This window comes from Lolium perenne, chromosome 4, assembly GCF_019359855.2.
Source record: "Lolium perenne isolate Kyuss_39 chromosome 4, Kyuss_2.0, whole genome shotgun sequence".
Classification (NCBI taxonomy): domain Eukaryota; kingdom Viridiplantae; phylum Streptophyta; class Magnoliopsida; order Poales; family Poaceae; genus Lolium; species Lolium perenne.
Genome location: NC_067247.2, coordinates 322,242,210 through 322,314,298, shown reverse-complemented (window position 1 = coordinate 322,314,298; position 72,089 = coordinate 322,242,210). Strand labels below are relative to the sequence as shown.

The following is a 72,089-nucleotide window of genomic DNA, read 5'->3' as shown; positions in this document are numbered from 1 at the left end:
GGTGTAGGTTTGCTTTTGGCCCCTCTTATGCACACAAAGTGTTTGATGAAATGCCCCAAGAGCATGAAACAAACATGATATGAAGTGTCGGAGCCACACTTGAGCTTCCTCATTTATTTTTTCCTCCTCGATCGCGGTTAGCAACTTGAACCTTTCATATATATGTGTCATTGATAAAATATGCATGTGTGTAGTTCATTGTTTAATTTCTATTGTTTGTAGCTAGTTAATTAGTTTAACAAATGCATGATGGTTAATTATATATTTTATATTATAATAATGCAGATGAATCGGCAATGGATTTACGGTAACCGACTCTCCGGCGAGTTCACTACGGGTTTGAAAGATTTCCTCGTAGTGGCTAATGCGAACAAGCAGAAGGGTTTTGTTATCTGCCCATGTGTTGACTATAAGAATCAGAAGGGTTACTCTTCCTCAAGAGAAGTTCACCTGCACCTGCTTCGGCACGGTTTCATGCCAAGCTATAATTGTTGGACCAAGCATGGAGAAAGAGGGGTTATAATGGAAGAAGATGAAGAAGGGGATGATTTCATCGATGAAAACTATCTTGATCATTTCGGTGATACTTTCATGGAGGATGCTGAAGGTGAAGGGGAAAGTGAAGGGGAAGGTGAAGAAGAGGCACGTGATGAGCCCGCTGATGATCTTGGTCGGACCATTGCTGATGCACGGAGAAGCTGCGAAACTGAAAAGGAGAGGGAGAATTTGGATCGCATGTTAGAGGATCACAAAAAGTCGCTGTACCCAGGATGCGATAATGGTCTGAAAAAGCTGGGCTGCACACTGGATTTGCTGAAATGGAAGGCACAGGCAGGTGTAGCTGACTCGGCATTTGAAGACTTGCTGAAAATATTGAAGAATATGTTTCCAAAGAATAACGAGTTGCCCTTGATGCGTACGAAGCAAAGAAGGTTGTCTGCCCTCTAGGTTTAGAGGTTACGAAGATACTTGCATGCTTCATCGACTGCATCCTCTACCGCGGTGAATACGAGAATTTGAATGAATGCCCGGTATGCACTGCATTGCGTTATAAGATCAGAGGCGATGACCCTGGTGACGATGTTGAGGGCCAGAAACCCAGGAAGAGGGTTCCCACCAAGGTGATGTGGTATGCTCCTATAATACCACGGTTGAAACGTCTGTTCAGGAACAAAGAGCATGCCAAGTTGTTGCGATGGCACAAAGAGGACCGTAAGTCGGACGGGCAGTTGAGACACCCCGCATATGGAACGCAATGGAGAAAGATCGACAGAGAGTTCAAAGATTTTGCAGCTGACGCAAGGAACATAAGATTTGGTCTAAGTACAGATGGCATGAATCCTTTTGGCGAGCAGAGCTCCAGCCATAGCACATGGCCCGTGACTCTATGCATCTACAACCTTCCTCCTTGGTTGTGCATGAAGCGGAAGTTCATTATGATGCCAGTGCTCATCCAAGGTCTGAAGCAACCCGGCAACGACATCGATGTGTACCTAAGGCCATTAGTTGATGAACTTTTACAGTTGTGGGGCAGACCTGGTGTCTGTGTGTGGGATGAGCACAAAGAAGAGGAATTTGACCTACGAGCGTTGCTTTTCGTAACCATCAACGATTGGCCTGCTCTTAGTAACCTTTCGGGACTGTCAAATAAGGGATACAATGCATGCACGCACTGCTTACATGATACTGAAAGTGTACATTTGCCAAATTGTAAGAAGAACGTGTACCTTGGGCATCGTCGATTTCTTCCGAAAATTCATCCAGTAAGAAAGAAAGGCAAGCATTACAACGGCAAGGCAGATCACCGGCCGAAGTCTGCGGAACGCACTGGTGCTGAGGTATTTGATATGGTCAAGGATTTGAAAGTCATCTTTGGAATGGGTCATGGCGGACAATCAGTTCCGAAGGGAGCTGACGGGCACGCAACCATGTGGAAGAAGAAATCTATATTCTGGGAGCTAGAATATTGGAAAGTCCTAGATGTCCGCTCTGCAATCGACGTGATGCATGTTACGAAAAATATTTGCGTGAACCTCCTAAGCTTCTTGGGCGTGTATGGGAAGACAAATGATACAAAGGAAGCACGGCAGGACCAACAACGTTTGAAAGACCCTGATGACCGGCATCCGGAATGGTTTCAAGGTCGTGCGAGCTACGCTCTGACCAAAGAAGAGAAGGTCATCTTTTTTGAATGCCTGAGCAGTACGAAGGTCCCGTCTGGATTCTCGTCCAATATAAAGGGAATAATAAACATGGCGGAGAAAAAGTTCCAAAACCTGAAGTCTCACGACTGCCACGTGATTATGACGCAATTGCTTCCGATTGCTTTGAGGGGCTCCTGTAGGAAAATGTTCGAGTAGCCATTGTGAAGCTATGTGCATTCCTCAATGCAATCTCTCGAAGGTAATCAATCCAAGTTCTACCACGATTCTGAGAATGATGTGGTCCAATGTCTTGTCAGTTTCGAGTTGGTGTTCCCGCCATCCTTCTTCAATATTATGACGCACCTCCTGGTTCACCTAGTCGAAGAGATTTCCATTATCGGTCCTGTATTTCTACACAATATGTTCCCCTTCGAGAGGTTCATGGGAGTATTAAAGAAATATGTTCGTAACCGTGCTAGGCTAGAAGGAAGCATCGCCAAGGGCTATGGAAATGAGGAGGTAATTGAGTTTTGTGTTGACTTTGTTCCTGACCTTAAGCCGATTGGTCTTCCTCGATCGCGGCACGAGGGGAGACTAAGTGGAAAAGGCACGATCGGAAGGAAATCAACGATATGTATGGACGGCCATTCTTTGACTGAAGCACACCACACAGTTCTGACCAATTCCAGCTTGGTGGCTCCGTACTTTGAGAAACACAAGAATATTTTACGCTCGGACAACCCGGGGAAGCCTGAATCCTGGATTAGGAAGGCCCACATGACTTTCGGCAGTTGGTTGAGAAAACATTTAATGAATGACATTGATGTTGTAGATCAGCTGTACATGTTGGCCAAGACACCATCTTCGACTATAACGACTTTCCAAGGGTACGAGATAAATGGGAATACATTTTACACGATCGCCCAAGATAAAAAGAGCACCAACCAAAACAGTGGTGTCCGCTTTGATGCAGCAACCGAGAATGGGCAAAAGGTCACATATTATGGTTACATATAGGAGATATGGGAACTTGACTATGGACCCTCCTTTAAGGTCCCTTTGTTCCGGTGCAAATGGTTCAAACTAACAGGAGGTGGGGTAAAGGTGGACCAGCAATACGGAATGACAATGGTGGATTTCAACAATCTTGGTTACCTTGACGAACCATTCGTCCTAGCGAAAGATGTCGCTCAGGTTTTCTATGTGAAGGACATGAGTAGCAAACCGAGGAAATGGAAAGATAAGAAAACGATCAGTACATCATGCGATGATCCAAAGCGCCACATTGTTCTTTCAGGGAAAAGAAACATCGTGGGAGTGGAGGACAAGACAGACATGTCAGAAGATTATAATATGTTTGCTGAAATTCCGCCCTTCAAAGTGAACACCGACCCAAGCATTAAGTTAAATGATGAGGATGCTCCATGGATACAGCCCAATCGTAAGCAAGCAGGGACACAAGGGAAGAAATGATGTGTAATAATTTATTGTACCAAACTTTGTTGAATGGATCATGTGAATATATTATCTGTGATGTGTTTGGTGTCCATTTTCGAATAATGATTCGATTGATTCGAGATACCACTGATGATACATGAAATTTGGAGTGACTTAGTCATACTCCTGCCTAGGCGTATAATATGCATACTCGTAGTCTTCATAGTCGCCGCCGTTGTACTGGTAGTCGTCGCCTTCTAAGTTGCCGCCGTCGTCGTCGCTGCTGTCGTCGGGCGGCGCTCGTGGCTCGAACTGAGGGTAGCGCAGGCGAGGGATATCGCCGGCCGTGATGTAGTCCATGACGCTCTGTAGAGTCCGCCCGTACCACCATAGCCGACGGCCGGCCTCGTGGAAGTTCCCAGGAGGCAGACCGTCCTCCTCATACCTGGCGAGCGTCCTCTCACGCCGATTGATGAAGAAGGCGTCCCAAGTATGCTGGTTATCAGGATGCCAGCGGGGATTCATCCGCTGCTCCGGCGTGAGGTCGAGGTAGTAGTGGTTCGTGATGGCCGCCCGGCGCGCAGTACCCTGAGGGACGGGAGGGACCGGCACGCCTCCGGCGCTTAGGCTCCAGCCAGCGGGGACGCGGTAGCCCGGTGGGCAAGGGTAGTTCGAGGCGCAAAGCTCCTCCACCTGCTGGTAGGTTAGAGTGGGTGCGGTGGAAGCCATGAGAGAGTGATGAGAGATTGTAGAGATGTGATAATGCTGGCCAAGCCGGGCTACATATATGTAGTGAGAAATGGCGGGAAAAATGGGAGCGGGAAGACAGGAGGCGGGAAGAAAGTGGCGGGAAGAAAGAGGCAGGAAGAAAGAGGTGGGAAGAAAGTGGCGGGAAGAAAGTGGCGGGAAGAAAGAGGCGGGAAGAAAGAGGCGGGAAGACAGGGAAGAAATGGCGAGACTAAAGGTGGTCATCTAATCTTTAGTCCCGGCTGGTGGGTGCAACCGGGACTAAAGGTGGTTTTTGTGTCATCTAAGAAAACCGTCGGTGGGATAAGGATGTTTGGGTAAGCTTTAGTCCCGGCTGGAGGGTGCAACCGTGACTAAAGCTGTCGGCAGGATAAGGACGCGTGGGTGGACGCACTGCTCGATGAGATAAATCATGTAGCGCACGACGCCCTGTCGGAGGAACAAGACAAAGCAGAAGCGGCGTCGTGCCTATAAAAGGAGCATCGATACGCCCTGGCAGGCAGACCAACAAGCCAACCTAGCAGGTAGGGAGAGTTTCATCCCCATGGATGGAGTAAAGTGGCGCAGCTTCTCGAAGATGTCGTCGGTGCACACGCCCTACGACATCTTCAGAAGTTGCTCCTCGGGAAAATTTTCCTGCAATCCCGTGAAAGACTCCTCTAACAGTGTTGGGTAAAGGGTTGGAAAATCTCCCGTGGCGCGGCCGGGAAGAACTGGCGGGAAGAGGGGGCGGAAGACAGAGGCGGCCGGGAAGAATTGGCGGGAAGAGGGAGGCGGGAAGACAGAGGCGGCCGGAAAGAACTGGCGGGAAGAGGGGGGCGGGAAGACAGAGGCGGCCGGGAAGAATTGGCGGGAAGAGGGAGACGGGAAGACAGAGGCGGCTGGGAAGAATTGGCGGGAAGAGGGGGACGGGAAGACAGAGACGGCCGAGAAGAACTGGATTTTTTGATATATTATTTATGTTTTTAACATTTAAAAATGAATTAGTTTTATTTTTCTGAATTTTTTGATATATTATTTGTATTTTTAAGATTTTGAAATGAATTAGTTTTATTTTTCTGAATTTTTTGATATATTATTTGTATTTTTAACATTTAGAAATGAATTAGTTCTATTTTCTGAATTTTTTTTATATATTATTTGTATTTTTAACCTTTTGAAATGAATTAGTTTTATTTTTCTGAATTTTTTGATATATTATTTCTATTTTTAACATTTAGAAATGAAATAGTTCTATTTTTCTGAATTTTTTTATATATTATTTGTATTTTTAACCTTTTGAAATGAATTAGTTTTATTTTTCTGAATTTTTTGATATATTATTTCTATTTTTAACATTTTGAAATGAAAAGAATTTTGAAAAAAGGCCTTTAGTTGCGGTTGGCCTCGCCAACCGCGACTAAAGGGTGGTTCCGCGCGAGAACCAAAAATCCGCCGAAAAACCCTTTAGTCGCGGTTGGTCTCACCAACCGCGACTAAAGGCTTGTCGGTATAAATTCTCGCGCGCGCGAACGGCCGCGCCATTCTCTTCTTTCTCGCGTTACAGAGAAGATCGCCGCCGCCGCCCCCTCGACGCCCTCGACGCCGTCAGGCTGTGATGGCGTGTAACTCACACGTTCGTTGGGAACCCCAAGAGCAAGATATGATGCGCACAGCAGCAAGTTTTCCCTCAGAAAGAAACCAAGGTTTATCGAACCAGGAGGAGCCAAAAAGCACGTTGAAGGTTGATGGCGGCGGGATGTAGTGCGGCGCAACACCAGGGATTCCGGCGCCAATGTGGAACCTGCACAACACAACCAAAGTACTTTGCCCCAACGAAACAGTGAGGTTGTCAATCTCACCGGCTTGCTGTAACAAAGGATTAACCGTATTGTGTGGATGATGATTGTTTGCAGAAAACAGTAAAGAACAATTGCAGTAGATTGTATGCGATATAAAGAATAGGACCGGGGTCCACAGTTCACTAGAGGTGTCTCTCCCATAAGATAAATAGCATGTTGGGTGAACAAATTACAGTCAGGTAATTGACAAATAGAGAGGGCATAACAATGCACATACATGATATGATGAGTATTGTGAGATTTAATTGGGCATTACGACAAAGTACATAGACCGCTATCCAGTATGCATCTATGCCTAAAAAGTCCACCTTCAGGTTATCATCCTAACCCCTTCCAGTATTAAGTTCCAAAACAATAGACAATTGCATTAAGTATGGTGCGTAATGTAATCAATAACTACATCCTCGGACATAGCATCAATGTTTTATCCCTAGTGGCAACAGCACATCCACAACCTTAGAACTTTTACATCCTTTGTCCCAGATTTAATGGAGGCATGAACCCACTATCGAGCATAAATACTCCCTCTTGGAGTTAAGAGTAAAAACTTGGCCAGAGCCTCTACTAATAACGGAGAGCATGCAAGATCATAAACAACACATAGGTAATAGATTGATAATCAACATAACATAGTATTCTCTATCCATCGGATCCCGACAAACACAACATATAGCATTACAGATAGATGATCTTGATCATGTTAGGCAGCTCACAAGATCCAACAATGAAGCACATAAGGAGAAGACAACCATCTAGCTACTGCTATGGACCCATAGTCCAGGGGTGAACTACTCACTCATCACTCCGGAGGCGACCATGGCGGTGAAGAGTCCTCCGGGAGATGATTCCCCTCTCCGGCAGGGTGCCGGAGGTGATCTCCAGAATCCCCCGAGATGGGATTGGCGGCGGCGGCGTCTCAGTAAGGTTTTCCGTATCGTGGCTCTCGGTACTGGGGGTTTCGCGACGAAGACTTTAAGTAGGCGGAAGGGCAACGTGGGGGGCCACACGAGGGCCCCACACGCCAGGGCCGCGCGGCCTAGGGCTGGGCCGCGCCGCCCTGTTGTGGCGGCGCCTCGTGGCCCCACTTTCTTTCCCCCTCGGTCTTCTGGAAGCTTCGTGCAAAAATAGGACCACAGGCGTTGATTTCGTCCAATTCCGAGAATATTTCCTTTGTAGGATTTCTGAAACCAAAAAACGAGAAAACAGAAGCGGCTCTTCGGCATCTTGTTAATAGGTTAGTGCCGGAAAATGCATAAATACGACATATAATGTGTATAAAACATGTAAATATCATCAATAATGTGGCATGGAACATAAGAAATTATCGATACGTCGGAGACGTATCAGGCTGCCCGAGCCGACCGCCGCCGCGCCCTCGACGCCCTCGATGCCGTCGCCGCGCCGTCGACACCGTCTCCTCGCCACCATCACGCCGCCGTCCGTGCTCCTCGCCGCCCTCCTCCTCTCCCCTTCCCGCGCGCCGCCGGCCGGCCCTCTCTCTCTCACCGCGCACGCGCCGCCGGCCGCCTCCTCTCCCTTCTCGCGCGCCGGCCTCTCTCTCACCGCACGCGCACGCGCCGTCGATCTCTGCCGCGCCGCCTCGTCGATCTCTGCCGCGGCGCGCGCTGGCCGCGCGTGACACGCGCCACCCCGGCCGTCCTCGCCGGGGCCGGCTGCGCGCCCTCCCGGCCGCCAGATGAGGCCGCGCGCCGCCCCCGTATACGCGCCAGAGAAGAACACAACCGCCGGCGGCCGGGGAGAAGGCAGAGAAGAACAACCGCCGGCCGCCGGCCGGCCTCATTTTTATTTAATTACAAATTTGTATAAATAAATTTGTATCTTAAAGTTAATTTATTAACTTCAAATTTGTATATAACTAAAAATTTGTATAACTAAAATTTGTAACTTAAAATTTGTATAACTTCAAATTCGTAACTTAAAATTTGTAACTTAAAATTTGTTCCCGCGGTATCTCTAAGTTTATTTGACTACAAAATTTATTTGAGTTTTTCAAAATGCCACACTCGCATTTTTTGTACCATATATATCATTGACTAATGAGTACCTCTAAGTTTTTGCCTAGATTCTTTTAATACTTTGAAATACGGTTTATGAATATTTAAAAATAAAGGGCTACATATACCTCAGCCTCCCTTTTAAGTTACTCGAACGCATATCACCCACCGCCACCGATCACCCACCGCCACCGCCACCACCCCCTTTCGCCACCGCCACCGCCCCCCTTCTTCACTTAATTAATTTGTTTTTACTACATGTTTTTAGGACTGACATATGGCAGACGATAGAGCTGACCCGATTATGGCCGACTATGATCCGGCAGCTGAAGAACATATATTTGGCCTCATAAACGGCGATATTCTTTATGTGCCGACCGAACAAGATGAAGAAGATCAGGATATCTCTTCTTATCTGAACCTTGACGGTCAAGATGAAGGCCGTCAGCAAGATGATGCCGAACAAACGTCGATAAACGACGATCTTCAATTGGAAGTAGCAACCACCTCCGGCGCCGAGGTATATATATACATTGAGCCTCTGGTGATACAAACTTACTGATTTGAATAAATATGTGTGTACTAACGCGCGCGACTCTCTTTCTTATTTTAGCCCTCGGCTGGATCGTCGAAACAATCGAGTACGTCGTCAAAGCGTGGCGCAACCAAGACGCTGAAACAAGGAGAAACATATACCATCAAGGTTGTCGACAGTGCAACCGGCAAGCCGCTGGAGCCCCAGAAGAACGCCACCAAGTTTATCAACCAATGCGGAGCCGTTGTTAGAGACAACGTCTCGATCACCGTCCAGGAGTGGAATGAGCCAAAGAAGGCACATCTTGGTTTCACTTTTGTCGAGAAGAGAACAAAAAAAGATTGCTTGCAAAAGCTTATGGAACATTTCGTTCTACCTCCGGAATACAACAAATTCGATGATGAGGGTAACAAGATTGAGGAAAACAAGGAGAGGAGGAGGCTAGTCAAACAGTTCGCTCTTCAAAAGATGGCCAGTGCATTCCGGAAATTCAAGCAAAATCTAGCCCGTGACTATGTCAACTAGAACAAGACTCCGTATTTCAAAGGACAATATGAGAAACTGAAACATGATTGGCCAGAATTTGTGACGCAAAAGAAATCAGAGCAGTTCACTGAAATATCGAAAAAAATAAGGAAAATGCGGCTAAGAAGGAGTACAATCATATTATGGGGCCAGGAGGGTACCGCCTTTGGGAGCCTAGTTGGGAGAAGATGGAGAACGAGCTGAGGACGCGAGGAATCCATCCAGGTACGGAGGGATGGGACCCAAGGGCCAAAAGCTGGTGGTACGGGCACGGGGGAACGCTACACCCGGAGACATGGGCATGTGTTCACCGGAACGTATCGTTTAAACCCACCCAAGCCCTTATTGACGCAATGAGGGATGCTCAAGAGGGGAAGATCAAGTTCAACAGAGAGAACGACGCGCTGACAAAAACCCTCGAGAATCCTGAACACGGAGGACGTGTACGAGGCATGGGGAACATTTCGTGGAAAATAGGGTTCTCCCAGAACGATGACCCGTACGGTTACAGAAGCCGTAAGAGAAAGATGGATCGGGATGCAGATGTTGTGGCACGGTTGGTATCGGAATTCGATACGATGAAGAAAACCGTGAGTATACTAGTACAAGAAAGATCGGCAGCTGGGGCGCATGAAGCTCATCCAGCGGATCTCGGAAGCCAGCAGCGGATGAGAAGCAGCGTGGCTTCCACGGAGGCCCCGCCGGCTACTGATAATGCACCGGCGATCGATATTACTGCACCGGAGCCTCCTCGCTACCCCGTGGACGATGTAAAGGAGATGAAAGAATGTCATCTGCATTATCCAATTGGGAACATGTCCATGAAGGTAGCCATCGGCAGTGCTTTGCCATGTTTACCTGGAGCACTCCACCACAACAACACCATTCCAGATGGCTATGCTCGTGTCACGGTGGAGGACATAGTCCCAGGGTTTGAGGACCTGGAGATTGACATTGCTACACCCGAAGGGGAGAGAAGACTTGGAGGTGTCAAGCGCCAGTTCATTCTATGGAAAAAGAAGTTAATCAAGTTTCCAGGCGAGGTGCCAATGCAAACAAGTCCACCCCCCTCGGGTGGTGGTGGCGGTGGCGGTGGTGGTGGTGGTGGTTCACCTACACCTCCTTCACGTCAGCCGAAGCCGCCCCCCAATTCACCTCCGGCGGGTAATCAACCGCCGCCCCCCAGTCCTCGTCCGGCGGGTGATCAGATGCCGCCCCCAATCCACCTCCGGCGAAGAAGCAGAATCAGTCCTGGATTATTAACCCGGACCCTTATGTACCTAAAACCACAAAGGTACCAGAGCCATCACTGAAGCCTCTCCCCACAAGGCCTTGGGAACGTAGTGTCGAGGAAGTCGACGCGGCCGCGGCTGCTGACCATGAGAAATGGAAGGAGGACTGCAAGAAGAAAAGAGAGCCCGAGCCCAAGCCAGTATTTTCTGACAAGCAAAAGCAGTGGGCTAAGTCATTTTTGAGCACACCGTCCAAGCCGCGAAGAATCTGCCTGACGACTATGCACGTGAACTTCGTAGGCAAGCACTCATGTTCAAGAGGAACAAAGAGTTGGCGGAGAAGCAGGAGAAGAAAGCCTTGGAGGAGGCCGAGAAAGAATTAGAAAGTATAAAAGGGGGGAAACAAGTTGCCCAGCTCGGGGAACAAAATAAACAATCGATCGCCCCGCTCATAGTGAAAGCCGCCGGTCCGGATGCCCCCGATATCATAGCAGCTGCGGCAGCACAGAGATTGACTGTAACGAGTGCCAGAGAACAAGCGGCCAACTTAGGTATGACTCTTCGTGCACTGTTAGGCCTTGATGAGGCGCCAGTCAAGGAGGTAGTAATTACATATGTGCGGAATTGGCCCCTCGTCGAGCCTGCGCAGGAAAAGGATCTACCTCAACAATTGAAAAATCTGCTACTCACTTCAAACATTACAATGTAACAGTTAATGTGAGTGAATTGTTCCAGCTGGTCAATCTGCGCGAGCTCGACAAATCTATCATGAGTTGCTATGTTCTATAAGTGATTTATTTCTACCCCATCTCGTTCATTGCCTGCACTATATATATATATATATATATATATATATATATATATATATATATTGTCCTAACTATCTTGTTGTGTACGCTATTATGCAGAATGAAGAAGCGGGAAATGCGAATAAGGAGCATCCATGATGTTGGGTTCATTGACCCACACATCGTTAATTCATATGTGTTAGAACACCACCCCGCCGACGTGGAGGAAGACCTGTGTCGGTTTCTTAGAAAACAGGAACTCAAAAGTGATATTCTATTTCCTTACCATTTTGGGTGAGTGTTTCTGTCTTGAGCACATTCTCTTTTGTTTACTCCATGCATGGTATGTGGCTAATCGATGAGTTATGCATGACTGTGCATGTATCGTGTCCGCGGGTTCCACTCGATTCTGCTAGTAATTCAATTTGACACCTCCACAGTTCTCGTCCACGACTCTCTGAATATGGATCCAAAGCTTTGGGCCGACATGAGAAAAATGATGCAAAAGTAATTATTTTCATTCATTTGCGCTCTATATCGATCGGCCTATTTCGTTCATTTCCTAATATCAAGTAACTAATTAATAACTCTCTTGTTCATTTAATTTTCTTTGCCTCGTAGGGTTTGGAGACGGTTCGTAGATGAAAAGGTCGGTGAATTCCAAAAAGAGCTACAATTTAAAAGGTCAGTGGCTGGGACTGGGGATATTCAGCCACCGGGGACCAATCTATGTGGAGACTATGTTTGTGAGATGATCCGGAGATACACCTCTGAGTGGGTTCCGTGTGAGAACAATATCAAGAGGAATAAGCTCCGGAAGATGCTTAGTCCAGAAGCTCGCTTCCGACCACTTCAAGAGGAACTAGCTGGATGGTTCGCGAGGGAAGTCATCGATCCTAAAGGAGAACACTATGTAGAGGACGTAGAACTTCATATGCACTAAATTATGTATGGAAACTTGTTCAAAATTGTATATGGTCATCCGATATTGAATATATATTGTATATTCCTCTTGAATTCTCTTTGGTTCTAATTTCAAATTTGTTTGAAATTGTACATTCATATGCATGTATGTAGTACCGTAGAATATGTGAAACTCCTTCAAAATTAAAATAAAACACAAAAGAAATAAAACAATAAAAAGAAACCAGGTTTAGGGGGGGGGGGCTAAAACCCTAAACCTGCGGCGGCCTTTAGTCGCGGTTGGCCAGAAGAACCGCGACTAAAGGTCCTCCGCCCCGACGGACTGCTGGCGGCCACGTGGACGTGCCTTTAGTCGCGGTTCGTAAGGAACCACAACTAAAGGGGGGGCCTTTAGTCGCGCTTAATTGGTCGCGGTTGCGCAACCGCGACTAATGGCAGTTGCCAACCGCGACCAAAGACCGTTTTTCTACCAGTGTACCCGATGCATTTTCGGGTCAATGGATTTATCATCTATGATTATTACTGGATTTATTTTCTTCGGGCCAGTGAGTTTATTTTATTCGGATTCATCTATATGCATATTATTGGTTTACTCTTATAAAATTACTACTCGACGCGTTTTCGGATCAATGGATTCATCTTCTACGGTTATTACTGGATTTATCTTCTTCGGGTCAATGGATTCATCCTCTATAATATCAGCGGATTCATCTTCAATATATGCTTCATATTTAATGGCGTAATTTTTAATATGGATTCATCTCAAATATTTCATCTTGAATTCATCTTCAATGACTTTATCTCTCATGGCGTAATCTTCAATGGCTTAATATTCAAATGGCTTCAGCTTCAACGGGGTCGACAATTTTATCAAATTTTCTAGCGGAAGTCAAAAACAGGTTACATATCCATGGAGCCAACACTCGGGGGCTCGACAACGACTTCGCCCATGAGCATGGCTACAATATAATATTCCAGGAGACCAGAACTTCGACGCAACATTTTCAGCAACACTTGGGGGCTAGACAATGACTTCACCCCGAATAAACAATTGTGATACGGTGTCTAAGCAACAATAATGACATCACCCCAGCAGCACTCGGGGGCTCGGTTATTTCTTCATCAACAATATGGCGGCATCTACTTTCTTTATTTGGTGGTTTCTACTTCGACTTGACTTCTTCTCTGCACTCGAAGACTTCATCGACTCAGTTGCATGACATGTCTCCGCGTCTACTCTGTCGTACCCAATAAGCTAAGTGTTCCTTTAATTTACATAAAGTTGATTATCATTTACTTTAGCTGCACCCGACACTCGGGGGCTGCGCTGTACAAATTCACTCTACATCTCAGGTTGACAAAAGAAGAACTGCGCCAAGGAAAAACTACATCAACGAAGAAATTTTCCTCAAGGAGGACCCGAAGAAATTTTTCTTCAAGGCTGAACCCGATGAAACTTTCTCCAAGAATGAACCCGACGAAATTTTCTTCAAGGAGGAACTCGACAAAATTTCTTCAAGGGAGAACCCGACGAAATTTTCTTCAAAGAGGAACCCGAAGAAATTTTCTTCAAAAGAGAACCTGGCGAAATTTTCTTCAAAGAGGAACCCGAAGAAATTTTCTTCAAGGAGGAACTCGACGAAATTTTCATCAAGGAGGAACCAAAAAAAAGGTGGAAAAATCTCCGGGTTCATTGACTCGTCATTTATTCCGATCAAGAGCATCGGCGATGTACCTGAGGACAATATAGAAGAACCCAATATATTCGGCTATCCCATCACGCTGCGAAAAATATAGAATAGTCCGAAAAATGGGTCATTACATCAGCCGAACAAGACGCTAAACAACATATTATCGGAGCGCGTCCGCCGCGGTAAAAACTCTGAATGCCGTGACTCGTAAAAAGGTCACGAAGGTAAGACCCCAGGATCCATCCTGTGTGGCATGGCATCGCACCCGAATGCGCTCTGCCACTTTATCCACATCAACAGATGCGAAGAAAAATCCCGGCGGACGCGCTGTGGACCCGATAATTTTGATGGAATTCAGTTTTGGTAAATCCTAAAGCGGCACGTTCTGAATTACGCCAGTATCCCCAATTCGTGTCCGGGGACGTGAGTTTGAAGTAGGTTTATCTGGATTTGCCACTAGAGCAATTAACTGGTACCTGATCCGTCAGATGAACCAGCGCATTTACCAATATCCCTGTACAATATATTTAACAAAGAAAATAGTGTTTCTTCGGTCTTGAAGAATTTGAAAAAGATAAAAAGCACGAAAATTTCATTCGATTCTGTAAATATATAAAGGTTTGTAGACTTGATACGTCCAAAACGTATCTACTTTCCCGAACACTTTTGCTATTGTTTTGCCTCTAATTTGTGTATTTTGGATACAACTAACACGGACTAACGCTGTTTTCAGCACTCTGGTGTCTCGTTTTTGTGCAGAAACTCAACTTTCAGGAAAATCCCCGGAATTAATGTCAAAGGGCTTATTTTTCCAGAAGATTCACGGAGCCAGAAGGGCAGGCCAGGGGGGCCCACGGCCCCCACACCATGGGCCGGCGCGGCCTAGGGGGGGGCGCGCCGCCCTATGGTGAGGCCCCCTCGGCCGGCCTCCGACGCACCCCTCTGGACTACTTAACGTCTTCGACCTAAAAACGCACGGGGGTAAGACGAAATCGCGAGAAGCCATCCAGAACACCGCCGCCATCGCGAAACTCCGTCTCGGGACCAGAAACTCCGTTCTGGCACCTCGCCGGGACGGGGAATTGGAGATCATCGCCATCATCACCACCGACGTCTCTCCATCGACCAGCCATGTTTCCCCCATCCATGTGTGAGTAATTCCCCCGCTGTAGGCTGAAGGGGATGGTAGGGATTGGATGAGATTGGTCATGTAATAGCATAAGATTGTTAGGGTATAGTGCCTAGTGTCCGTAATTGGTACTTTTATGATATTGTTGCAACTTGTTATGCTTAATGCTTGTCACTAGGGCCCGAGTGCCATGATCTCAGATCTGAACATGTTATTGTTTCATGATGATATTCATTGTTTTATGATCTTACCTCAAGTTGTATACACATGTTGCTGTCCGGAACCCGAGGCCCCAAAGTGACAGAAATTGGGACAACCGGAGGGGAAGACGGTGATATGAGGATCACATGTGTTCACGGAGTGTTAATGCTTTGCTCCGGTGCTCTATTAAAAGGAGTACCTTAATTTCCAGTAGATTCCCTAGAGGCCCGGCTGCCACCGGCTGGTAGGACAAAAGATGTTGTGCAAGTTTCTCATTGCGAGCACGTACGACTAAATACGGAACACATGCCTATGGATTGTTTAGTACTTGGATACCGTTTTATTACTATCTGCAAATGCCCTATCTTGATTGTTACATGAGTTTCTCTCATCCATGCAACGCCCGTTCATCCATCCCTGTGCCTACAGTATTTTAATCCAGTTATTTACTATAATCACTACTGCTGTCTTTGTTACTCTGCTGCTGATATTTCACTACTGCTACTGCTATAAAACTGTTACTACTGATAAACTCTTGCGAGCAAGTCTGTTTCCAGGTGCAGCTGTATTGACAACTCCGCTGTTAAGGCTTACAAATATTCTTTGGCTCCCCTTGTGTCGAATCAATAAATTGGGTTTTACTTCCCTCGAAGACTGTTGCGATCCCCTATACTTGTGGGTCATCAAGACTATTTTCTGGCGCCGTTGCCGGGGAGTATAGCTTTATTTGCAAGTTCACTTGGATTGATATTGTTCGCTGCAAATTCTCCATCATGGGTAAACCTCGCGATACTAAAGTCGCCATATTACCATCCACTACAAGAAAAGGTACAACTCTGAGTACCTCTGCTGCTCTTGATTCACCATCTGTGATAAGTAAACTTGTTTCACCACCACAAGCTTCAAATGTTGGTACTTCTGCTGAATCTGAAAATTCCTCTTATAATTTTGATGATGCTTCTGCTGTGCTTGATAATGATAGTTCATTAGGATCTTTTCTAGATGCTACAATTGCTAGGTCTAGACAAATTGAAAGTACTGAAATTCCTAATGAAAATGCTACTACACCTGTTAATTCACCTGAGTCTGAATACTCTAGTGATGATCTTGATGAAGATTATGTAGAACTTGATGATGATTTCATTGATAAATGCAATGCTACTACTGGTACAAGTAATATTAAAAAGCTTCGTGCACAACATACTGTTAGATATAAATTGTCTCCTGATCCTAAATTTGCCACATCTCCTATAAACATTAAGGATAAGGATTATGATTTTTCTCTTGATTTATCTCATATAGCTATTGTTGAGAAAACACCTTTTTGTGGTACTGAAAAAGAAAGTGTTGTAGAACACATGAATGAGCTTTCAACCTTGAGTAGCTTGTTTTCTGATGATATCAAGAAGCGTACTTATTTCGTTGCTAAAATTTTTCCTTTCTCATTAAAGGATGATGCTAAAACTTGGTATAATAGTTTGCCTCCTGATTCTATTGGTAGTCCAAAAGATTTGCTTGATGTTTTCTTTCGGAAGTACTTTCCTGCTAGTGCTCAACATATTGCTTTGCAGAGAATTTATAATTTTGACGAGGGAGATGGAGAGAAATTGCCTGAGGCTTGGGCGAGATTTTGCTCTCTTATCAGAGATCGGCCTGGACATGATTTGGAAAAGCATGATTTACTTGATATATTTTATAGTGGACTAACCATTGAGTCTAGGGCATACCTGGATAGTTGTGCTGGTTGTGTTTTCAGGAAAAGAACTCCCGACGGCGCTGAAGAATTATTGGCAAGAATAGGCCGGAATCATGATGATTGGACTACACCTGAACCAACCCCGACACCAATATTGAAGAAGAGGGGTATGATTAAATTAAATGATGAAGATATGAGGGAAGCCAAGAAGTCTCTTAAGGAGAAAGACATTAAATCCGAAGATGTGAAGAATTTGCCTCCCATAGAAGATTTATGTAAGATAACTCCCCCTTCATCCATGATTGAGGTACACTCTCTTCAACGCTTTACTAGGGAAGATATTCCGTATTCAAAACCTCTTGCACAATTCTTAGATGAGTTTGATAATTATATTGTTAAGCAAGATAATTTTAATATGAGAGTAGAGAATCATTTAATGGAAAATTCTCGAGCTATTAGTGAATTGCATGGTATTGTGGAGAGAACCTCCAAGATGTTAAGATGCTTGTTAAACATTTTCATATGGTTCAAACTCAAATTGATCAACTCACTAAAGTGCAAAATGACTTGTTAAAAAATAGTTCTAAAGAAAAACATGCTTATGAAGTAACAACTAGAGGTGGTGTTTCTACTCAGGATCCTCTATATCCTGAGGGGCATCCCAAAAGAGTTGAACAAGATTCTCAACGAACTGAAACTAGTGCTCCTTCTAAGAAAAAGAAGAAGAACCATAAAACTGTTGTAGAATCCTCTGAACCTGTTAATGATCCTAATAGTATTTCTATTTACGATCTTTGAAAGCGAAAGTGGTAATGAACATGATAAAGATAATGATAAGAATGATGCTTCTGATAAAGAAGAGGTTGAAGATGAACCTGAAAAGCATGCTAAAAATAAAAAGTATACTAAAGAAGATTTTATTGCTAAGAAACATGGTAATGAAAGAGAACCTTGGGTTCAAAAGCAAATGCCTTTTCCTGCTAAGAAACTAAAATCAAAGGAAGAAGAACACTATAATAAATTTTGTGATTGGATGAAACCTTTGTTTTTGCAAATCCCTTTGACTGATGCTATTAAATTGCCTCCTTATTCAAACTATATGAAAGATATTGTCTCTAACAAAAGGAAAATTCCTAATGAGGAGATTTCCACTATGCTTGATAATTACTCTTTTAATGGCAAAGTTCCAAAGAAGCTGGGCGACCCAGGTATACCGACTATTCCTTGTTCCATCAAGAATAATTATGTTAGAACTGCTCTATGTGATTTGGGAGCAGGTGTTAGTGTTATGCCTTTTTCTCTTTATAAGAGACTTTATTTAGATAAGTTGATACCAACTGATATATCTTTGCAAATGGCTGATAAATCTACTGCTATTCCTGTTGGTATATGTGAGGATGTTCCTGTTCAAGTTACTCAAAACTGCTTAATATTAACTGATTTTCTTGTGTTGGAAATGCCTGAAGATGATAATATGTCCATTATTCTTGGGAGACCTTTTCTTAACACCGCAGGGGCTGTTATTGATTGCAATAAAGGAAAAGTTACTTTCAATGTCGATGACAAGGAACATACTGTTTATTTTTCCAAGAGGATTGATAAAGTATATGGAGTTAATACAATTTCTAATTTGAGATCTATCAAAGTGGGAGATATTGATTGTCCAATATATGATCCTAAAGAAGAATATCAAACTCTTATGATTGGATCCATATCAATACAATATAAGGTAACATGATTGATTTGAGGTTTATTTCTTCTTATGACATGTAAAATTTATTTGGTAGCAAGACTTGATCAACCTTGTTAACAAGTATATTTTATATGCATAGAAGAGCTAAGCAACATTTCTTTCTTCTCCACTTGTTTTACTCGCTGTAGCACTAATTGTTTTGCAAGATGCTTAGTTGTTTAGGAGTTTGAAAACCTTTTTCTGCCCTGTAATAATAATTTTGACACCCAGAAATGTGCGTTTTTCGAAGTTCTCAAAAATTTACAAAAATTATACTGTTGGTCTTATTTTTCGAAGAGCTACCTGGGAGCACCTGGGGATGACCAGTGGGGCACACCAGGGCTGCACCCCACCAGCCGGCGCGGCCAAGGAGGGGGCGCGCCACCCTGTGGTGTGGGCCCCTCCTTGCCCCACTAACTCATCTCTACCTCCCATCTCACTCTCTCTCCCGAAAAAACTCGTACTCACTTTCTCTCACTCGCGTTTCTGCTCAAGAGCTCAAGATTTCTCGATCTCTTTGCTCAGCCTAGATTTCTGTCTGAAATTTGGCACATTTGCTCTCTGGTATGTGACTCCTCCGATTATCCAAATAGAACTTTGTTTGGTTGAGTATATCTTGAATATTTTGCTGCTGTAGGTAACATGATAAGTGAGCTTGCATGCTTGTTCTAAGTTGTAAAAATTAGTTTTGATGCATGTTTAGTACTCAACCAAGTTCCTATAGTAGTTTCCCTCATTTATATGTCTCCAAATCAACTTTTATAATGTTTGTTAAAAAAATTCAGAAAATGGAGTGGAATAGACACCAACTGAACCAACAAGAATTGGAGGTGCAAAGAGTTATGAGAGTTCGCCGCAAAGAGGGAGTATACCCCTCCTATTACCCATGCACTGATTTTATGAGAAGTGCAGGAATGTTGCAGGATGTTCAAAATCTGATTTCCAATGCAGGGTTGGAAAATTTTGTTGTTGGTGAACCTCACCAATATGCAAAACTAACCATGTCGGTGGTGCAAGATTTTGAATTCTATTGGTCCCAACCTAACCCCATTGTTCGATATAAAATTTATAATAAAACCATCGACTTGCCTTTTGCTGATTTTTGTACAGCTATTAGAGTGCCACAATGGGGATCTTGTGAGAAGATTAGGGGGACGCCGCAGGAACTCTCGAGTCTATACAAGAAGATCTGTCAAGGGAGAAGCTTCTCAGAAGAGAGTGGTAAAATTCGTAGCATTCAACTCCTAGCTATTCGCTACTTTGCTTATTTCATCACCAAGTGCGTTCTTGCTAGACAGAATGCAAATAAGTTATCTATCCAGGATTTAGCTTTCCTAGCTGCTGCATTGCAAGGTGATAGGACTTATAACTTGGGTGCTTTGATAGCCTTTAGACTTGCTACTAACCGTGAGAAGGGAGGAATTTGTGGAGGTCTCATCGCCTCTCGTTTATTAGCTATGCATGGTGTAGAACCTCACCCTCTTGATGTTCAGCTCTCAGTAGAGAAACTCGATATTGTTTCAATGATTAAACATGACTTTGTTTCTAACCAATCTAATCTGAGTAACCTGTCTTATGAGATAACATTTTACAAGAAAAATTGGAGAACAACTAAAAGAACTGAAAAACTAGTAGGATTGCCTGCACCTGCTTTGTTTAACCTTGCTTCCAGGGGAAATTGGTCGGTCACGGAAGATGAACTAAATGCATACATAGAGGGGGATGGCCATCATGCAAGGGACGGCACGGAGGAGGCCGAGGAACACCTCGACTTGTCATCCGATGCAGCGAGCTCTTCATATCAACATTTTGGGCATGTGGAGCCTTCACCCTTTTCTTCTGCACAGGGACCTTATTATGACGACACCATGTATGATCCACCGGCGTGGAACCCTGATCCTTGCTGGGGTTGATCTCCACTTAGGCCAAAAGCCTAATCTTGGGGGGAGGTATACCGGCATCACTCATTCATTTCATATTACAATTGCTGGATACTTGTACATACTTGTTTAGCTTCCTAAAGTGGTTTTCTAATAAGAGGAAGATGATATTTGGGGAAGTGCTGATTGAAAACAGATTCTGGACTGATACCAAAAAAATTCTCAAAAACAGCCAGAACGTTATTTTACGAAGAAAATTTTTGTGCATGTTCCCCAGGTTGTTATCTAACTTTCATTAGTTGAACAATTTTCGAGCTGAGCAGCGGAAGAATTTCTTAAAAATCGATTACTACACTGCTGTCAGGTTTTGGCAGATTTCTGCCACTTTGCTTTTCTGTGATTCTTCTAGCTTTCATTTCCTTGTTTTTGCTTTATTTCTTTCCTAAAACACAAAAAGACCAAAAATATTTCTGTTGTTTCTCTTTATCATTTGTTTATTTTGGTTTCTTTTTATCATTTTGCTTTATTTGCTATCGTTGGTTTGCTATGAGAAAACCCAAAAAGATTTTGCTTTGTTTGCTTGTTTCCTAATGTTCTTGTTTCCAATTCAAAAACACCAAAAATATTTTTTGTTCTTCTTTGGTTTTGTAAAGTTCATTATGGAGTTCAGCGGTCTTCGGTGGTTGGAGCTTGGTTTTCATTCCATATTATTCAAGCTACACAAGTGAAAGGCAATAATGACGATCTACGACAATCCGACTGTGGTGAGAGGCTGGTATGAACTCTATTTGTTTTCATTTTTGTACATATACTCATCCATGTGAGCATTCTTAGTTGGTTCATGTGAGGTATATGTCATTTAATGAAGTCTAGTAGTTCATGATCTCTCATGTTTAGCTCCAATTTATTAATACGAGTAGCATATCATAAATATTTGCTTGCATTGTTTTATTCATAGATAGATATGACATTGTGGTATCCTCCTCTGAATAATTCACTTGAATCAACTTGGCACATGCTCACCCATGCATATGACTGAACAAAAGTCAATTAAGCCTCGATGATTTACTTCACCTCAGAGTTCTTGTATCACTTTTATGCCTCTGTTAATTTATTTTGTCGCGAGCATGATTATGACAGTTACTGCTCTCTTGATTGTCGCTTCCCAGTCTATTGCTAGCCTTCACTTCTACTGAGCGGGAACGCTGCTCGTGCTTCCAAACCCCTGAAAACCAAGTTATTCCAAAGTGTCCACCATAAATACCTATGCATGGCATTTCAAACCATTCCAAGTAAATTCTCATGTGCTACCTTTAAACCTTCAAAATGTTTATCAATTTGTGTCAATGTTTTATAGCTCATGAGGAAGTATGTGGTGTTTATCTTTCAATCTTGTCATTTACTCCTGACAGACTTTCACAATGGACTAGTGGCACATCCGCTTATCCAATAATTTTACAAAAAGAGCTGGCAACGGGGTTCCCAGCCCCAATTAATCAAATTTCATTAATAATTCTCTTCACATGTTTTGCCCTGATTTATCAGTAAGCAACTTAAATTGCAAATAGACACTCCTCCATGGTATGTGATTGATGGAAGGCACCCGAGGATTCGGTTAGCCATGGCTTGTGTAAGCAAAGGTTGGGGGGAGTGTCATCCATAATGAAACTAAAATACATGTGTAAACAAAAGAGAAGAGGGATGATCTACCTTGCTGGTAGAGATAACGTCCTTCATGGGAGCCGCTCTTGGAAGTCTGGTTGATGAGGTAGTTAGAGTGCCCACTATCATTCGTTGACAACAACAAACACCTCTCAAAACCATTTTACTTCTGTCTTTAGAAAAATGAAAAGCTCTAGCACATGTTAATCCCTGCTTCCCTCTGCGAAGGGCCAATCTTTTACTTTTATGTTGAGTCACCATCCTTTCTTTGAGCACTTTCTTGAGAGCACAACTGTCATTCTTAGTATAACATGCTTGTCCCAAAATGTGATTAATTGTGGTATAACTTTGATGCTTTTATCTTTGATAATCTCTACTTCCAATCTTTCCATGAACCTCAAAGGTGCCCGAGCATTTATGTTTTGCTGTACAAATACGGGCAAGCGAGATACCACTTTATCATATCCTTTTAAGAACATTGCAATCCTGCTGATAGACATGATTCATGATGCTTATTATTAATTTGTTGGTACCTTTTCCATGATTGACATAGCTATTAGATGACTTTATTTGCATGTATCTTATTATGAATTGCCTAAGTACTTGTCCATATCATGAGAATATTTACATCATATGAACAAATGTGTTCGTGAAAGTTCTTTTATCGCACTCAGTTGTTAACTGAATTGCTTGAGGACAAGCAATAAGCTAAGCTTGGGGGGAGTTGATACGTCCAAAACGTATCTACTTTCCCGAACACTTTTGCTATTGTTTTGCCTCTAATTTGTGTATTTTGGATACAACTAACACAGACTAACGATGTTTTCAGCAGAATTGCTCTGGTGTCTCGTTTTTGTGCAGAAACTCAACTTTCAGGAAAATCCCCGGAATTAATGTCAAAGGGCTTATTTTTCCAGAAGATTCACGGAGCCAGAAGGGCGGGCCAGGGGGGCCCATGGCCCCCACACCATGGGCCGGCGCGGCCTAGGAGGGGGGCGCGCCGCCCTATGGTGAGGCCCCCTCGGCCGGCCTCCGACGCCCCCCTCTGGACTACTTAACGTCTTCGACCTAAAAACGCACCGGGGTAAGACGAAATCGCGAGAAGCCATCCAGAACACCACCGCCATCGCGAAACTCCGTCTCGGGACCAGAAACTCCGTTCTGGCACCTCGCCGGGACGGGGAATTGGAGGAGATCATCGCCATCATCACCACCGACGCCTCTCCATCGACCAGCCATGTTTCCCCCATCCATGTGTGAGTAATTCCCCCGATGTAGGCTGAAGGGGATGGTAGGGATTGGATGAGATTGGTCATGTAGTAGCATAAGATTGTTAGGGTATAGTGCCTAGTGTCCGTAATTGGTACTTTTATGATATTGTTGCAACTTGTTATGCTTAATGCTTGTCACTAGGGCCCGAGTGCCATGATCTTAGATCTGAACATGTTATTGTTTCATGATGATATTCATTGTTTTATGATCTTACCTGCAAGTTGTATACACATGTTGCTGTCCGGAACCCGAGGCCCCAAAGTGACAGAAATTGGGACAACCGGAGGGGAAGGCGGTGATATGAGGATCACATGTGTTCACGGAGTGTTAATGCTTTGCTCCGGTGCTCTATTAAAAGGAGTACCTTAATTTCCAGTAGATTCCCTAGAGGCCCGGCTGCCACCGGCTGGTAGGACAAAAGATGTTGTGCAAGTTTCTCATTGCGAGCACGTACGACTAAATACGAACACATGCCTATGGATTGTTTAGTACTTGGATACCGTTTTATTACTATTTGCAAATGCCCTATCTTGATTGTTACATGAGTTTCTCTCATCCATGCAACGCCCGTTCATCCATCCCTGTGCCTACAGTATTTTAATCCTACTGTTTACTATAATCACTACTGCTGTCTTTGTTACTCTGCTGCTGATATTTCACTACTGCTACTGCTATAAAACTGTTACTACTGATAAACTCTTGCGAGCAAGTCTGTTTCTAGGTGCAGCTGAATTGACAACTCCGTTGTTAAGGCTTACAAATATTCTTTGGCTCCCCTTGTGTCGAATCAATAAATTGGGTTTTACTTCCCTCGAAGACTGTTGCGATCCCCTATACTTGTGGGTCATCAAGACTCAACTCGACTCTGCGACTCAAGTGGAGCCTACTCCCATCGGGAGTGCATGGATTTCATTAAGTCTTTGAATAGGAGTCGATAAAAAGAGGGGTTCCGCGCAGCAATATAGTCAAGTTCTTCATTGAGTAGTACAACTTGAGTCTATGCCCAGGTGCAAGCACCTGCCCATAGACTCGGGGGCTACTCCGATCGGGAGCGCTGGTCGCGCACCCGATAGAAAAATAACTTCGAGAATCGTCAACATTATCTATGCTACACATGATCTACGGCATTGACCTGATGTATTTTCCGGATCAATGGCCTCACCTTGTATTTCTTAGACTTTGGAGATGATTACGATTGGAGTCTCTACGCAAGTCTTCGACTTCCCTAGACACTCGGGGGCTACTGTCATGGGAATACCCTTCGGGTACCCATTATTAGTATACCTGGCTCGGCCCAATATGGAGAAGGCCCAAGAAGGCAACCCGAAGTAGTCGACTAGGACTCTTGTAAAACCCTAGGCTGGTTGCATATATAAAGCCAGCCAGGGCACCCGATAGGGGGAGGAGAGAGGGACAACATAGCTACGCCTACGAGCGACCCCTTGTAAACATGCATATGATCTTACACTGGATTGCTAGAAGCACGTAGGGATCCTCCACCGAGGGGCACCGAAGCTGGGTACATCGTGTGCCTAATCTCGTTCTCGGAATCTCCATCGTCGCTCTCTCCCGAAACTCAAGTCTACAATACGTAGGCATTGGCGAGGTGATCCCTCGTCACTTGTGTTTATTTGTACATGAGAGATGCTTATTAAGGCATATGTCTAGTAAAAATAAGCACCGATGCTTAGATAAAGAGCTAATTACACCCGCGGTACACCATCTTGTGGCAGATGTGATACTTTGGTCCAACATTTTGCAAACCATGAGACCGCCGTCCAACAACTATGGAAGTGCGTGATAGTTTGGTCCCTGGCGAATGACGGCGTGACACGTGGATGCCACGCTGGCCGGTAGAAACGCACGCTTCCGGGCCAGGGGTTTTGTCGCGCGGGTTGTTTTGCAATTACCCCCACCCCCGGTCGGCCCGCAACTTCGCAAATGAGCCCTCCCATGCGCTGATTTAGCAAGCTTCCTTCTTCTTCCTTCCGCTGGCATCGTTTCTTTTGCTCCTATCGCCTCCGCTCCGCCGTGAGAACCTATGGCGCCGCCGTGATGCCGCCGGAGCTGCGCGAACGGATGTGGAACGAGGATCCACCTCCCTACGGTATGCTATTCCTTGAGTCCCTCCTCTCTGTCCATGTTCCTTGTTTTCTCCGCGTGTAGAGTAGCGCCCGTCGACGCCATGGATTCGGAGGTCTGTGGTTTCTTGTTGCGTAGTAATGGAAATGGAAGCACCATCGTGGACTTGTTCAAGAGCAGGTGATTGGAGTCAAATCTGTGGGTTGCAGTGGACATTTGAAGCCGTGTTTTTGCGGAAGAACATGGCATTGTTATCGTTCAATATGAGAATCAAAAGCACCATTGATGGATATTGTGTGTTGTATAGCTTAGTTTAACCCCTATGCATGGAATAGAATCAAAAAGTTTCAACATTTTGTTCGTTTGCAGATTGCTTAACTCTGAATTTTCTGACTGGAAGTTGCATGCTCTGTCTGACTGTGCATACTTTGTAGAATCTTGAGTGTGCATGAGATAGTATTAATTTCTCTTTGTTTGATTTTCAGTGGTGCATAATGTGACTGGTTCAGGATACTTCTCTTTAGAAGTATGCCACAATGGATTTTTCTGTGGATTGGGAGAAAGGTTGCAGTATGTTGATGATACAGTATATGTTTTTGATTATGTCAGTGCTCATAGTTGTTCCAACTTAGTGCTTGATGAAATTCTGGGAATGCTTGGCTGTTTGAGGGATCATAAAGTACATGTGTATTGGTTGTCTCTTGGAAAAATCTGAAAGATGGTTTACTACCTATTGTCAATGATGCAGACATGAATGAGATGGGGAATGCAACAGCAACTGATAACACTCTGGTGATATTTGTGGATCACACCAATTTTCTTGGAACTATTAGAGTTGAGATTGCCAGGAATAATGTTGCAAGAGCAGCTATGTCAGTTGGTACACCAGCTCCACCAATCAGAAGACCAGCTCCACCAATCACAAGTCTAGCTCCATCAGTTGCTAGACCAGCTTCATCTGGTGCAAGAGGTGCTCTATCAGAAGCATCAGTTGTAGCTGTTGAGACAGTTGAGCAAGAAACTCTGGCTGCTTTGGATGATGACTCTGACGGTGGAAGTGACTTTGAGATATATGACAGTGACTTTGATGCAGAGGATGGAGATGATGATCTGTTCATTGATAATGTGGATAACAGTGTGAATGACAACAATGAGAGAGATGTGTTTGTAGAAACTGAAAATGAAGATCCACTAGATGACAGAGACCTGCATTTGGTAGATGATGAAAGGCAGCAGCTGCAGCTAAAGTTCAAGAGATTTAATCCATAGGTTGACATGGATTCTCCAGTATTTAAAATAGGGATGAAGTTTGCAGACATGGAGGAGGTTAGGCAAGCAGTCAATGCATACAACGTCAGAAACAAAGTGAAGATAAGGAAAATAAAAAATAATAGAGCAAGAGTTCATGCTGTTTGTGATGAAGGGTGTCCATGGTTTCTCAAGGTTGGCACTGATTTCAAGAGATCAGGTGGTTTTGTGATAACTGCTTATGAAGATGAGACATGTGTGAGAGAGTCTATGAAATGAGGGCACTTACTTCTAGGTTTCTATGCAAGAAGTTCATTGATGAATTCAGGGACAGCCAAAAAATGGATTTGCAAACATTTGCTGCTAAGGTGCAAAGAGAGTTCAATATGTGCCCTGATGATACGTCCCAAACGTATCTATAATTTCTTATGTTCCATGCTACTTTATTGATGATACTCACATGTTTTATACACATTATATGTCATTATTATGCATTTTCCGGCACTAACCTATTGACGAGATGCCGAAGAGCCAGTTGCTGTTTTCTGCTGTATTTGGTTTCAGAAATCCTAGTAAGGAAATATTCTCGGAATTGGACGAAATCAACGCCCAGGGGCCTATTTTTCCACGAAGCTTCCAGAAGTCCGAAGAGGAAACGAAGTGGGGCCACGAGGTGGCCACACAACAGGGTGGCGCGGCCCAAGCCCTGGCCGCGCCGGCCTACTGTGTGGGCCCCTCGTGACGCGCCTTGACCTGCCCTTCCGCCTACATATAGTCTTCGTCGCGAAACCCCCAGTACCGAGAGCCACGATACGGAAAACCTTCCAGAGACGCAGCCGCCGCCAATCCCATCTCGGGGGATTCAGGAGATCGCCTCCGGCACCCTGCCGGAGAGGGGAATCATCTCCTGGAGGTCTCTTCATCGCCATGATCGCCTCCGGATCGATGTGTGAGTAGTTCACCCCTGGACTATGGGTCCATAGCAGTAGCTAGATGGTTGTCTTCTCCTCATTGTGCTATCATGTTAGATCTTGTGAGCTGCCTATCATGATCAAGATCATCTATTTGTAATGCTACATGTTGTGTTTGTTGGGATCCGATGAATATTGAATACTATGTCAAGTTGATTATCAATCTATCATATATGTTGTTTATGTTCTTGCATGCTCTCCGTTGCTAGTAGAGGCTCTGGCCAAGTTGATACTTGTGACTCCAAGAGGGAGTATTTATGCTCGATAGTGGGTTCATGCCTCCATTAAATGCAGGACGATGTGAGAAAGTTCTAAGGTTGTGGATGTGTTGTTGCCACTAGGGATAAAACATCGATGCTTTGTCTAAGGATATTTGTGTTGATTACATTACGCACCATACTTAATGCAATTGTCTGTTGCTTGCAACTTAATACCGGAAGGGGTTCGGATGATAACTTGAAAGTGGACTTTTTAGGCATAGATGCATGCTGGATAGCGGTCTATGTACTTTGTCGTAATGCCCTGATTAAATCCCATAGTACTCATCATGATATTTGTATGTGCATTGTTATGCCTTCTTTATTTGTCAATTGCCCAACTGTAATTTGTTCACCCAACATGATATTTATCTTATGGGAGAGACACCACTACTGAACTGTTGACCCCGGTCCTATTCTTTACATCTGAAATACAATCTACTGCAATTGTTCTTTACTGTTCTTCGCAAACAACCATCATCATCCACACAATACGTTTAATCCTTTGTTACAGCAAGCCGGTGAGATTGACAACCTCACTGTTACGTTGGGGCAAAGTACTTTGATTGTGTTGTGCAGGTTCCACGTTGGCGCCGGAATCCCTGGTGTTGCGCCACACTACACTCCGCCGCCATCAACCTTCAACGTGCTTCTTGGCTCCTACTGGTTCGATAAACCTTGGTTTCTTACTGAGGGAAACTTGCTTCTATACGCATCATACCTTCCACTTGGGGTTCCCAACGGACGTGTGCTTTACGCGTATCAAGCTAAATTTCTGGCGCCGTTGCCGGGGAACGAAGAAAAGTTACACCACAAAGATTTCTAACTCCCACGTCAACTACACGCCAGCAAGCTAAATTTCTGGCGCCGTTGCCGGGGAGATCAAGACACGCTGCAAGGGGAGTCTCCACTTCCAATCTCTTTACTTTGTTTTTGTCTTGCTTTATTTTATTTACTACTTTGTTTGCTGCACTAAAACAAAACACAAAAAATATAGTTGCTAGTTGATGCGTGTAGTTGACACGTCCGTTGGGAACCCCAAGAGGAAGGTGTGATGCGCACAGTAGCAAGTTTCCCTCAGTAAGAAACCAAGGTTTAATCGAACCAGTAGGAGTCAAGAAGCACGTTGAAGGTTGATGGTGGCGGAATGTAGTGCGGCGCAACACCAGGGATTCCGGCGCCAACGTGGAACCTGCACAACACAACCAAAGAACTTTGCCCCAACGTAACAGCGAGGTTGTCAATCTCACCGGCTTGCTGTAAACAAAGGATTAACTGTATTGTGTGGAAGATGATTTTTTGCGAAGAACAGTAACGAACAAGTATTGCAGTAGATTGTATTTCAGATGTAAAGAATAGACCGGGGTCCACAGTTCACTAGCGGTGTCTCTCCCATAAGATAAATAGCATGTTGGGTGAACGAATTACAGTTGGGCAATTGACAAATAAAGAAGGCATAACAATGCACATACATATATCATGATGAGTACTATGAGATTTAATCAGGGCATTACGACAAAGTACATAGACCGCCATCCAGCATGCATCTATGCCTAAAAAGTCCACTTTCAGGTTATCATCCGAACCCCTTCCGGTATTAAGTTGCAAGCAACAGACAATTGCATTAAGTATGGTGCGTAATGTAATCAACACAAATATCCTTAGACAAAGCATAGATGTTTTTTCCCTAGTGGCAACAGCACATCCACAACCTTAGAACTTTCTGTCACTGTCCTAGATTTAATGGAGGCATGAACCCACTATCGAGCATAAATACTCCCTCTTGGAGTCACAAGTATCAACTTGGCCAGAGCCTCTACTAGCAACGGAGAGCATGCAAGAACATAAACAACTCATATATGATAGATTGATAATCAACTTGACATAGTATTCAATATCCATCGGATCCCAACAAACACAACATGTAGGATTACAAAGAAACGATCTTGATCATGATAGGTAGCTCACAAGATCGAGCATGATAGCACAATTAGGAGAAGACGACCATCTAGCTACTGCTATGGACCCATGGTCCAGAGGTGAACTACTCACACATCAATCCGGAGGCGATCATGGCGATGAAGAGTCCTCCGGGAGATGATTCCCCTCTCCGGCAGGGTGCCGGAGGCGATCTCCTGAATCCCCCGAGATGGGATTGGCGGCGGCGGCGTCTCTGGAAGGTTTTCCGTATCGTGGCTCTCGGTACTGGGGGTTTCGCGACGGAGGCTTTAAGTAGGCGGAAGGGCAGGTTAGGGGGCCACACGAGGGACCCACACAACAGGCCGGCGCGGCCAAGGACGCGCCGCCCTAATGTGTGGCCGCCTCGTGGCCCCACTTCTTATCCTCTTCGGTCTTCTGGAAGCTTCGTGTGAAAATAGGACCCTGGGCGTTGATTTCGTCCAATTCCGAGAATATTTCCTTACTAGGATTTCTGAAACAAAAAACAGCAGAAAACAACAACTGGCTCTTCGGCATCTCGTCAATAGGTTAGTGCCGGAAAATGCATAATAACGACATATAATGTGTATAAAACATGTGAGTATCATCATAAAAGTAGCATGGAACATAAGAAATTATAGATACGTTTGGGACGTATCAAGCATCCCCAAGCTTAGTTCCTACTCGCCCTCGAGTAGGTAAACAATAACAAAGATAATTTCTGAAGTGACATGCTATCATAATCTTAATCAATACTATTGTAAAGCACATGAGATGAATGCAGCGATTCGAAGCAATGATGAAGATAATGAGTAAACAAATGAATCATATAGCAAAGACTTTTCATGAATAGTACTTTCAAGACAAGCATCAATAAGACTTGCATAAGAGTTACTCATAAAGCAATAAATTCAAAGTAGAAAGCTTTGAAGCAACACAAAGGAAGATATAAGTTTCAGCGGTTGCTTTCAACTTCAACATATTTATCTCATGGATAATTGTCAACACAAAGTAATATAACAAGTGCAATAGGTAAACATGTAAGAATCAATGCACACAGTTTACACAAGTGTTTGCTTCTGGGATAGAAAGAATAGGTAAACTGACTCAACAATGAAGTAGAAGAATGGCCCTTCGCAGAGGGAAGCATGGATTACTATTTTTGTGCTAGAGCTTTTCATTTTGAAAACAAGAAACAATTTTGTCAACGGTAGTAATAAATCATATGTGTTATGTATAAGACATCCTATAAGTTGCAAGCCTCATGCATAGTATACTAATAGTGCTCGAACCTTGTCCTAATTAGCTTGGATTAACACGGATTATCATTGCATAGCATATGTTTCAACCAAGTGTCACAAAGGGGTACCTCTATGCCGCCTGTACAAAGGTCTAAGGAGAAAGTTCGCATTGGATTTCTCGCTTTTGATTATTCTCAACTTAGACACCCATACCGGGACAACATAGACAACAGATAATGGACTCCTATTTTAATGCTTAAGCATTCAACAACAGGTAATATTCTCATAAGAGATTGAGGTTTTATGTCCACACTGAAACTTCCACCATGATTCATGGCTTTAGTTAGCGGCCCAATGTTCTTCTCTAACAATATGCATACCCATTTGATCATGAAAATCTCCCTTACTTTAGACAAGACGAACATGCATAGCAACTCACATGATATTCAACAAAGGTAAAAGTTGATGGCGTCCCCAGAAAACATGGTTACCGCTCAACAAGCAACTTACTAAGAAATAAGACACATAAGTACATATTCTTCAGCACGATAGTTTTTAAGCTATTTTGTCCCATGAGCTATATATTGTAAAGGCAAAGAATGGAATTTTAAAGGTAGCACTCAAGTAATGTACTTTGGAATGGCGGAGAAATACCATGTGGTAGGTAGGTATGGTGGACACAAATGGCATAGTTTTGGCTCAAGGATTTGGATGCACGAGAAGAATCCCTCTCAATACAAGGCTAGGCTAGCAAGGTTGTTTGAAGCAAACTCAAGTATAAATGGTGCAGCAAGACTCACATATAAACATATTGTAAGCATTATAAGACTTTACATCATCTCCTTGTTGTTCAAACACCTCAACCAGAAAATATCTAGACTTAGAGAGAACAATCATGCAAACCAAATTTTAACATGCTCTATGTAGTTATTCATTAATGGGTACAAGGTACATGATGCAAGAGCTTAAACAAGATCTATATGAGCACAACAATTGCCAAGTATCACATTATTCAAGACATTATACGAATTACCACATGCAGCATTTTCCGTTTCCAACCATATATCAATGAATGAGGTAGTTCAACTTTCGCAATGAACATTAAAGATAAAGCTAAGAACACATGTGTTCATACGAAACAGCGGAGCGTAATATCTCCAATATAAAGAATGCTAGGATCCGACTTTATTCAAACAAAACAAAACTAAAGCAAACAGACGCTCCAAGTAAAGCACATAAGATGTGACTGAATAAAAATATAGTTTCATTAGAGGAACCTGATAATGTTGTCGATGAAGAAGGGGATGCCTTGGGCATCCCCAAGCTTAGATGCTTGGGTCTTCTTAAAATATGCAGGGATGAACCACGGGGGCATCCCCAAGCTTTGACTTTTCACTCTTCTTGATCATATTGTATCATCCTCCTCTCTTGATCCTTGAAAACTTCCTCCACACCAAACTCGAAACAAACTCATTAGAGGGTCAGTGCATAATTCATATATTCAGAGGTGACATAATCATTCTTAATACTTCTGAACATTGCACAAAGCTACTGAAAGTTAATGGAACAAAGAAATCCATCAAACATAGCAAAACAGGCAATGCGAAATAAAAGGCAGAATCTGTCAAAACAGAACAGTCCGTAAAGACGAATTTTAAAATGGCACCATACTTGCTCAGATGAAAATGCCCAAATTGAATGAAAGTTGCGTACATATCTGAGGATCACGCACGTAAATTGGCAGATTTTTCTGAGTTACCTACAGAGAATTCTGCCCAGATTCGTGACAGCAAGAAATCTGTTCCTGCGCAGTAATCCAAATCTAGTATTGACTTTACTATCAAAGACTTTACTTGGCACAACAATGCAATAAAATAAAGATAAGAAGAGGTTTCTACAGTAGTAACAACTTCCAAGACACAACAAAACAGTAACAAAATAAAAACATGGGTTATCTCCCAAGAAGTTCTTTCTTTATAGCCATTAAGATGGGCTCAGCAATTTTAATGATGCTCGCGCAAGAAATAAGAGTTGAAGCAAAAGAGAGCATCAAGAAGCAAATTCAAAACACATTTAAGCCTAACCCACTTCCTATGAAAAGGAATCTTGTAAGGGAACAAGTACTGAAAGCACAAAGCAACAAACATAGAAAGGCAACACAAGCGCACCTTCAAGATTCTCAACACAAAGAGGGGAAACTTAATATTATTAAGATGCATATAACCATGTTTCCCTCTCTCATAATAACTTTCAGTAGCATCATTGATGAAATCCACAATATAAATATCACATGAAACATTCTTATCATGAGCTACATGCATAAAATTATTACTCTCCACATAAGCATAGTCATTACCATTAATTGTAGTGGGAGCAAATTCAATAAGATAGCTATCATTATTATTCTCATCACCATAATCATCATATATAGGAGGCATATTGTAATCATAATTAATTTTCTCCTCAATAGTAGGTGGACTGAAAATATGATAGTCATCATTGTAATCATCATATATAAGAGTTAAAGTATCATCAAAGTAAATTTTCTCTTCCATGCTTGGGGGACTAAAAATATCATGCTCCTCAAAACCAGCTTCCCGAAGCTTAGAATTTTCCATAGCATTAGCAACAATGGTGTTCAAAGTATTCATACTAATAACATTGCCATTAGCACGCATATAAAGTTCCATAGGTTTTTTAATTTTTTCTTCAAACACCTCATGTCCTAACTCAAGATAAATACTATAAAGATCTCTAATATTTTTGTTGTTTTCCATTAAGCCTAACTAGTGAAATCACTCAACTTAGTGTTCTCAGGAGTATTCATTTCAGCAGTAGTAAATAAAGCAAACTAAATAAAGTAAATGCAAGTAACTAATTTTTTGTGTTTTTGATATGGAGAACAAGACAGTAAATAAAGTAAAAATAGCAACTAATTTTTTGTGTGTTTTGTTTTAGTGCAGCAAACAAAGTAGTAAATAAAGTAAAGCAAGACAAAAACAAAGTAAAGATATTGGAAGTGGAGACTCCCCTTGCAGCGTGTCTTGATCTCCCCGGCAAGAACGGCGCCGAGGAAATTTCTTTGTTGCGTGGGAGTTGGTAATTTTCGTGGTGTAGCTTTTCTTCAGTTCCCCGGCAACGGCGCCAGAAATTTGCTTGATGCGTGTAGTTGACACGTCCGTTGGGAACCCCAAGAGGAAGGTGTGATGCGCACAGTAGCAAGTTTACCTCAGTAAGAAACCAAGGTTTAATCGAACCAGTAGGAGTCAAGAAGCACGTTGAAGGTTGATGGTGGCGGAATGTAGTGCGGCGCAACACCAGGGATTCCGGCGCCAACGTGGAACCTGCACAACACAACCAAAGAACTTTGCCCCAACGTTACAGCGAGGTTGTCAATCTCACCGGCTTGCTGTAAACAAAGGATTAACCGTATTGTGTGGAAGATGATTGTTTGCGAAGAACAGTAAAGAACAAGTATTGCAGTAGATTGTATTTCAGATGTAAAGAATAGACCGGGGTCCACAGTTCACTAGCGGTGTCTCTCCCATAAGATAAGTAGCATGTTGGGTGAACGAATTACAGTTGGGCAATTGACAAATAAAGAAGGCATAACGATGCACATACATATATCATGATGAGTACTATGAGATTTAATCAGGGCATTACGACAAAGTACATAGACCGCCATCCGGCATGCATCTATGCCTAAAAAGTCCACTTTCAGGTTATCATCCGAACCCCTTCCGGTATTAAGTTGCAAGCAACAGACAATTGCATTAAGTATGGTGCGTAATGTAATCAACACAAATATCCTTAGACAAAGCATCGATGTTTTTATCCCTAGTGGCAACAACACATCCACAACCTTAGAACTTTCTGTCACTGTCCCAGATTTAATGGAGGCATGAACCCACTATCGAGCATAAATACTCCCTCTTGGAGTCACAAGTATCAACTTGGCCAGAGCCTCTACTAGCAACGGAGAGCATGCAAGAACATAAACAACTCATATATGATAGATTGATAATCAACTTGACATAGTATTCAATATCCATCGGATCCCAACAAACACAACATGTAGGATTACAAAGAAACGATCTTGATCATGATATGCAGCTCACAAGATCGAGCATGATAGCACAATTAGGAGAAGATGACCATCTAGCTACTGCTATGGACCCATGGTCCAGGGGTGAACTACTCACACATCAATCCGGAGGCGATCATGGCGATGAAGAGTCCTCCGGGAGATGATTCCCCTCTCCGGCAGGGTGCCGGAGGCGATCTCCTGAATCCCCCGAGATGGGATTGGCGGCGGCGGCGTCTCTGGAAGGTTTTCCGTATCGTGGCTCTCGGTACTGGGGGTTTCGCGACGGAGGCTTTAAGTAGGCGGAAGGGCAGGTCAGGGGGCCACACGAGGGACCCACACAACAGGCCGGCGCGGCCAAGGCCCAGGCCGCGCCGCCCTAGTGTGTGGCCGCCTCGTGGCCCCACTTCTTATCCTCTTCGGTCTTCTGGAAGCTTCGTGTGAAAATAGGACCCTGGGCGTTGATTTCGTCCAATTCCGAGAATATTTCCTTACTAGGATTTCTGAAACCAAAAACAGCAGAAAAACAAGAATCGGCTCTTCGACATCTCGTCAATAGGTTAGTGCCGGAAAATGCATAATAACGACATATAATGTGTATAAAACATGTGAGTATCATCATAAAAGTAGCATGGAACATAAGAAATTATAGATACGTTTGGGACTTATCACTAGTTTTACTTTATTTACTGTCTTGTTCTCCATATCAAAAACACACAAAAATTAGTTACTTGCATTTACTTTATCTAGTTTGCTTTATTTACTATTGCTAAAATGAATACTCCTGAAAACACTAAGTTGTGTGACTTCACAAACACTAATAATAATGATTTCTTATGCACACCTATTGCTCCACCTGCTACTACAGCAGAATTCTTTGAAATTAAACCTGCTTTACTGAATCTTGTTATGAGAGAGGAATTTTCTGGTGTTAGTTCTGATGATGCTGCTGCCCATCTTAATAATTTTGTTGAACTATGTGAAATGCAAAAGTATAAGGATGTAGATGGTGATATTATAAAATTGAAATTGTTTCCTTTCTCCTTAAGAGGAAGAGCTAAAGATTGGTTGCTATCTTTGCCTAAGAATAGTATTGATTCATGAACTAAATGTAAGGATGCTTTTATTGGTAGATATTATCCTCCCGCTAAAATTATATCTTTGAGAAGTAGCATAATGAATTTTAAGCAATTGGATAATGAACATGTTGCTCAAGCATGGGAGAGAATGAAATCTTTGGTAAAGAATTGCCCAACCCATGGACTAACTACTTGGATGATCATCCAAACCTTCTATGCAGGATTGAATTTTTCTTCGCGGAACCTATTGGATTCAGCTGCTGGAGGTACCTTTATGTCCATCACCTTGGGGGTGGCTACAAAGCTTCTTGATGATATGATGGTCAATTACTCTGAATGGCACACGGAAAGAGCTCCACAAGGTAAGAAGGTAAATTCTGTCGAAGAAACCTCCTCCTTGAGCGATAAGATTGATGTGATTATGTCTATGCTGGTGAATGGTAGATCTAATGTGGATCCAAATAATGTTCCTTTAGCTTCACTGGTTGCCCAAGAAGAAAATGTTGATGTGAACTTCATTAAAAATAATAATTTCAACAACAATGCTTATAGGAACAATTTTGGTAACAACTATAGGCCATATCCTTCTGCTAATGGTAATGGTTATGGTAATTCTTATGGTAATTCTTACAACAATAATAGGAGTGTACCTCCTGGTCTTGAAGCCATGCTTAAAGAATTTATTAGTACACAAACTGCTTTTAACAAATCTGTTGAGGAAAAGCTTGATAAAATTGATATTCTTGCTTCTAAGGTTGATAGACTTGCCTCTGATGTTGATCTTTTAAAATTGAAAGTTATGCCTAATAAGGATAATAAAAATAAGATTGTTACTACATCAAATGCCATCCAAGTTAGAATTAATGAGAATATAAGATTGATGGCTGAATTGCATGCTAGGTGGGAAAGAGAAGAAAATGAAAAACTAGCTAAAGAGAATAATGTAGCTAAAGTTTGGACTATTACCACCACTAGTAATGATAATGATTCACATGTTGCTAAACCTCCTACTATCAATGGTAAAATAATTGGTGTTGGCAATGTTTCTACTCCTAGTGCAAAGCGTGCAAAATTACCTTAAATTGCTAAAACTGCTGAAACTGATAAAACTGCTGAAATTTTTCAAAACGTTGGGGACAATGATTCCATTGCTGTAGGTCATAATGATTTAGACTTTGATGATTGTCACATCTCTGAAGTTATAAAGTTCTTACAAAAACTTGCTAAAAGTCCCAATGCTAGCGCTATAAATTTGGCCTTTACAAAACATATTACAAATGCTCTCATAAAAGCTAGAGAAGAGAAACTAAAACTTGAAACTTCTATTCCTAGGAAGTTAGAAGATGGTTGGGAGCCCATCATTAAGATGAGGGTCAATGATTTTGATTGTAATGCTTTATGTGATCTTGGTGCAAGTATTTCCGTTATGCCTAAGAAAATCTATGATATGCTTGACTTGCCACCATTGAAAATTGTTATTTGGATGTTAATCTTGCTGGTAATGCTATAAAGAAACCTTTGGGGAGGATTGATAATGTTCGTATTATGGTTAACAATAACCTTGTCCCCGTTGATTTTGTTGTCTTGGATATTGAATGCAATGCATCTTGTCCCATTATTTTGGGAAGACCTTTTCTTCGAACTGTTGGTGCTACCATTGATATGAAGGAAGGTAATATTAAATATCAATTTCCTCTCAAGAAAGGTATGGAACACTTGCCTAGAAAGAGAATGAAGTTACCTTATGATTCTATTATTAGAACAAATTATGATGTCGATGCTTCATCTCTTGATAATACTTGATTCACACTTTCTGCGCCTAGCTGAAAGGCGTTAAAGAAAAGCGCTTATGGGAGACAACCCATGATTTTACTACAGTACTTTTGTTTTATATTTGAGTCTTGGAAGTTGTTACTACTGTAGCAACCTCTCCTTATCTTTATTTTATTGCATTGTTGTGCCAAGTAAAGTCTTTGATAGTAAAGTCAATACTAGATTTGGATTACTGCGTAGAAACAGATTTCTTGCTGTCACGAATTTGGGTATGGTTCTCTGTGGGTAGCTCAGAAAAATCTGCCAATTTACGTGCATGATCCTCAGATATGTACGCAACTTTCATTCAATTTGAGATTTTTCATCTGAGCAAGTTAAGTGCCCCATAAAAATTCGTCTTTACGGACTGTTCTGTTTTGACAGATTCTGCCTTTTATTTCGCATTGCATGTTTTGCTATGTTTGATGGATTTCTTTGTTCCATTAACTTTCAGTAGCTTTGTGCAATGTCCAGAAGTGTTAAGAATGATTATGTCACCTCTGAATATATGAATTATGCACTGACCCTCTAATGAGTTTGTTTTAAGTTTGGTGTGGAGGAAGTTTTCAAGGGTCAAGAGAGGAGGATGATACAATATGATCAAGAAGAGTGAAGAGTTTAAGCTTGGGGATGCCCCCGTGGTTCATCCCTGCATATTTTAAGAAGACCCAAGCGTCTAAGCTTGGGGACGCCCAAGGCATCCCTTCTTCATCGACAACTTATCAGGTCACCTCTAGTGAAACTATATTTTTATTCCGTCACATCTTATGTGCTTTGCTTGGAGCGTCTGTTTGTTTTTTGTTTTTGTTTTGTTTGAATAAGATCAGATCCTAGCATTCTTTGTGTGGGAGAGAGACACGCTCCGCTGTTTCGTATGAACACATATGTTCTTAGCTTTATCTTTAATGTTCATTGTGAAAGTTGGACTATTTCATTCATTGCTATATGGTTGGAAACGGAAAATGCCGCATGTGGTAAATGGTATAATGTCTTGAATAATGTGATACTTGGCAATTGTTGTGCTCATATAGATCATGTTTAAGCTCTTGCATCATGTACCTTGTACCTATTAATGAATAATTACATAGAGCTTGTTAAAATTTGGTTTGCATGATTGATCTCTAGAGTCTAGATATTTTCTAGTTAAGGTGTTTGAACAACAAGGTGACAATGTAAAGTCTTATAATGCTTACAATATGTTCATATGTGAGCTTTGCTGCACCTTTTATACTTGAGTTTGCTTCAAACAACCTTGCTAGCCTAGCCTTGTATTGAGAGGGATTCTTCTCGTGCATCCAAATCCTTGAGCCAAATACTATGCCATTTGTGTCCACCATACCTACCTACCACATGGTATTTCTCCGCCATTCCAAAGTATATTACTTGAGTGCTACCTTTAAAACTTCTATTCTTTGCCTTTACAATATATAGCTCATGGGACAAATAGCCTTAAAAACTATTGTGGTGAAGAATATGTACTTATGTATCTTATTTCTTAATAAGTTGCTTGTTGAACGGTAACCATGTTTCTGGGGACGCCATCAACTTTACCTTTGTTGAATATCATGTGAGTTGCTATGCATGTTCGTCTTGTCTGAAGTAAGGGCGATTTTCATGATCAAATGGTTTGAGTATGCATACTGTTAGAGAAGAACATTGGGCCGCTAACTAAAGCCATGATTCATGGTGGAAGTTTCAGTTTGGACACAAATCCTCAATCTCTTATGAGAATATTAACTGTTGTTGAATGCTTATGCATTAAAGAGAAGTCCATTATCTGTTGTCTATGTTGTCCCGGTATGGATGTCTAAGTTGAGAATAATCAAAAGCGAGAAATCCAATGCGAACTTTCTCCTTAGACCTTTGTACAGGCGGCATAGAGGTACCCCTTTGTGACACTTGATTGAAACATATGCTATGCAATGATAATCCGTGTTAATCCAAGCTAATTAGGACAAGGTGCGAGCACTATTAGTATACTATGCATGAGGCTTGCAACTTATAGGATGTCTTATACATAACACATATGATTTATTACTACCGTTGACAAAATTGTTTCTTGTTTTCAAAATGAAAAGCTCTAGCACAAAAATAGTAATCCATGCTTCCCTCTGCGAAGGGCCATTCTTCTACTTTATTGTTGAGTCAGTTTACCTATTCTTTCTATCCCAGAAGCAAACACTTGTGTAAACTGTGTGCATTGATTCTTACATGTTTACCTATTGCACTTGTTATATTACTTTGTGTTGACAATTATCCATGAGATAAATATGTTGAAGTTGAAAGCAACCGCTGAAACTTATATCTTCCTTTGTGTTGCTTCAATGCCTTTACTTTGAATTTATTGCTTTATGAGTAACTCTTATGCAAGTCTTATTGATGCTTGTCTTGAAAGTACTATTCATGAAAAGTCTTCGCTATATGTGTTATCACCAGAATTTGACCGAGCCAGAGGTGGGCCGCGATCAAGATGAACTTGAAGAATATACATGGAAGAATTACGTGAATCGGCCTATTATGCTGAGTTTGGGCTAGTTTGCCTTTGTATCTGTAACATATTAGGATACGTGTCGGTTAGTTAGAATTTTACCCGTGCACGGTTAGGTGCACGTCTAAGTTAGAAAGTCCCCTGGACTATAAATATGTATCTAGGGTTTATGGAATAAACAACAACCAACGTTCAACCAACCAAATCAATCTCGGCGCATCGCCAACTCCTTCGTCTCGAGGGTTTCTACCGGTAAGCAACATGCTGCCTAGATCGCATCTTGCGATCTAGGCAGCACAAGCTCCACGTTGTTCATGCGTTGCTCGTACTGAAGCCTTGTTGATGGCGAGCAACATAGTTATCATAGATGTGTTAGGGTTAGCATAGTTCTTCGCGTACCATGCTATCGTAGTGCAACCCTTGCATGTCTAGCCGCCCTTACACCTATCTTAGGTGTAGGGGCGGCACCCCGCTTGATCATTATTTAGTAGATCTGATCCGTTACGGTTGCTCCTTGTTCATCAAGGATTAGTTTAATATCTGCAATAGTTAGGCCTTACAAGGGGCTGGAGGATCCAGCGGCACGTAGGGTGTCGTCTGCTAGTCCTAGACAGGATGTTCCGGGGATCAACCTCGTGTTGGTTTTTAGGCCTTGTCTAGGATGGAAACTACGATCACCGTGCGTGGCCGCGAGGCCCAATCCTGAGTAGGATGATCCGATTATGTGGTGAAAACCCTAAATCGTCGTAGATCTAATTAGCTTTATCTTGATCAAGCAGGACCACCATATATTCGTGCACCCCGTACGAATCATGGGTGGATCGGCTCCTTGAGCCGATTCACAGGATAACTTTGAGAGCCGATCGAGGCTCGTATTTAATGTTTACGTGTATGCCATGCAGAAACTAAGCGAGGCATCTCCATCACCTTCACGACCAGGTATAGGTCAGGTGGCACGCCCTTGCAATCAGCATCGGACGTGTGACCAGAAGGCTTTGCGGGCCGTCGCTCGGAGGGACCTCAGCCAGCCGCAGCTCTAGGTTGTTCCCGGCTCTACGGTGTTGCCCGTCGCTGCCCGCCGGTGGGTTTCGGACGTCAACACATTTCGGCACGCCCGGTGGGACAAGCTTCTACATCAACCACATCGCCATCTACATCCGAGATGGCGGACGGCACGCCGATCACATACGAGGATCGACCGACGAGCTCAAGAAGAAGTATGATGAGATCAAAGTCATCCTGTAAGCCGACCTCATAGGCTCTTTCCACATAACCCGTTCACATGGCATCTGGTGGAAGGGGTTCTCGCCTCATGGTGCACTATATGGGATAGACCTCTCTGCCCCGTCGGAGGAACGCACCAGGTCCCTGCGGCGGAGATCAACTACTTGGTGGCTCACTCGCTACACCGCCACTCGAGAACCTGGTAAACACGTTGGAGCGTGTCGCTCTTCGCGTGATCCAGGAGATCATGAGGCACCGTACTCGCCGTCGGGACCAGCTCTTGGGACGCATCAAGGAGAGTTGCCACTCCGGTCCCGTCCACCGCTGCCATTTGCGTTGGCAGCACCGAAGTGCCGGCTTCACCGGCATTCGTCGTCTACAAGATCGGTGGTGACCCTAGTGACTACCAGTTCTTGCCTCGAGGCGCCTAAGGAGATCCCTCACGGGTACACGTGCACGTATGTGCCGGTTGTGGTAACCGGGCACTCACAAACCAGGCCACAACATCGGGGACTTCGGGAAAACAGGAGGGACGTCGCCGACAGATCTTGAGAAGCGGACGTGGCTAACTAAGTATGCCACCCCGACGAACCTCCGTAGCTCAGCTCCTGCGGTTGGCTCAGAGCTGGAAAAGCAAACATGGCTGGCTAAGTACGCCACCCCGGCGAATCTTCAGAGTTCAACTCCTGCAGCCAGCACAGCGGATTAGATCAGTACCATACTGAGAGATCAGTTCGGCATGGTGCCGAAAAGGAGGGCAATCGGCTATTCCAAGCCATACCCCGACGACTACGAGATGATCCCGCTACCACCTAAATATCGGCTCCCTGATTTCTCCAAATTCAGTGGATCAGATGGTTCCAGCTCCATCGAGCACGTAGGCCGATATTTGGCACAACTAGGGCCGGCTTCAGTGTCGGATCAACTACGTGTGAGGCTCTTCTCACAGTCCCTCACGGGATCGGCTTTCGGGTGGTACACCTCGTTGCCACCAGACTCCATCCGGACTTGGAAGCAGTTGGAAGAACAGTTCCATATGCGGTACCATTCGAGAGGCTTCCGAGTCCGGCATTGCCGATCTAGCACAACTACGTCGAAGCGCGGAGAAAGCGTGACAGAATACATCCAGCGCTTCAGAATCTTAGGAACCGATGTTATTCGGTTCGTATAACTGAAAAGGAAGCGATCGAGTTGGCAGTCGCGGGCCTCGCCCCACCGCTCAACGACATGGCCTCCCAAGCGAGACTATCCCTCAACGGCGCACATGGTTCAGAAATCGTCGGCATATGAACAGCGCCACCGGACTGCACCAGACAAATTCAAGCGTGCAGTAGTCCTGGTCGATGCAGAGGAAGACGAAGTTTCTGCGGGAGATCAAGAGGTAGCAGTGGCTGAATGGACTCGGGGAGGAACCCCCGTGTCCTGCAAATGGGTAAAGCCACCAGGCCCGCCCCGGGGGTTTGATTTTGACGTGACCAAAACTGAGCAAATCTTCGACCTCCTGCTCAAGGAGAAGCAGTTGACGATTCCTGAAGGTCTCAAATTCCCCACGGTGCAAGAGCTGAACGGAAAGCCATACTGCAAATGGCACAACTCGCTCTCCCATGCCACCAACGACTGCAGGGTATGGCGTCAGCACATCCAAGCGGCGATAGAAAAAGGGCGTCTAATTTTCAACCAGTACGCCATGAAGGTCGACACCCAGCCCTTCCCCGCCGTTAACATGGTAGAATGCACTTACCCTGAAGGTTGCCAGCCAGGATCCTCGTGCAGCATCAACATGGTAGGACCTGGGCACCACTCTGGCAAAGATGGAGACGAGGGCAGCTGCTCTCGTAGCGAGGACACAGAGGAGGCCGCTCCACGCGATCGGCTCCGTCATGATGGCAAGCGCTACGTCACAGAGGGAGAAGTGAAGAACATGAGATATCAGCGACCCCTCTCTGATCACCTCCTCAACAAATATGTGAGTCAGTATGACCAACGCCGACCATCCAGCAATGATGATGAAAGAGATCGTCTGGCTAGAGAAGCCAGAAGACATCGTCGGCATGATCGCGATGAGGAGGAGCACGAGCGCCGTGCCAAAGAAAAATCAAGGGAGCAAGACGACAACGACAGGCACTGGGACTGCCCCTTCTTCAGACACTGCTGGGATTCAGGAATGAGCCGATTGCCCACAATCGGCAATTGCCCAGAATGCAACCAGAAGAAGAAGGAGGCAGCCAACATATCTGTGTTCAGGCGCTTAGGGCCTCTCCCGCCACAAAGCAAACGCGCTGAGTCCCCTCGGTGGGCAGATCTCGAGGATTCAGAAGACGAGGGACAAGAAGAAGAAGACAGGTACCACCGGCCAAGGTGGTGCCCTGATGGACTCAGCCGTTCACAAAAGCGCAGGGTTCAGCGATTGCGCGGCCTGGAGGAAGCCGAAAGGTTATACTTGCATACACTAAGGAAGGCACGACCTGATCTGGCTGCGAAAGTTCAGCGAACCCTGGACGAAGAGGGTCGTCCACGGAAAATGGAGTGGCGCCCCAAGCAAAGGAAAGCCGATGATGAAACATCGGCTGGCACAAACATGGTGTTCATCCTCCCTTCGGAGTTCAGTGCTCCGAGTTAGACGAGGCACCCGTGGCACAACTTGATCGCGGCCCACGGCCGGTTATCTTTGAGAAGCCACGAGAAAGAAGCTACAGACATCTGAAGGCCCTGTACTTGCGAGGTTACATCGATGGGAGGCCTGTAAATAAGATGCTGGTGGACACCGGAGCGGCAGTCAACATCATGCCGTACTCTATGCTACGTCGGCTGGGTCGCTCTAGCTCAGATTTAATCAAGACCAACGTGACATTGAGCGATTTCAACGGCCAAGCGTCTGACGCACAAGGTGTTCTGAACGTGGATCTGACCGTAGGAAGGAAAACTATCCCTACAACGTTCTTCATCATCGATAGCACGAGCACTTATGCTGTTCTGCTAGGAAGAGATTGGATCCACGCCAACTGCTGCATTCCCTCCACGATGCACCAATGCATAATATAGTGGGATGGAGATGAGGTAGAGGTCGTCCAGGCAGATGACTCAGCCGAAATTTCAACGGCTGGCATGAACGCATGGGAAGCAGCAGGCCAAGAACCCCTCTCAGGTATCAATTTGGACGACTGCGAGCGCATCGACGTGACGAAGGGAAGGGTTAAGCTGGTTTTATCCACTGGTCTGACCATGTAGCTGAAACAAAGCGATGAGCAAACGTGGCAAGGCTGATCCTTGTGATCGGCCCCAAAAATCTATGAAGGGACGTTACAGAACCTTCAGTCAGCACTTCAATCAATATGGAGGCCGATCCCAGCAATCGGCCAAAATTATCCTCACCACATGTTCTACTCGTGTTCGTCCTTGATCCTATCAGGAGCCGATGTGCGAATTACAGAGCCGATATCTGCCATTCCCTGACAGATTCGGCTCGGGGGGCACCTAAACACGATGAACATGGGAATAGGTGCAGGAGAACATGTGTGCAGTGAAATATTCGGGCCGATAGGAGAAAATCGGCCAGTAAAAAAAAAATTTACAGCCGATGCAAGGGCATCGACTTTAGAACTAAGAAACAAAGCCGATGCGCAGCCATCGACTCTAGTGCAATTACACGAGGTTTACCGGATCTCCACCAAATCCAGTTCAGCTGTGAGGCCCTCTGCTTCTTCGCGGGGGTAAAACAATGAGAACTTCTTCAGCTGCTTTGAGCCGATCCGGGTTCCTGAACCTTCTTGTTGAGGATTCTCGACCTTTGGTACTAGTTCAGCTGTGTCGACAGAAGGGGTATATCGGCTTTCTAAGGAGGAAAGGTGATCGGCTTGGGTGCGTCCTCTCTGACATTCTCGCCTCGAGTTAGGCTCGGGGGGCAGCAGGCCTGGTGGATGCTCTGTTTAAGAGCCGATGGGGGTACCATCGGCTGGTCTTTCGTCGCCACCTTCTTCACAAATGATGAGTATTAAAGAAGACCATTAGGTTTGGTTGGAAGAATTCAAAGGCTTCCCTGAAGATTCTACATTATCCACCAGATTTCAAAATCATCAGTTGAAGGATGGAAGGGTGAATTTTAAAGGACCGATGCGTTGCTATCGGCTCATTACGCATTGGCAAAGGGGACAAATCGGCAAGATCAGTATGAGAAGAAATCGGCTAAATTAAACTCAAAGGAAATCGGCAAGATCAAATTGGGGAAAGTTCTTCATTGATAGATTTCTTACATAAAGAGCTGATTGCTCTCAAAAGGAAGTACTAGGGGATACATTGCCCCATCTACTACTACTGGTCCTATACTAGAGGTCCTATCTACGGGCCGTCGCTGCCCTCGTCGTCGCCGTCGTCGCCGCTGTCGGCGCTGCTCCCGGCGGGCTCGTCGTCGCTCCAATGGCCGCCGACCGGGCCCTCATTGTCCTCGTCCTCTTCGTCAGCATCGTCGTCGTCGCTGTCGAAGTCGCTGAGGTTCCCCAGCCAGGGGCAGAACCGCTTGGCCGGCGGCTCGTCGAAGGAGGTGTCGTCCTCCTCCTCCTCCTCTTCTTCCTCCTCCACCTCCTCGGGAGAGGTGAAGTCGCAGGAGAAGCGGTCGTCGTCGCTCTCCTCCTCCGTTTCCCCGCTGGCGAGGAAGCGGAGGTCGCTCTCCCCGTCGGTCAGGGACTTGTCGTCCTCCGACCAGATGGAGAAGTCATGGCTAGACTCCTCCCCGGCCTCAATGGCGCGGCGGGTGTTGGCTGCGTGGACCTCCGCCGGGTTCGGTTCCGGCGTCGGCTCGCGGGAGGAAGAGGACTGGGTGGAAAGATCCGATGAGGCAGAGGAGGAAGAAGACATGGTGGCACAGGAGGGTTTTTGGAGTGCTAATGCGAAGAAGATGCGGAAATAAACTGTGCGGAGCGGTTAAATAAAAGGGGATATAGTGGAAATTCAATGCCACAGCAGTTTCCGAGGAAGTGGTGCCTAAAAAAAAAACTGCCAGGTCACGCGGAGAAGTTGAGAAGGCAAGGCATCATGATGACGGATACTGCAACGGTTCTGCCACGACATGACCCGACGAAGGAAAAGCAGAGTGATTTTGGAATTACCAATTCCAAAACCAGGGGGGCATGTGTTATCACCAGAATTTGACCGAGCCAGAGGTGGGCCGCGATCAAGATGAACTTGAAGAATATACATGGAAGAATTACGTGAATCGGCCTATTATGCTGAGTTTGGGCTAGTTTGCCTTTGTATCTGTAACATATTAGGATACGTGTCGGTTAGTTAGAATTTTACCCGTGCACGGTTAGGTGCACGTCTAAGTTAGAAAGTCCCCTGGACTATAAATATGTATCTAGGGTTTATGGAATAAACAACAACCAACGTTCAACCAACCAAATCAATCTCGGCGCATCGCCAACTCCTTCGTCTCGAGGGTTTCTACCGGTAAGCAACATGCTGCCTAGATCGCATCTTGCGATCTAGGCAGCACAAGCTCCACGTTGTTCATTCGTTGCTCGTACTGAAGCCTTGTTGATGGCGAGCAACGTAGTTATCATAGATGTGTTAGGGTTAGCATAGTTCTTCGCGTACCATGCTATCGTAGTGCAACCCTTGCATGTCTAGCCGCCCTTACACCTATCTTAGGTGTAGGGGCGGCACCCCGCTTGATCATTATTTAGTAGATCTGATCCGTTACGGTTGCTCCTTGTTCATCAAGGATTAGTTTAATATCTGCAATAGTTAGGCCTTACAAGGGGCTGTAGGATCCAGCGGCACGTAGGGTGTCGTCTGCTAGTCCTAGACAGGATGTTCCGGGGATCAACCTCGTGTTGGTTTTTAGGCCTTGTCTAGGATCGGCTTACGATCACCGTGCATGGCCGCGAGGCCCAATCCTGAGTAGGATGATCCGATTATGCGGTGAAAACCCTAAATCGTCGTAGATCTAATTAGCTTTATCTTGATCAAGCAGGACCACCATATATTCGTGCACCCCGTACGAATCATGGGTGGATCGGCTCCTTGAGCCGATTCACAGGATAACCTGAGAGCCGATCGAGGCTCGTATTTAATGTTTACGTGTATGCCATGCAGGAAACTAAGCGAGGCATCTCCATCACCTTCCTGACCAGGTATAGGTCAGGTGGCACGCCCTTGCAATCAGCATCGGACGTGTGACCAGAATGCTTTGCGGGCCGTCGCTCGGAGGGACCTCAGCCAGCCGCAGCTCTAGGTTGTTCCCGGCTCTACGGTGTTGCCCGTCGCTGCCCGCCGGTGGGTTTCGGACGTCAACAATATGATTCATTTGTTTACTCATTATCTTCATCATTGCTTCGAATCGCTGCATTCATCTCATATGCTTACAATAGTATGATCAGGATTATGATAGCATGTCACTTCAGAAATTATCTTTGTTATCGTTTACCTACTCGAGGGCGAGTAGGAACTAAGCTTGGGGATGCTTGATACGTCCCAAACGTATCTATAATTTCTTATGTTTCATGCTACTTTATTGATGATACTCACATGTTTTATACACATTATATGTCATTATTATGCATTTTCCGGCACTAACCTATTGACGAGATGCCGAAGAGCCGATTCTTTGTTTTCTGCTGTTTTTGGTTTCAGAAATCCTAGTAAGGAAATATTCTCGGAATTGGACGAAATCAACGCCCAGGGGCCTATTTTTCCACGAAGCTTCCAGAAGTCCGAAGAGGAAACGAAGTGGGGCCACGATGTGGCCACACAACAGGGCGGCGCGGCCCAAGCCCTGGCCGCGCCGGCCTACTGTGTGGGCCCCTCGTGACGCCCCTTGACCTGCCCTTCCGCCTACATATAGTCTTCGTCGCGAAACCCCCAGTACCGAGAGCCACGATACGGAAAACCTTCCAGAGACGCAGCCGCCGCCAATCCCATCTCGGGGGATTCAGGAGATCGCCTCCGGCACCCTGCCGGAGAAGGGAATCATCTCCCGGAGGTCTCTTCATCGCCATGATCGCCTCCGGATCGATGTGTGAGTAGTTCACCCCTGGACTATGGGTCCATAGCAGTAGCTAGATGGTTGTCTTCTCCTCATTGTGCTATCATGTTAGATCTTGTGAGCTGCCTATCATGATCAAGATCATCTATTTGTAATGCTACATGTTGTGTTTGTTGGGATCCGATGAATATTGAATACTATGTCAAGTTGATTATCAATCTATCATATATGTTGTTTATGTTCTTGCATGCTCTCCGTTGCTAGTAGAGGCTTTGGCCAAGTTGATACTTGTGACTCCAAGAGGGAGTATTTATGCTCGATAGTGGGTTCATGCCTCCATTAAATCTGGGACAGTGACAGAAAGTTCTAGGTTGTGGATGTGTTGTTGCCACTAGGGATAAAACATCGATGCTTTGTCTAAGGATATTTGTGTTGATTACATTACGCACCATACTTAATGCAATTGTCTGTTGCTTGCAACTTAATACCGGAAGGGGTTCGGATGATAGCCTGAAAGTGGACTTTTTAGGCATAGATGCATGCTGGATAGCGGTCTATGTACTTTGTCGTAATGCCCTAATTAAATCTCATAGTACTCATCATGATATTTGTATGTGCATTGTTATGCCTTCTTTATTTGTCAATTGCCCAACTGTAATTTGTTCACCCAACATGCTATTTATCTTATGGGAGAGACACCACTAGTGAACTGTGGACCCCGGTCCTATTCTTTACATCTGAAATACAATCTACTGCAATTGTTCTTTACTGTTCTTCGCAAACAACCATCATCATCCACACAATACGTTTAATCCTTTGTTACAGCAAGCCGGTGAGATTGACAACCTCACTGTTACGTTGGGGCAAAGTACTTTGATTGTGTTGTGCAGGTTCCACGTTGGCGCCGGAATCCCTGGTGTTGCGCCGCACTACACTCCGCCGCCATCAACCTTCAACGTGCTTCTTGGCTCCTACTGGTTCGATAAACCTTGGTTTCTTACTGAGGGAAACTTGCTTCTATACGCATCATACCTTCCACTTGGGGTTCCCAACGGACGTGTGGTTTACGCGTATCACCTGACAGGTGGAAGCTTGGAAGAGCAAGAAAAGAAGCTCTGTTGGAAATCCATGGCAATGAGGAAGCAAAATTCAGTGTACTAAGGGATTATGGCCAAGAGCTAAAGAGAGCTAATCCAGGCTCTACATTTTTCCTATCAACTAATTCTGTAAAAGATCCTACCACTGGCATTGTCAAGGAGCATTTGGCAACAATGTATTGGTCTTATGATGGCTGCAAAAGAATTTTTCTCAGTGGATGCAGGCCACTAATTTGCATTGATGGTTGCCACATTAAGACAAGGTACAAGGGAGTACTGTTAACTGCAATTGGCATTGACCCAAATGACTGCATTTTTCCCATTGCAATGGGCATGGTTGAGGTAGAATGCACAAGTGCATGGGAGTGGTTTCTGACAACCTTGAGGGATGACTTGAACATCAGTAACACATCTTGCTGGACTATAATGAGTGATAGGCAGAAGGGACTGATTAATGCAGTCCAGAAGGTTTTCCCTGATGCTGAGCATAGATTTTGTGTTAGGCGTATGATTCAAAATTTCCAGAAGGCAAGCCATAGAGGAGAAACACTTAAGAATGACATGTGGGCAATTGCTAGATCAACAAACATTGCACAATGGCAGAAAAATATGGACAAGCTCAAAGTGGATAGTGAGGAAGCATATGAGTGGGTAGAAGAACTTCAGCCAAACACTTGGATCAAGGCATTCTTCTCAGATTTTTGCAAGTGTGACATGCTTCTCAATAACCACTCTGAAATTTTCAACAGCTACATATTGGCAGCTAGAGAAAATCATGTGTTGTCCATGCTTGACATGCTTTTCCACAAGCAAATGTAGAGAAACTTGTCAAAACAGATGGATGCAGCAAAATGGCATGGAAGGATCTGTCCTAAAATCAAGAAGAAAATGGACAAGTTAATTGAATGGAGTTTGAATTGCATTGTTAAACCAGCAGGAAATCACCTATTCTCTGTCCAATCTCATGAGCTAGAAAGAAGTTACTGTGTTGACCTGAAGGGGAAAACATGTGATTGCAGAAGATGGCAATTAACATGTATACCATGTCATCATGCCATTGCTTGTTGCAGAACATACAGGAAAAACCCCGAAACCCTTGTGCACAGTTGTTACACTGTTGATACATACAACATAGCATATAGCTTCAACTCGGTTCCACTAAGAGGAAGAGTATTCTGGGAAAAAATCAGTGCACCAGTTGTGCATCCACCTCTCTTCACAAAGGTTATGGGTAGACCCAAGAAAAACAGAAGAAAAGCACCAGAGGAGAAGATGAAAAAAGGAGTAAAAGTATTTACCAAAGCTGGTGTGACAATCCATTGCTCTGTCTGTGGGAAAGCTGATCACAACAAGAGAGGCCACCTAAAATTTGTGCAAGATCAAGTGCAACAACAACAGGATGGAATTATCTAGGAAGATGAAGAATATGACATCCCAGAAATTATTCAGGTTGAACACATTTTATTGCACAACCCACCTTATTACACTACACACTTTATTACACAACACACTTAAGCACTACAAGGTTGCACAAGCAGACACAAGCTACACTCTACTTCTTCCCTGCCTTCTTGACCTTCCTGGACCATTTCTTCAGTGCCTTCCTCACCTTGCAAAGCACAATGGAAGCAGTAACTTCCTTTTCTATTGTTGGAGGAACAAGAGCATATTCCCCCAAGCACTTGACCCACGACTTGACCCTTCCAATACACTGGACAACATGGTGTACATGATGGGCCAAGAGGTATACAAATTAACTGGCATTGCAATTGCTCCAGTGAATAATTCATGACATTTAATAAATTAACTGTTAAATGGAAAATGCAGGCATCAAACAATGTACCACCTGCTAGAGTGCAACAACCACTACCAGAAAGTGATTTTGTGGTAGAAGCTAGAGAAAGCATCCCACTAGGAAGGCAAAAATTTAACTACTGCAACAAGAAGAGGAAGAGCAGCAACTGCAACAAGGGGAAGGGGTGCATCAACTCAGCAAGAAAGAGGAAGAGGAAGGGGAGAAATGCTGACACAGGAAGAGCAGCAACTGCAACAAGGGGAAGAGGAACAACAAGTGATCAACAAAGAGGAAGAGGAAGGGTAGATCTACATGTGCTAGCAGAAAAAGATCAGTTGAATCAAGCACAAGTGGAACTGCACACCAAGTTGCCAGAGGAAGCTCAAGAAGAGGCTATGCAACAGGCCCTGACAGTGTCTACTACATGTGTTTTGGTGATGGCAGGATTGACCTCAATGCATTTCTAGACTTGAATGAAGAAATCAGTGCAGATGACAATGCACATGAGATGCCTTTGAGTCAAAATGCACCATCCACAACTGACAACTAGCAGCACATGAGAATTCATCACTGAAGTTGTTTTCTGGTTATTTACTGAACAATGCATATGACATTGCTTGATTATGTACTGAATATTGCATGAGAAGTTGATGTGGTAGACATTACAATGATTGTTGATGCCATTTCAGTTGATTTTCCTAGTGTAATTGCAATGAACACATATTGAGTAAGCAACCAACCTCAAGGAAATTTTATTTCATCAAATAAACAGTACAAGTTGACTCAAAGAAAGCCCTTGTTCATCAAAGCAGAAACAAAATAGATGGCTACACAACTAGCTACAATTATGAGAAACAAGAACTCTCTCCTATCTCTACTTCTAAGCTCCTCCCTATGTTCTATCTGCATTGCTTTCTTTTCTGCCTTCCTCTTCCTTACTTCAACCTCTAATTCATTCAATCTCATTAAAATGAGCCTATTTTCTTCCTCAATGTCCCTCACATTCCAGCTTCTATGTTGCACATGGTTTACATCTTCTATTTTTTCCTACAAAACAACAAATTGCTCTACATTTTCAGAGAAAATAACCAATAATATGCAGGGGAGCAGCAAAACAGATGGATGCGGATGATTTCGAGAACATGGGAGCAATTACCAGCGTCCTTGTCCTTGTCGGCGTCCTCCTCCGCGATGACTGGTAGTACACGACGGAGGCCTCCTTCCACTCCTCGGTCCAGGTGCTTCCGCCACCGCCACCGCCGGCATCGACGACCGACCCCCCCTCCCCCGTCGACGCCATCGGCTCCGGTGACCTTGCAACGAACTCCCCCACTCCGCCTCCAAGCACACAGTCTCCCAACCTCTGCCACTACGCCGCCCAGCACTACATCGCCGTGGCCGTGCACCTCGCCGCTGCAGTCATCGTTGCCGTCTATGACCTAGGGTTGGGGACAAAATTGACTGGGAAAAGGAAATGGACGAAAACGTGGTGCAAAACATCCCCAGGAGGGTATTAGCGAAAACAGAAACGGTCACCGCACCAAAGGTTTGCCAGCGTGTCATCCACGTGTCATGCCCTCATTCGCCAGGACCAAACCATCACGCAATTTGAAAGTTGATACACCGCGGTCTCACGATTTGCAACTTATTGGACCAAAGTATCACATCTGCCACAAGATGGTGTACCGCAGGTGTAATTAGCTCTTAGATAAAAACTGATTTATTTTTCTAAGCACCTCCAATTGTACATTAACTTACTGACGCATCAGAGCCGATCTTACACGCACGCTGGGTGGACAGAGATCGTGTGCGCGCACCAACTAACTGGTGTTTATCTCACAACCCTTCCGGTTCCAAGACGTAATGCAGTCAGAGAGGGACGCAGGTTAATTTCTCACGAGTAAAACTTTTAAAAATTCAGCCCGTGCTAAGGCCCTAACTCACGCCGCAAACAGAGCCCCGAAGTAATCTTCAGCCAGTCCATTTCATGTCAATCTTGCTGAGGCCCTATAATTCACCACTAGTGCACGTCCCTGCCTAACACACGAACCATTACAAGTGCTTGCCTGCCACATCTCCGTCACGCTCCACCGTATATGGCTGCTGCACCTACATGCATGCACCACATGCAGGCAGGTTAATCGTTGCAATGCATCGCCAAAACGTGCATTATTACATCACAGAGTTGCACTTAAATTAGGTAGGCTGGCCACTATGTACCACTTGGATTTCAGAACGGAAAACACCAACATGATAGGAAGCGTGCCAGGGCCAAGTGCGTCTCCACTACAGAGGTTTTTCTTTTTGAAACAAGTCAAAAACGGCTTGTCATTTTCATTAAATAAGAAGGGAATAGTTTGGCCTGTTAAGTAGGGTGGAAAACTGGCATAAGACCGTAACACCCCTCGGTGACCTTCATGGAACACGACCGTCGTAAGGTTACACAACCACCCTGGCTATCCACACAAGTTACATGGAGAACCGAGGCGAAGGTCTTCGTGGAGGTTCCTTCCTAGGATCGCTGTCATCACACAACGGCGACTCCGTGAAGTCCACATTGGCCTATGCCAAGCAAATAATCCATCGTGAAGGGACATGCGGCTCTGATTCTGCTGACGATCTCCTGAGTGAAAAGCACAAGACCCACACCGAGGAAGCTCAGACATGTCGGTATAGACGCTGACTAACAAGCTCTTGCCACGACCAACACCCTCATTCTTCAACGTCGGCGTCGCTACCAGTCCGCCACCCAGAACTCCCGCATCGCCAGTTAGCCATTAACCGACCGCGATGTCCTGTGCGTCCAATCCACCAAGAGCCATTGAAGGGAGCAAGATCTTCAAGGCGGCGCCCCAAAGGAGGAAAGCGACGCGAGAGGGCGACACTCGTCGCCCAACCTAACGGGTCTAGGCTTTCACCTGAAGAGCATGTTCTGAGGTTGGAGAGGTCGAGGAACACTCTAGAGCAGTGCCTCCAACGAGAAATCGACGCCCATAAGCGCCACCGTTGCTGGCCGAACAATGCCAGGCAAACTTTCACTCGTAGCTTCCGAACAACCACCTCACGCAATTGGAACTAGCCGGCATGCGCCTTGACCGGATTGCACACCCCCGACGCGGCGACCCTGCCAATGACATGCCGAGGCCACCAAACATCTCATCGTCGGCAAGCACCATCAAACATGATCCGACCGCCAAGATTCGGTGGCCACCCAAGGCCGCGCAGCCAAGGCATGGGCCAACGCTCCAGCCCCAACCAGAGAGGCCATCCTTGGAGCTATAAGGTGGGGACGCCACTTCAAGTCAGACGAGTAGCTAAGCTTGTCGTCGCTGCACCAAGGAAGCTCGGGACAATGTTGTCGGTCCCGAAGCCACGCCACAGGACGAACTAGCCGGACCACCGTAGATCTCCCGTCGTCAAGAGGGGGGCCGAGCCCACCATGCCCCGTCGGGGTTGCGCCGCCGTCATCCGCTACCAAGAGTTAACCCGCAACATTATCCAGCAATGGCGGCGAGGGTGAGGGGGGAGGAAGAGGAGGAGGGTAGCACTACCTCTGTTCCAATGAATAAGAAATGAAGAACTGAATAACACTTACAGTATTTTTGAAAAATCAAACTATATAAAATTTGACAAAGTTTTTACAAAAGAAATTAATAGGAAGCGTGCCAGTGCCAAGTGCGGCTCCACTATCAGAAGCTCGGCACTCCTAAACAAAGTAGACGTTTAGTCAGCTGCTTAATTAGCGTGCATGCATGCACGCGTGCCGTAAAAGTGCTCACAATCACAGTGAAATAGCATACGCAGATATTCAGAACGTAAACTGTGGCCTTGTGGATAGGCTACATATTGCATGGTGACGGCACATCGCCGAGCCGCCCATTTACCCAAGGACGACTAGTCAAACCGGATATTCAAAATTATAGTGTCACAGCGCCACTCATCACTCCGTAAACCGTCTATATAAGCATTGCAATAAGCAAGGAAAGATCGGACAAGCACGCACATACAAACATCGATCAAGAGACACCATCATCCATCATATCAGAGATCGATGGAGTCTCGCAGCGATCACAGTGCTAGCAGCCGCTTGCTGGCCGGAGTCGTGGTGCTGCTGTGCATGTGCACCGCGGCGAGTGGGCTGAGCTGCGACTTCTACGACGACAGCTGCCCCGACCTGGACAGCATCGTCCAGGCGCGCGTGTCCGCCGCCATGAAGGCGGAGGCCAGGATGGGTGCCTCGCTGCTCAGGCTCCACTTCCACGACTGCTTCGTCAACGTACGTAGCACACGCTTAATTCGTAATCTGAATGTACTCTGAATGTCATGTGACTATTCTGAAATCAAAATGGCTTTATCGTGCGTGTGTGCAGGGCTGCGACGGGTCGATCCTGCTGGACGGTCCCAACAGCGAGAAGCTGGCGCTGCCGAACCTCAACTCGGTGAGGGGGTACGAGGTCATCGACGCCATCAAGGCCGACCTCGAGAAGGCCTGCCCAGGGGTCGTCTCCTGCGCCGACGTCGTCGCCTACGCGGCTAAATACGGCGTGCTCCTTGTACGTTCCTTCGTCTCTCCCTCACTTGAATTCAGCACAAGATACAATCGAGCTAAGGCAGCATCGAGCTACCTGTTAGATCATGTATTCAAGCATGACACTTACAATGCCAAATTTTCTTGACATGTTGATGTTCAGAGTGGAGGACCTGACTACGACGTCCGTCTGGGAAGAAAGGACGGTCTGGTGGCGAACCAGAGCGGAGCCAACAACAACCTGCCTTCGCCGTTCGACTCCATCAGCGTCATCACGCAGAGGTTCAAGGACGTCGGCCTGAACACGAAGGACGTGGTCGTGCTGTCAGGCGCCCACACGATCGGGCGATCCCGGTGCGTGCTCTTCAGCAGCCGGCTGGCCAACTTCTCGGCGACCAACTCGGTGGACCCGACGCTGGACTCGTCACTGGCCTCCAGCCTGCAGCAGCTCTGCCGCGGCGGCGACGGCAACCAGACCGCCGCGCTCGACGCCGGCTCCGCCGACGCCTTCGACAACCACTACTACCAGAACCTGCTCGCCAGGAAGGGCCTCCTCTCCTCCGACCAGGGCCTCTTCTCCAGCCCCGACGGCGTCAACGCCACCAAGGCCCTCGTGCAGGCGTACAGCACCAACAGCCAGCGTTTCCTCTGCGACTTTGGCGACTCCATGATCAAGATGGGCAACATACCCCCGCTCAACGCCTCCGCCGGCCAGATCCGCAAGAAGTGCAGCGCCGTCAACTGATCATGTGTGCATGCAGGCTGCTGCTGCTGCGCCATGGCCACTGCGTCCAGCTACAGATATTCTGCTTCTGCGTGCACCCGGCCGGCCTGTTCACGTCGCACTATATATCAACAATCATATGTATCGTGCGTTTGGGTGTGTGTGCGTTCGTGTGAGATTGTCATCTCGTGTTGTCTGCTGTTTAGTTCAGTTTCGTTTGGTTCGTCTTCGCTCTTCAAGCTAGCTAGGGGCCTAGGATGCAAGTTGCTCGTCCTCTGAACCTGCAGTTCCATCGTGTACGTGTCAATTGACGGATGAGTGGTACCTATCAGGGCTCAGCGACATATATAGAGCGCAGAATTAATAAAAGAATCTGTAGCTCTGCCGCTGTGGTTTGATCAGTAGGTATGTTCAGCTGAAGTCTAGAACAAGCAAGTAAAATTGAATGCACAAACGGCTCCTTAATGTGCAAGGACTTTCAGGTATTGCATTTCTGTGACGCTTTGCAGCTGGATGTTCGACTGTTTCTGGGAAGGATGCGTTCTCTATAACTAGAAAGTTAAGTACGTGCTAAGACAATTCGAATGGAGTACAATCTAATTCAAAATAGGAACTTTTCGAATACGCGTGACACTGATCGCACGATGTGGTCAAAAGAGAGTGGACTTTTAGAGCAGGTGCTCAGTGCGCGCACCCGTATCCGTACCTTCTATATTGCATCAAGATTCGTGCTAGCTTTTTTTCTCCCTCTCAAACAACTTCTCATTTTTGTATCTTTCACACCAAACAATTTTTTAACTTGAAATTTTGCATATCACTTAAACATAACAGCTAGAATTTGGAAAAAATATTTTGGATTTTTTATGTGATTACCTATATATATATTTCAAGATTTTTTGAATTTTAAAATAATTTTAAATTTTAAATTGCAAAAAAATTCCAAACTGTTTTTCCCCTATTATATTTGTTATTTTTGAGTGACTTGAAGAAAAATCAAATCAAAATAGTTTATAATTTACGAGATATAAAAAAGAAAAAATCAAAAAGTGGAAAGGTGCTACTGAAGATTTCCCGTGGTCGAAATCATAGGCATCAACCGACATTTCTGTACTGTGGCGAGTGCGATCTCTTGCTCTGGCTGGGGAGCAAATTAAGACCCTGCAACCGTTACCATCTTGTTGCTGAATTTGACAAGCAGTTGGAGAAATGGAGTGCTTCGAGGTTCAGCTTGCGGAGATTAACTGAGAGGTCTCTTCATCTTGTTGGCGACTATCTGATAGACTGAGTGTCAGTTCCGATCTGATCAGAATACTATATGAGATCATGAGAAAAAGAAGTCTATTGTCTCTGATGTACTAGAAATCATTGCCTGCCTCATTTTCTCTTGAGTTGGATTCATCGCTTCGTCCACACTGAACAAATTCTCACCGAAGTTCTTTCTGAAGAGGAATTTTCAGTACTTGCGTGTAGTGTAGATCCAAGTGCAGACCAACCATATCCAGGGCCAGTGTAAATGCACAATCATGCATGGTAGGCACCGGACTAGCACAAACTTAAGACTGTGTGTGTGTGTACTGTTTCAGTTTGTTGGCACCGTATTATTGCTGGTTTGAGAAAATAAGAATTACACGCGCCGATAGATAGGAAACCGGGCATGCTGCATGCATGTAAACTTTGTAAAGCGCCTTTGTCCTCATACCTGCATGCATGAACTGCCATCTGAAAGGGACATGGTGACGGATTCCCCTGGACATCAGATGATTGAGCCATTCTTCAGATTCAAGCAAAGGGCCTCTCGTGATCGCCAGGGCTAGCTATAAAGCTTGCTCCTGAGACTGAGACCGTGAACCACCGAGCCACATGCACACATAGCACAGACTGCGCGTCCTGCACCTGCAACTGCAAACACGTACAACGTACGTGTGCGCGCACTCCTCCATTATACCAAGTGAAGAAGAGATGGTCTGCGGCGTTTACCACGGCAGCGCTCGCGCCGTCCTCCTGGCCGTCGCCGTCGCGCTCGTCGTCGGCGTCGGCGGCGGCGCGGCCCAGCAGCAGCAGCTGAGCGAGAAGTTCTACGAGGGCTCATGCCCGCAGGTGCACAGGGTGGTGCGGCGGGTGCTGAAGGCGGCGCACCGTGCCGACGCGCGCATCTACGCCAGCCTCACCCGCCTCCACTTCCACGACTGCTTCGTGCAGGGCTGCGACGGCTCCATCCTGCTGGACAACAGCTCCAGCGTCGTGTCGGAGAAGTATGCGAGGCCCAACAACAACTCGGCGCGCGGGTTCGAGGTGGTGGACGATGTCAAGGCGGCTCTCGAGAAGGCCTGCCCCGGCGTCGTCTCCTGCGCCGACATCCTCGCCATCGCCGCCAAGGTCTCCGTCGAGCTGGTATGTCTCTCTATGTCTCTATAGGCTCTAGCTACTGGCAACCGACGTATATATTTTTTCTTTTATTTTCAAGCATTTGTCAAGTCCCATAATTGGGCCTTGTTCAAAAGGGAACCTCATTTGAATTTGACTAGGCGCACATGTTTTGGCTAACGACAATGTACTGCTGGCAAGGTGCTAGATAAAAGTCACGGTAGCTGTAGCCTACATAATATACTACTGTACCTTTGTTCTCATTTAATCGCCGCGGTGCTACAAGTGAGCATTGCTTTCTCTATCCACAACTGTGCATCGATTAATTACGATCGGAGGGAGTAGTACATACTACTATGTCCGAGGCAGTAGCAATAGTACTCCCTCTTTGCCATAATGTACTTCATAATTCATACTAAGATGTTTTGAAAAATACTTGATCAAGTTCGTTGAGGAAATTATCTATATCTACAATACTAAATGTATACCATATAAAATATACATCACAATGAATTTAATACTATTGATTATTTGATGTTCTAGATGTTGATATGTTTTCTACATACCTGATCAAACTTAACACCTGTTTAACTTTGCAAAACACTTATATGCACTATCTATATCTTGGTAAGGAGGTAGTATTTGAGAACCGTCGGCTCAAAATAATTGAGCTACACACGATGGCTATCGATTGCATTATTGAGCTACACACCAGCTAGCATAGCAAAACCGAAAAAGACAGAACCTAGTACGAGGTGTGGGGGCGGGATATCAAATCACATCACACCAAACCTTTCATTTCGTGCCGCTCTTTTATCCAACACACTGTCACACATGACAAAAGGACGTCTCATGGATCGCACATCGTGTTTGTTTGTTCGCTTTTGCACGCAGTCCGGAGGCCCACGGTGGCGCGTCCCGCTCGGCCGGCGCGACGGCACCACGGCCAACATCACCGGGGCCAACAGCCTCCTCCCGAGCCCCCGCAACAACCTCACCATCCTCCAGCGCAAGTTCGCCGCCGTCGGCCTCGACGACACCGACCTCGTCGCCCTCTCAGGTAAACGACAACCCACACCTCATCATCGTCTGCAAGCTCTTGATCATGCCGTGATTCTGACGCTCGTTGCTTCGTGGATCGCAGGCGCGCACACGTTCGGGCGCGCGCAGTGCCAGTTCGTGACGGACCGGCTCTACAACTTCAGCAAGACGGGCAAGCCGGACCCGACGCTGGACGGAGGCTACCGGGCGCTGCTGGCGGCGAGCTGCCCGCGGCGGGGCGGGAACAAGACGGCGCTCAACGACCTCGACCCGGCCACGCCCGACGCCTTCGACAAGAGCTACTTCGCGAACCTCGAGGCCAACCGCGGGTTCCTCCGCTCCGACCAGGAGCTCTTCTCGGCGCCCGGCGCGCCCACGGCGGCCATCGTCGACCGCTTCGCCAGCAGCGAGAAGGCCTTCTTCAGGAGCTTCGCTGCGTCCATGATCAAGATGGGGAACGTCAAGGTGCTGACGGGCGGCCAGGGGGAGGTTCGGAAGAACTGCAGGATGATCAACGGAAGCTAAAAAACGGGGAGGCATGATCAGATTGTAAATGTGATCACGCATTTTTTTTTTAATTATTCCATCTAGGGATGCGCTCAACCTTGTACGTTCTTTAAACACTTTATTTAATTTACATGAATCTGTTCGTGATTTATGCACACCATTATCCATGCCCAATTTCTATTAGATGCCAGGGCACCACGTTGTCTTTCAGAGTGCTCCCCTCTCCCTATCATTGGATGTCCATCGTACGGCTGGCTCAAGGAATAACAGGACAGATGCTAACAGGCCTTTCGTCACGAATCTCCCTTTCCCTTGGTCTCTCGTCCGCTCCTTTCTTATCCCCTCCCCACAAACTACTCCTCCACAACCAGGCCCCATCGAGAGGATCCCGACGCCGGCGGAGGAGAGACGAGAGGCGTGGTGGTGCGGATCAAACAACATCGCGCTCCGGAGGCGAAGGGCGTCGGTCATGGTGGTTGGGGAGATTGGAATCCAAGGGCTCTGGCGCTCCCATGGCAATGGGGCGGCGGCCATGGAGTTGGTGGCGGCTCGCGGGTGTGGGGCGAGGCGGAAGGGCAGGTCCTCCGCGCTCTCGAGGCTAAGGGCAGCGCGGCTGACGCTCATCTCCACCACGAGTTGAAGGCCTCGTCGCCATGGCACGCCGCCGGGAAGGACCTTGCCCCCATCGTGCTCTCTCACATGTTCTAGCGCGCCGCCGGGCAACGCCGCCGGAAAGGGCCTCGCCCCACCGACCGCCGCCGGGCCTACCAACGGATCCAGTCCTCTTCCCCTGGCTCCCCTAGTTCTATATCTAGAAACATCAAAGCATGTAACAAAAATTATGTTTCTTCCAGTTCTGGTTGCAATTTTTTTGATGCTGGATGTATTTTTCGACTACTTTTTACATCCACGATCTTGAAATAATAGTTTCCCCTAAGATCTGGATGTATAATAATAGGTCTCCCATATTTCTGGATGTAATTTCTTTATTTTTTCTACATCTGCTGCTATTTTTTACATTCTCGATTGGAATCAAAAACACTGCGGATTTTCTGGGATGTAATTTTGTGTAGTTAAACTTCAATCTTTTACATGCCAATACTTGTTCTAAACTTGAGGCAGAAAAGTAGCAGATGACACATGCGTTTTTTGGCGTGAATTTGAGACAGATGTATTTATTTTACACGATTGTTCTTTGTAAATTTTTCTCAACAGAGCTGCGAAATGAGACGCTCTGATTTTGCAGATCCCATGTTTTTTGTGCAGCGACCATCCCGAACGGAAAGAAGACGTGTGGGATTAGAACTTTCTACTTTTAGACTGTGAGGGATGTCCGGACTAATTTATTTCTATTTTTGGGTGGGGCACTCCCTAAGACTAACTGGTGCTACGGCACTATGTAGTAAGGTCCTTATCCATGTTCGCCGGTCAGAAAAGTTTTATTAGTACAATATAAGGCTGGTGCCAATGCACCACACCACTATAGCCTGCCACGTGCAGTTTTTTTCCTCACTCTCACCCCACTCTCACCCCACGGTGCCAGTGCACGGGCTATAGTGCCAGCTCTCACTTCTCTCTCCTCCACATCAGCTTTTCTCTCTCCTCGACATCAGCATTTCTTTTTCAGATTACAACATTAAAAATAATGCAAGGAAATTATTTTATTGAACTAAAATTGTTACCGATTACATCATAAAAAAATACATAAAAATTTGAAAAGATTACATAAAAATTTGAAAAAATTACATAATCTAGGCATTAGCCCACACATGCTCAATCAAATCATGCTGGAGCTGTGTATACATCGGTGAGTCCCTCATTTCGTTGTCCATCTGAATCCTGGCTGCTAGGCTTGGTGGTGCATGGTTGTGTATCGCAGGGCCGACATTGGAATCAATTGTCTCATAGATGTTCTCCAAATTTGTACCACGCTCATCGTTGATGATCATGTTATGCAGAATGACACATGCACGCATGATCAACCCAAGAGTACGCCTCGAGTAGGAGCGTCCCGGAACGGCTAGAATGTTGAACCTAGCCTTCAGCACTCCAAAGGCACACTCGACATCTTTGCGCCAAGCTGATTGAGCAGCAGTGAACAGTCGATGCTTTTCACTTTGTGAAAGAGTAACACCTTTCATGAACACCGGCCAGGAGGGGTAGATGCCGTTGGCAAGGTAGTAACCATAGTTGTACTCGTGTCCATTCACCGTGAAGTTCACTATGGGTGCTTCTCCCCTAAGCACATCAGTGAACAACGGCGACTGGTTGAGTACATTGATGTCGTTGTTGGACCCGACCACTCCAAAAAAGGCATGCCAGATCCAACGATCATACAACGCAGCGGCTTCTAAGATTATGGTAGGGTGTTTGATGTCTCCCCTTGTGAATTGACCGGCATGCGCCACTGGGCAGTTCCTCCACTGCCAATGCATGCAATCGATGCTCCCTAACATGCCAGGAAAGCCACGCTCCTCGGCTTTCGCTAACAGACGCTGAGTATCCTCGACATTTGGTCGACGGCAAAACTGTTCCCCGTAACAGTCAATGATGCCTTCACAGAATCTATCTAGACAATCTGATGAAGTTTGTCTAGCTAACTTAAGCCACTCATCTATCGTATCTGCAGCGGCTCCATAAGCTAACAGACGCAAAGCCGCAGTACACTTTTGTAGGGGAGAAAAACCAGCACGGTTGAGAGCATCAACTCTTTGGGTGAAATACGGAGAGTATTCACCCAAATCTATCCACAATGCGCAGAAAAAGGGATCGCCTCATCCGATACCTTCGCCGAAAGAAGCTCGGAGGATAATTGCAGTCGTCGGCGAAGTAGTCCTCGAAGAGCCGATCGTGAGCACCCAGACGATAACTCCTGATGAACTCTCGGCGGCATCGCGGCCGTCTTGGCTCCGCCTCCTCGTTGAGCATCGCCTCCTCATACTCCGCCTGGAATGCATCGATCATATCACCCTCCATTCCGTCGCTCGAACTGCTGCTAGACAAAGACATGTAATTGAGAGGAGTGGAAATGGAGAGTGGGGGAGATGAAGTGAGGTGTGGAATGAGTGAAACCATATGGGGGGTATTTATAGGGGGTGGGGATGAAATTTTGGGGTTTTTGGCATTTTTCGGATTTTTTGAGCCAGCAACGGCTACCCCAACGGCTAGCTGAGGTGGGCGAATCAGATCGCGCCACCTCAGCTAGCCGTTACCGCCTCCCTCTCGCCCCGCCTATTGCCCGCTGGTGCCAATGCTGCCGCCTCCCTCTCGCCCGCCTCTCGCCCCCCTATCGCCCCCAACGCGGACAGCAGCCGGGCGGTAGCGGGCGCTACCGCCGGGCGCCCGCGCCACCGCCCTGCGCTCTCATCTCGCCCCTCTCTCGCCTCCCTCTCGCCCCGACGCCGGCGCTACCGCCCTGCTACCGCCCGCGTTGGCACCAGCCTAATGTGCTTGGTCGCCGATTAACTGTTTGTATTACCATTGTTTCGAAATTTAAATTTTTTTTGCGGGGAATTCGGAGAGTTTTATTCAGCTATAACGAAGCCTGAATGATCAGCCTGAAGACTGACCACCAAAAAATAGGGATACAATCAAGCCAGCTGCTCGTCCCCATCAAGGTGCAAGCTAGCTTAGCACAAAGATGAGCCGAATTGTTTGCCGATCGAAGAACATGCTGAATAGTAAACGAATTAAAACGACAAACTAGCTCTCCGACTTCTTCTAAAACCGGTGCCACGACTGAGCGACAACCATGACGAGAATTCCAGAGATTGACAATCTCCAGCAATCTGCCTCCATCACCACATCCTAAAATCCTCTGAGATTTGCGAAGATAACACCATCTCTCAATGCTAGAGCTTCAACAATAAGAGGATCAGATATACCTTGATAGGGTTTACTCCAGGCTCCAAGGTAGGATGAAGATGACCGAGCCACCCCTCCCACCCCTCCCCTTCGAGTTTCACAAGACAAACCACCATCGGTATTGATCTTGATTGCATTACCATCAGGTGGCCGCCATCCATGACCAGGAAGAGATAGTGCAATTTTCTTCGGAATCTGAAGAACTGCAAGCGCTTCCTTGGCCATCTTGATAGACTAAGCACGGTTAAAACTACCCTTGTCATGAGTCCAGTTATTTCGAGAGTTCCAAATTGCCCACATAACAGTGATTATCTTGGCGCGATCCGAGTCAAGGAACCTTGTGTCACACGTGATATCACGGGACCAAGTAAAAGGATGAAGATTTGGTAAGTGAATATCCATCAAGGACTCTGCCTCCACCCAAAACTTTCGTGCATGTTCACACATGATAAGTGCATGCCGCAGATCTTCATTTGCCGCAAGACAGATCTTGCATGTGGCAATCGGAACAATATGTCTATGCAGCAAGGTAGATTCAACTGGAAGAATACCACGCAACACCCTCCACCAGAAAACCCGAACTTTTGGCATAACATTTAACTTCCACAGGTTTGACCATAGCTATTTTTCAGAAATTGAAGCCCCCGTAACCGACCCTTCGTCTAAGACCAATACAACAACACTTTAATCAATGATCAATTGCTTGACCTTATAAAAGATCATAATATGGTATTCCTTGCCATAATATATGAACATCTATTCAATTGAAAATCAAGTAACAATAAAAGGGAGAAACTATTCTTGACTTATCTTTTCCATGTCTCAAAACTAATCCATGTTCCTACCATGAACCTCATAGTATTCATTCCACTTAAATCTTGGAATCGTGACAAGGAGCTCAACTCTAGAAATGTTCCCTAGTTTCCATTTGCTATATTCTTCTCTATTCCAAATTATTATACATCAGAATTAGAGAAGAGAGAGTTCTATATTTATTAGAGAAGAAATGTCAACCCTTGAGTTAAATCTTGGATATACATCCATATGCTCAAATCATCATCTTTAAGAGGAACCCTAGGATATCCATCAATACATTTCCTAGAGAGAGAATCCATTTATAATAACCATAGATCTTGATGACCACATCATCATGTTTGGAGCATAACCTTGAGATACTATTAAATCATTACCAAATAAGAGAGACCATTCATACCAATCCTAGCTTTACCTATTTAAATATCAAGGACAACCTTTGAACTAAAGTATTAGGAGATAAACCATCTCATCTTGGAGTGGTGAGATAATCCACTATTAAATTGAACAAGACCATATCCATGAATTGATAAAGTAAGGAGGAGACTAATCCAACCAAGATAGCAAAGTGGAGTCTTAGCCTAGATACCTAAGGAAATATTAGGAGTACACCATATATAAACCTTAGAATAACCGTTCCTATATGAGAGATCTCAAGCTATGGTGTTACACTCAACTTAGTTGAGCCAACACTTAAATTTTAGGGAGACAACTATTCCATATATCCAAAGGATTATATAATCATTCTTTGAGAAGAACTCTAAGATATTATCTCAGGCATTCCCCTTGGATATAAACTATTGAGGCAACCATAGCCATGTCCACCCAAGATAGTATAAGAGAAGTACTATACCTAATTAATCAAGGCAATACTTGATATTGGAGATGAGGACCATATTCCACTAATGCTACTTTAGGAAGCCAACCTATGATCACCACAAAGTGGGTGTTGATCATAAAACCACTAGGGGCCTAGAATGAGTGTGATGGAAGGATTGCATTAGAGAGAAGTGAGTGAGTAATGAGCTGATCATGTCTAATGAATGATCATGCTTTGCAAATATATTAGTATTAGATAAAACCCTATATGATAAGCAGATCTCAAACCTCACATAAAATCATAGGGAGATCCCTAGTAAACTACTCTAGACCATTCTTCACATCATGAGTAGAGAAGTAATTGCATTATACCAAGACCTTGTCTAGCCAAGCACCTAGGTCAACCCTAAAACTATTCTAAAGATACCATCACATTATTGTGAGGAAGAGAAACCTAGTTAGCTTAACATGATAGTAAACCACCTATAGAACCCTATCTCCATATATATTAACTTTAAATTGAGTATCAGATGGGGATCACCAGTAAAACCCTAGTACGTATTAATTTCTACACTCAACTCCAAATGGTGTAATCAAACCCTACACCACATTCCCATTCCATTTATGTTTCATTTGATAAGCACAAGAAAACCCAAGTACAATGAGCTCCATTGAAGTCACAATGATTAACCAATTCAATACCTTTAAAAAGAAATGCATGACTATAAGCCCAAATAGCCACCCTACACATTAACATGGATGTGTATCATCACCATATTACACCAGTGTTCCTTAGGTAAATAATGAGACTCATCCACAGTTTCTAAAGCCAAGAGTTAAGAATATCCTACTAATGCATAGGACTAAGCCAAGATCATCTTTAAGTCATTTTAAAACATGTGTTAAATCAAATGGTGTCTATGTGAGCACACTTAGAAATAATCATGTAAGACTATTCCTAGTACTAGGAGGGTACTTTCAGAACCACTTATACAATATCAGGTTCCTAAATTAAAATTAAGAGGTTATTCTCAAACTTAACAAAATAATCTTAGAATGGGTTTAGTTCCATTAAACATGTCCACTTTAAATATTGAGTATATTTACAGAACCATCAAATTACCACTTATAAAGTATTATTCAAGTTATAGTTTAAAAGCCATATTCCAGAATACAAATGTTTACAAACAACTATAAAACAAAATTGAAATTCAAATTAGATTCAAATAGGAAATACAAAATAGCAAATGAAATAAATAAAAGAAAAGAGAGGAGGAGAGGCTCATGTGGCTTACCTGGATGGCCACCAAGCCCAGCAGCAGCCCGTGGAGCAACCCACCAAAGGCCAAGCTCAACTCTAGAAATGTTTCCTAGTTTCCATTTCCTATATTCTTCTCTATTCCAAATTATTATACATCAAAACTAGAGAAGAGAGGTCTATATTTATTAGAGAAGCAATGTCAACCCTTGAGCTAAATCTTGGATATACATCCATATGCTCAAATCATCATCTTTAAGAGGAACCCTAGGATATCCATCAATACATTTCCTAGAGAGAGAATCCATTTATAATAACCATAGATCTTGATGACCACATCATCATATTTGGAGCATAACCTTGAGATATTATTAAGTCATTACCAAATAAGAGAGACCATTCATACCAATCCTAGCTTTACCTATATCAAGCACAACCTTTGAACTAAAGTATTTGGAGATAAACCATCTCATCTTGGAGTGGTGAGATAATCCACTATTAAATTGAACAAGACCATATCCATGAATTGATAAAGTAAGGAGGAGACTAATCCAACCAAGATAGCAAAGTGGAGTCTTAGCCTAGATAACTAAGGAAATATTAGGAGTACACCATAAACCTTAGAATAACCATTCCTATATGAGAGATCTCAAGCTATGGTGTTACACTCAACTTAGTTGAGCTAACACTTAAATTTTAGGGAGAGAACTATTCCATATATCTAGAGGATTATATCATCATTCTTTGAGAAGAACTCTAAGATATTATCTCAGGCATTCCCCTGGGATATAAACTATTGAGGCAACCATAGCCATGTCCACCCAAGAAAGAATAAGAGAAGTACTATACCTAATTGATCAAGACAATACTTGATATTGGAGACGAGGACCATATTCCACTAATGCTACTTTAGGAAGCCAACCTATGATCACCACAAAGTGGGTGTTGATCATAAAACCACTAGGGGCCTAGAATGAGTGTGATGGAAGGATTGCATTAGAGATAGGTGAGTGAGTAATGAGCTGATCATGTCTAATGCATGATCATGCTTTGAAAATATATCAGTATTAGATAAAACCCTATATGATAAGCAGATCTCAAACCTCACATAAAATCATAGGGAGATCCCTAGTAAACTACTCTAGACCATTCTTCACATCATGAGTAGAGAAGTAATTGCATTATACCAAGACCTTGTCTAGCCAAGCACCTAGGTCAACCCTAGAACTATTCTAAAGATACCATCACATTATTGTGAGGAAGAGAAACCTAGTTAGCTTAACATGATAGTAAACCACCTATATAACCCTATCTCCATATATATTAACTTTAAATTGAGTATCAGATGGGGATCACCAGTAAAACCCTAGTACGTATTAATTTCTACACTCAACTCCAAATGGTGTAATCAAACCCTACACCACATTCCCATTCCATTTATGTTTCATTTGATAAGCACAAGAAAACCCAAGTACAATGTGCTCCATTGAAGTCACAATGATTAACCAATTCAATACCTTTAAAAAGAAATGCATGACTATAAGCCCAAATAGCCACCCTACACATTAACATGGATGTGTATCATCACCATAGTATTACACCAGTGTTCCTTAGGTAAATAATGAGTCTCATCCTCAGTTTCTAAAGCCAAGACTTAAGAACATCCTACTAATGGCACAGGACTAAGCCAAGATCATATTTAAGCCATTTTAAAACATGTGTTAAATCAAATGGTGTCTATGTGAGCACACTTAGAAATAATCATGTAAGAGTATTCCTAGTACTAGGAGGGTACTTTCAGAACCACTTGATACATCTCCAACGTATCGATAATTTCTTATGTTCCATGCTACTTTTATGATGATACTCACATGTTTTATACATACTTTATGTCATATTTATGCATTTTCCGGCACTAACCTATTAACAAGATGCCGAAGAGCCAGTTGCTGTTTTTGGTTTCAGAAATCCTAGTAAGGAAATATTCTCGGAATTGGACGAAATTAACGCCCAGGGTCTTATTTTTCCACGAAGCTTCCAGAAGTTCGAAAGTGAAACGAAGTGGGGCGACGAGGCAACGCCACAGCAGGGCGGCGCGGCCCTGGCCCTGGCCGTGCGGCCCTGGCGTGTGGGCCCCTCGTGACGCCCCCTGACCTACCCTTCCGCCTAAATATAGCCTTCGTCGAGAAAACCCCAGTACCGAGAGCCACGATACGGAAAACCTTCCAGAGATGCCGCCGCCGCCAATCCCATCTCGGGGGATTCAGGAGATCGCCTCCGGCACCCTGCCGGAGAGGGGAATCTTCTCCCGGAGGACTCTTCATCGCCATGATCGACTCCAGAGTGATGTGTGAGTAGTTCACCCCTGGACTATGGGTCCATAGCAGTAGCTAGATGGTTGTCTTCTCCTCATTGTGCTATCATTGTCGGATCTTGTGAGCTGCCTAACATGATCAAGGTCATCTATTTGTAATGCTACATGTTGCGTTTGTTGGGATCCGATGAATATGGAATACTATGTTATGTTGATTATCAATCTATCATCTATGTGTTGTTTATGATCTTGCATGCTCTCCGTTGCTAGTAGAGGCTCTGGCCAAGTCGTTACTTGTAACTCCAAGAGGGAGTATTTATGCTCGATAGTGGGTTCATGCCGGCCTCCATTAAATCTGGGACAGTGACAGAAAGTTCTAAGGTTGTGGATGTGTTGTTGCCACTAGGGATAAAACATCAATGCTTTGTCTAAGGATATTTGTGTTGATTACATTACGCACCATACTTAATGCAATTGTCTGGTGTTTGCAACTTAATACTGGAAGGGGTGCGGATGCTAACCTGAAGGTGGACTTTTTAGGCATAGATGCATGCTGGATAGCGGTCTATGTACTTTGTCGTAATGCCCAATTAAATCTCACACTAGTCATCATAATATGTATGTGCATTGTCATGCCATCTCTATTTGTCAATTGCCCAACTGTAATTTGTTCACCCAACATGCTATTTCTTATCGGAGAGACACCACTAGTAAACTGTGGACCCGGTCCATTTCTTTACATCGTATACAATCTACTGCAATACTCGTTCTTACTGTTCTCTGCAAACATCATCATCCACACTATACATCTAATCCTTTGTTACAGCAAGCCGGTGAGATTGACAACCTCACTGTTACGTTGGGGCAAAGTATTTTGGTTGTGTTGTGCAGGTTCCACGTTGGCGCCGAAATCCCTGGTGTTGCGCCGCACTACACTCCGCCACCATCAACCTTCAACGTGCTTCTTGGCTCCTACTGGTTCGATAAACCTTGGTTTCGTACTGAGGGAAAACTTGCTTTTGTACGCATCACACCTTCCTCTTGGGGTTCCCAACGGACGCGTGTTGTACGCGTATCAAGCTCTTTTTCTGGCGCCGTTGCCGAGGAGATCAAGACACGCTGCAAGGGGAGTCTCCTACTTCCAATCTCTTTACTTTGTTTTTGTCTTGCTTTACTTTACTTTATTTACTACTTTGTTTGCTGCATTATATCAAAACACAAAAAAAATAGTTACTTGCTTTATTTACTATCTTGTTTGCATTCTCCATATTAAAAACACAAAAAAATTAGTTACTTGCATTTACTTTATCTAGTTTGCTTTATTTACTATTGCTAAAATGGGTACTCCTGAAAATACTAAGTTGTGTGACTTCACAAACACAAATAATAATGATTTCTTATGCACACCTATTGCTCCACCTGCTACTACAGCAGAATTTTTTGAAATTAAACCTGCTTTACTAAATCTTGTTATGAGAGAGCAATTTTCTGGTGTTAGTTCTGATAATGCTGCTGCCCATCTTAATAATTTTGTTGAACTTTGTGAAATGCAAAAGTATAAGGATGTAGATGGTGACATTATAAAATTAAAATTGTTTCCTTTCTCAATAAGGGGAAGAGCTAAAGATTGGTTGCTATCTTTGCCTAAGAATAGTATTGATTCATGGACTAATTGTAAGGATGCTTTCATTGGTAGATATTATCCTCCTGCTAAAATTATATCTTTGAGAAGTAGCATAATGAATTTTACGCAATTGGATAATGAGCATGTTGCCCAAGCATGGGAAAGAATGAAATCTTTGGTTAAAAATTGCCCAACCCATGGACTGACTACTTGGATGATCATCCAAACCTTTTATGCACGATTGAATTTTTCTTCACGGAACCTATTGGATTCAGCTGCTGGAGGTACTTTTATGTCCATCACTCTAGGCGCCGCAACAAAGCTTCTTGATAATATGATGATTAATTACTCTGAATGGCACACGGAAAGAGCTCCACAAGGTAAGAAGGTAAATTTTGTTGAAGAAACCTCCTCCTTGAGTGATAAAATTGATGCTATTATGTCTATGCTTGTGAATGGTAGATCTAATGTTGATCCTAATAAT

The 72,089-nt window shown here is 44.6% G+C and overlaps 3 protein-coding genes across 4 annotated transcripts; all 3 read left to right on the top strand.

The window, feature by feature from the left end:
• Nucleotides 1-26,850: 26,850 nt before the first annotated feature.
• LOC139830227 (protein FAR-RED IMPAIRED RESPONSE 1-like) lies at nucleotides 26,851-50,773 on the top strand. Its single transcript, XM_071818233.1, has 2 exons — nucleotides 26,851-27,047; nucleotides 49,942-50,773. The coding sequence occupies exons 1-2, from the start codon at nucleotides 26,851-26,853 to the stop codon at nucleotides 50,771-50,773; spliced, it is 1,029 nt and encodes a 342-aa protein (XP_071674334.1).
• Nucleotides 50,774-55,722: 4,949 nt separating this feature from the next.
• On the top strand, nucleotides 55,723-57,383 carry LOC127296276 (peroxidase N). The gene is made up of 3 exons (XM_051326315.2): nucleotides 55,723-56,025; nucleotides 56,120-56,302; nucleotides 56,441-57,383. Exons 1-3 carry the CDS (start codon nucleotides 55,801-55,803, stop codon nucleotides 57,020-57,022), a joined length of 990 nt encoding a protein of 329 aa, XP_051182275.1. The 5' UTR covers nucleotides 55,723-55,800; the 3' UTR covers nucleotides 57,023-57,383.
• Nucleotides 57,384-58,832: 1,449 nt separating this feature from the next.
• Nucleotides 58,833-61,068, top strand: LOC127296277 (peroxidase A2). Of its 2 annotated transcripts, XM_051326317.2 has the most exons (3): nucleotides 58,835-59,392; nucleotides 60,260-60,425; nucleotides 60,510-61,068. In XM_051326317.2, exons 1-3 carry the CDS (start codon nucleotides 58,961-58,963, stop codon nucleotides 60,929-60,931), a joined length of 1,020 nt encoding a protein of 339 aa, XP_051182277.1. In that variant the 5' UTR covers nucleotides 58,835-58,960; the 3' UTR covers nucleotides 60,932-61,068. The 2 variants fall into 2 exon arrangements, with proteins under 2 accessions (XP_051182276.1, XP_051182277.1); XM_051326316.2 differs by having other exon boundaries at nucleotides 58,833-59,392; nucleotides 60,260-61,068.
• The last annotated feature ends 11,021 nt before the right edge of the window (nucleotides 61,069-72,089 follow it).

What these genes read in the sequence shown, in the direction of transcription:
- LOC127296277 (XM_051326316.2), top strand. Translation starts at nt 58,961, where the DNA reads ATGGTCTGCGGCGTTTACCACGGCAGCGCTCGCGCCGTCCTCCTGGCC. An exon ending in CCAAGGTCTCCGTCGAGCTG is followed by an intron (nt 59,393 to 60,259) that starts GTATGTCTCTCT and finishes TTTTGCACGCAG; the next exon opens with TCCGGAGGCCCACGGTGGCG.
- LOC139830227 (XM_071818233.1), top strand. Translation starts at nt 26,851, where the DNA reads ATGGAGGAGGTTAGGCAAGCAGTCAATGCATACAACGTCAGAAACAAA. An exon ending in GATGAGACATGTGTGAGAGA is followed by an intron (nt 27,048 to 49,941) that starts GTCTATGAAATG and finishes ATCACCTGACAG; the next exon opens with GTGGAAGCTTGGAAGAGCAA.
- LOC127296276 (XM_051326315.2), top strand. Translation starts at nt 55,801, where the DNA reads ATGGAGTCTCGCAGCGATCACAGTGCTAGCAGCCGCTTGCTGGCCGGA. An exon ending in TCCACGACTGCTTCGTCAAC is followed by an intron (nt 56,026 to 56,119) that starts GTACGTAGCACA and finishes GCGTGTGTGCAG; the next exon opens with GGCTGCGACGGGTCGATCCT. An exon ending in CTAAATACGGCGTGCTCCTT is followed by an intron (nt 56,303 to 56,440) that starts GTACGTTCCTTC and finishes GTTGATGTTCAG; the next exon opens with AGTGGAGGACCTGACTACGA.